General features: G+C 37.6%; 2 protein-coding genes across 3 annotated transcripts; one reads left to right on the top strand and one right to left on the bottom strand.

The window, feature by feature from the left end:
- Nucleotides 1–8,203: 8,203 nt before the first annotated feature.
- Nucleotides 8,204–8,599, bottom strand: LOC307048599 (torsin-1A-interacting protein 2; the record flags this gene model as incomplete). Its single annotated transcript, XM_079697701.1, has 1 exon — nucleotides 8,204–8,599. One exon carries the CDS (start codon nucleotides 8,597–8,599, stop codon nucleotides 8,204–8,206), a length of 396 nt encoding a protein of 131 aa, XP_079553827.1.
- Nucleotides 8,600–25,916: 17,317 nt separating this feature from the next.
- On the top strand, nucleotides 25,917–70,638 carry TOR1AIP1 (torsin 1A interacting protein 1; the record flags this gene model as incomplete). Of its 2 annotated transcripts, none has more annotated exons than XM_079698568.1 (10): nucleotides 25,917–26,394; nucleotides 28,074–28,148; nucleotides 33,732–33,791; nucleotides 52,579–52,620; nucleotides 53,450–53,542; nucleotides 56,736–56,792; nucleotides 58,931–58,972; nucleotides 59,497–59,565; nucleotides 67,403–67,459; nucleotides 69,851–70,638. In XM_079698568.1, 10 exons carry the CDS (start codon nucleotides 25,917–25,919, stop codon nucleotides 70,636–70,638), a joined length of 1,761 nt encoding a protein of 586 aa, XP_079554694.1. The 2 variants fall into 2 exon arrangements, with proteins under 2 accessions (XP_079554694.1, XP_079554693.1); XM_079698567.1 differs by having other exon boundaries at nucleotides 25,917–26,409.
- Between the last annotated feature and the right edge of the window lie 1,451 nt (nucleotides 70,639–72,089).

Genomic DNA, 72,089 nt, shown 5'->3' with positions numbered 1-72,089 from the left:
GAAGCAACCTAAGTGTCCATCAACAGATGAATGGATAAAGAAGATGTGGCACATATATACAGTGGAATATTACTCAGCCATAAAAAGAAACAAAATTGAATTATTTGTAGTGAGGTGGATGGACCTAGAGTCTGTCATACAGAGTGAAGTCAGAAAGAGAAAAACAAATACCATATGCTAACACATATATATGGAATCTAAAAAAAAAAATGTTCATGAAGAACCTAGGGGCAAGATGGGAATAAAGACACAAAGTGAGAGACTGGCATGGACATATATACACTACCAAATGTAAAACAGATAGCTAGTGGGAAGCAGCCACATAGCAGAGGGAGATCAGCTTGGTGCTTTGTGACCACCTAGAAGGGTAGGATAGCGAGGGTGGGAGGGAGAGAGACACAGGACAGAAGAGATGTGGGGATATATGTATATGTATAACTGATTCACTTTGTTATAAGGCAGAAACTAACACACCATTGTAAAGCAATTATACTCCAATAAAGATGTTAAAAAAAATTGAATGAGTGAAAAAAAATGAACTACTGATACATACCATAACATGGATGAATCTAAAAAATGTGATAAGCAAAAAAAGCCACACACAAGATTATATGACAAATGATTCCATTTGTATGAAATTCTAGAATTGCCAATGGTCTACAGTGATGGAAAACAGATCAGAGGTTCCTAGGGGAAGGACTAATGACTGGAAAAGGTCATGAGAAAACCTTCTGGAGTAATGAAAGCGCTTCAGATTTTTATTGAGGTAGTGTTTGTCATCAAACTTAAAATCTGTACATTTTATTGCATGTAGAATATCCTCAAAAAACTTTTTTTCAAATAACAACTGAATGCTTTAAAAAAAACGTATTACTTGGAAACTGGGTTGTGGTCAATAAGCAGTCTGCAAAGAAATCATGAGAGATATTTCAATAATCTTACAAATGCTCAATATACACCTTTCTTGTCACAAGGCACACATCATTCCTATAGCCCATTTCACTCAGACCCTTTGTAACATTGTTGTTCATAGCCAAAACGTAGTCCCTCAAGGCTACAAGGAAGAAGTGGTACAAACACAGGTTCTTGACACATCCTCACAAAAAGTCACATGGTGGGGTATCTGGGAGATCTGGAGGCCACTATTCCAGAGGCAGGTCAATCTTTTCAACAGTGTTCAATCAATACCAGGAAATGTATACATTAGGAATCTCTGGACTGCATAATAGAAGTGAGGCAGTCTCATGCTGATGGAAAATGGGCATGTTGGGGACTTTCTGCAGCTGTAGGAAAAACCACTCCATAAGAATGTCCAAAAAAAAAATACCTTTGATGCTATCTTTTGCAAAAAGGAACCGATGAAGTGAATCCCTTTCAAGTTCAATTGTGAAATGTTGGTTTTCAGTGCCCATTTATGGAGGTTATGATTCATTTTTCCACTTAAAGAAAACTTAGCCTTATCACTGGTAGTTACCTCTGCTTCCCTGTGACCCTGAAATCTGCAGCAAAACTTATTGTTTTGCTTTAACTGTCTCCATGAGGGCGTGAACCAGGTTAAAGTAGTAAGGGTGCATTCTCCATAACTGGAGAAAATCAACAGATAGTAGGCTGAGGGATGCCTTCCTTAATTTCGATATCCTGGGACCTCCCTGAAGAGGGACACAAATTTGCCTCAGTGCCTCTTTTTCTGTTGTGGTTGCCCTGTGCTCTGTCTTTAAGATGCACCCTTTCTTCTCCATCTCAATGTACCAGTGGTAATGTTTTGGCAACCTGGTAGGTGTTCATTGTCTGGTATACAGAATGACCTTTGCACTGCAGTAATACAACCAAGTTTAGCAGACTCCAACACATAAAATTAAATGTTGTAAGATTATCTCTACAGATTGATGCATAATACATGTTTATATATGAATGTTACTGAGTAATAAAATTTTGAAAGTGTTCAACTCTTTTATTGCTCTGTACATTGTTTAAATAAACACATGAACAGAAAGGATATATGCTTGCTTCTAAGGAGGAAAGGACAGGAATAGGATGAGAACAAGAATCGGTTTCAAATGTACCTGTAAAGCCTCTAAAAACAGGAAAAAAAACAGGTATATGTGGCAAAATGTTAGCGTATTTTATCTATTTTTTCAAATTGAAGTATAGTTGATTTACAGTTGTGTTAATTTCTGTACAGCAAAGTGATTTGTTATATATACATTCTTTTTTATATTCTTTTCCATTATAGTTTATCACAGAATATTGAATATAGTCCCCTGTATTATACAGTAGGACCTTGTTGTTTATCCATTCTGTATATAATAGTTTGCATCTGCTAACCCCAAACTTCCACTCCACCCCTCCCTCCACCTTCCCTCCCCCGTGGCAGCCACAAGTCCGTTCTCTATGTCTGTGAGTCTTTGTTTTGTACATAAGTTCATTTGTGTCATATTTTAGATTCCACATATAAGTGATATTATATGGTATTTGTCTTTTTTTTTCTGACTTACTTCACTTAGTATGATAATCTCTAGTTCCATCCATGTTGCTGCAAATGGCATTATTTCATTCTTTTTTATGGCTGAACAGTATTCTATTGTATATAGGTACATCTTCTTTATCCATCTGTCAATACACATTTAGGTTGTTTCCATGTCTTGGCTATTGTAAACAGTGCTGCTATGAACATAGGGGTGCATGTATCTTTTTGTTTTTTGTTTTTGCAATGCCATGCACCTTGCAGGATCTTAGTTCCCCAACAAGGGACTGAACCTGGGCCCTCGGCAGTGAAAGCACAGAGTCCTAACCACTGGACCGCCAGGGAATTCCCTCTTTTTGAATTACAGTCTTGTCTGGGTATATGCCCTGGAGTGGGATTGCTGGACCATATGGTAATTCTTTTTCAGTTTTCTGATGAACCTCCATACTGTTTTCCATAGAGGCTGCACCAACTTACGTTCCCACCAACAGTGTAGGAGGGTTCCCTTTTCTTCACACCCTCTCCAGCATTTGTTAAAATTTGTACACTTTTTAATGATGGCCATTCTGACTGGTGTAAGGTGGTACCTCATTGTAGTTTTGATTTGCATTTGTCTAATAATTAGTGACGTTGAGCAGCTTTTCATGTGCTTCTTGGCCATCTATGTCTTCTTTGGAGAAATGCCTATTTAGGTCTTCTGCCCATTTTTCAATTGAGTTGTTTTGTTGTTGTTGAGTTGTATGAGCTGTTTGTATATTCTGCAAATTAAGCCCTTGTCAGTCGCATCATTTGCAAATATTTTCTCCCAGTCTGTAGGTTGTCTTTTCGTTTTGTTTATGGTTTCTTTTGCTGTGCAAAAGCTTGTAGGTTTAATTAGGTCCCATTTGTTTAGTTTTGTTTTAATTTCTATTGCCTTGGGAGACTGACCTAAGAAAACACTGGTATGATTTATGTCAGAATGTTTTGCTTATGTTCTCTTCTAGGAGTTTTATGGTGTCATGTCTTATGTTTAAGTCTTTAAGCCATTTTGAGTTTATTTTTCTGTATGGTATGAGGGTGTGTCCTAACTTCATTGATTTACATGCGGCTATCCAACTTTTCCAACACCACTTGCTGAAGAGACTGTCTTTTTCCCATTGTATAGTCTTGCTTCCTTTGTTGAAGATTGACCATAGGTGTGTGGGTTTATTTCTGGGCTCTCTATTCTGTTCCATTGATCCATATATGTTTTTGTGCCAATGCCATGCCATTTTGATTACTGTAGCTTTGTAGTATCATCTGAAGTCTGGGAGGGTTATGCCTTCTGCTTTTCCCTTTTTCCTCAGGATTGCTTTGGCAATTCTGGGTCTTTTATGGTTCCATATAAATTTTAGGATTATTTGTTCTATTCCTGTGAAAAATGTCATGGGTAATTTGGTAGGGATCGCATTAAATCTGTAGATTGCTTTGGGTAGTATGGCCATGTTAACAATATTAATTTTTCCAATCCAAGAGCATGGGATATCTTTCCTAAGTTAATGTATTTTAGACCTGGGTACATAGGTGAATGTTATTTCCTGCACTTTTCTATATGATTGATGTTAATATATTTTTTAAATGAGTAATCAAATAAAATATATTAGCTTCTGTGAGGAAAAAGTAAGAATAAAAAGAAAAGGCCTGTGGTATGATGAATTGGGAGATTGGATTGACATATATACACTAATATGTATAAAATGGATAACTAATAAGAACCTACTATATAAAAAAATAAATAAAATAAAATTCAAAAAAAAAAGGAAAGGCCTGTAATGGTAACTCCGAGCCCACACACAATGAACTTATGTTACAGAGGCACACTTCAACCACAGCCTCCTATACATTTCGTCATATCCAGTTGAGAAGAGATAGGACAAAGAAAAGCTACCCATGAGAACAAAATCAGAGCTGGGAGAGCAGTAGGACCTCACCCAACCTACTCCATCCTGGAAACCTCAATCTTATGATGTATGGACTATTAATATTCCTTCCATTTTACAGATAAGGAAACTGAGATATAGAGATGTTAAGAATCTTACCCAAGAACACACAACTAGTAAGAAAAATATATATATAGTAAACATACTATAAGGCATCCTGATTCTACGTTTGAATTGTGACTCTAGCACATATGACCTGGGTAAATTTGCACATATTCTTTAACTTCTCTCAAATTGCTTATTTTGGTGTTGTGAAAGTCTCAAGTGATATAATAAATCATGTAGCAACTACATCTACCACAATTATGATTATAAATGGGCCTAAAAAATGTGACAAGGATTTGCCTTGGGTCATTCATCCCACCAGACCTCTTAATCTTTACATCTAAGACCATTTGACATACATAATTACAGGATCGACCTCAGTCCCAAGATTAATCTTGTCCTTCACCAGGAAGGATTTAAGAAGTTTTCAATAATTCAGCATCAAGTTCTAACAATTGGCTTTAATCCCTGTTCTAAAACTAAGACTCTACCTTATCCCTAGTTCTAACTTCTGCCTCATTCTCTTATACCCTTCCTAGTCCTAAAGACGTACTACATGCCATATGACTGACATATGTTATCACATTTAAACCTCACAACAGTATGAGGTAGGTATTATTACATAACCTATTTCACAGATGAAGAAACTGGATACAGAAAGGTTAAAATGCCCAAGGTCATTTAATAGTGCCAGAATCAAAAGACAAACCTAGGTCAGCTGGCTCCAAAGCTATTATTTTTCCTCTATAACAAGTAGTTTTCAAGCTGTGTTCCCAAGCTTCCATGGAGACTCAGGGGCTGCCAGAGGAGACTGAAGAGATAGAAGGGGTATGGCTCAACTCACTTTTACAGATATCTGTATTCTGCTGATTGCCACATACACTTTGGATGTCATGGAATTCTTTCTTGCGTGCCTGTCTGCCTGGGCTACCTTCTCCTACAACTTAGAGATGAATCTTAACTTAGTCACGCACAACTCAAGACAGACTCTGCTTTAGTAGGTACTTTCCAGTTGCCCCAGCACAGTTTCCATTAAACTTCCACTCCTAGGTCTGCATTAAAATAACAGAGAATAGTTCTAGAAGTCTAGAAATGGCCACCATTACGTGTAAGTAATTATCAACTCTCCTACAGTACAGAAGTATAGATTAATATGGCTCATATAATCCAAAACAGTGGATCAATTGTCATGAGAATTTTAAGAATACATTTATACTTTAAAATTCATTATTCATAACTATGAAGTAGAGTATTTTAGAATAATCTGCCATATTTTAAGCCAAGTAAAGTCATACTTAAAAAGACCAAAGCTTTCTAAATTTTCTCCCTTGCTCATTATGAACTCTACCCCATGATGTTAGTTCTGAGAGCTGACCATATATCAGGTATGTGATGATAATCATGTATGAAGGCAAAGTACCCTTCTTAATGTAATATTAAAATTAGTATTTTTGATTCCTTTCTCTTGCCTATATACTCACATCCCTTATAATGACACCACACAGAACTGTTTTTGAGGAGGGCTACAATAGAGCCCTCCTCACAAACAGTTGAGAAAAATGACTGAGTTAGAACCTGAAATATCAGCAGTGACCTTCACTATGATGTGAAACCTCTTTATGTGTCACCGGCAAAGTACAATAACTATCACTACCTTACAGTATTATGAGTACTCAGTTCCTATTCTTTTAAGCCAGATAACTAAATACCCTAGATATGCTGCTATGGTATTTCTCAAAGTATAGTTCATAGAGTACCTGCATAAGAATCTCCTGAGGCACTATTTGTAAAATGTAGCTACCTGGGCCCCACAAGCAATCTAAGGAATAAAAATTTCTGTAAGATCGGAAAATTTGCATTTCTGACAAGCTCACCCAGGCACTGATTTGAAAACCAATTGTATAAATCCATTTAATATGTTCTATTTAAGAATGAGATTGGTTAAAACAAAAACAAACAAAAACAAAGACCCTTTCTCTATTTTGCTGATATTTAAAATTGCACATATGTAGTGTTTTTTGGTATGTGTCTGAAAAAGTTTAGGAGACAATAATATTGATCATAACACCATCCTCAAAAGCAATACCTCAAAGTAAATTTTCACTTTTTAGAAAAAGCTTTAGGATAGTGTAGTTCTTAACCAATGGTAAATGATAAACTAATTAGTCTTCACTCAATTTAGCAGTCCACACAGTTTATTCAGCAATAGAACAGAAGAGAACTTCCATCATGACAGACATAAGGCAGATACAGGGCAGATCTCTGGGGTACATTCTATAAGCAGACTAACAGTGACTTTTTAACATGTGGCAGGCATGATTTGTTGCATACAAACAGCCATTCATTCCTTACTTCTTCCTTCCTAAAAGAGCCCTGATTTTATTAGGGGAGACAATGTGTCCTACTCAGGCAGTGCAACTCCATTCCCCTCTGCCAGGTTTCCCAGGCTCCTTTGTGAATCAAAGATGTAAGGAAAAATCCTTGCTGTAATGAGATGTAAGAAAAAATCTGTGAGGGACTTTTGAGAAAGATCTTCTTCCCAAATAAAAGACACAGACTTGAAAGGAGAAAGCTTTTTGCTCCTTACTTCCAGCCTTTGATTGGGATTGAAATGTCTGGAGCACCAACAAGCTACATTGTACTCAGTGAGAACTATGAGGACAAAAAGCCAATATGCTAAAGATCCCGGAGGGGAAGGATAGAAAGAACCTGGGGCCTTGAGAACATTGTGGAGTTGCTACACAAGCACTGGATTATCTACAATCTTAAGTGGAATTTTTAAATTGTTCAGTGGCCTCTGCGATGTTTTCAACTGCATTTTCTAAGTTTCTTAACCTGAACTCTAGTTTCATGATTCTTATGAACAAGTGAAGGCCAGAATGAGGCCAATGTCAGGTAAGACCTTCTTAGTTCTAAGAAAAATGCTTCCCCTAAACTGTTCATAATATATATGCAGTCAAGCTGGATAACTCCTTTTGTCACCTATCTCCTAGGACAGGTACTTTTCCATTGCCAGGGGAGGACATTCTAAGTTCAGTCACCACAAAGACAGGATAGTCTTTGCTTATGTAGAGCCAAGGAGGTGTAGACAGAGGCATTTCTGCATGTTTTTATTGTCACCTATATAGGTGCTGCCTGACTGAATGTGATTTCTCTGACAGTGACCAGTTATCGATAATGTCATAGCCACACTGAGGATGAGCTAAATAGAGCCAATGATGAATAAATGGTTATATATGAATAAATTTTATATATATATATAATTATCACTGATTAATATTTAAGAGGTGGAATTTAGAACAATATAGTTTATTATTAAAATGTCTAGCTGTTTTACTGGAATAATCTAGAATTCAGCTACAAGGATGCTTTCCCACAAAAGTTATCACTAGAATATAATGAAATTACACACAGTATGGGGCTTCTCCTCCAGGACTACCGTGTCATAATAATGTCAATAATTAGGCTGTGGAGATTTTTAGGAGTAAACTAATTCCAAAACATAGGAAATATGGATTAGTCAGGTTCTAGATGAACAATCTGGCTTGGAATACTGATTAAATTCATGCTGAAGAAGAGATGCACAGACCCTGGAAGCAGATCCAACAACAATTTAAGCAGTTTCCCAGAGTAGTGACAGTCTGGATCAGATATAGAAAGGAGTCATCTTTCCATCTTCCTTGGGCTACTAGTACAAAACCCTCTAGAGTCTCCATGATTTTGACTGTTTCAGAAGTTATTTGCTTTGGCCAAGTTTTTTGTTCAAGGTTTTGTCTGTTCTGGTCAGGATTAACTGTAATGCAGGGTTAAAACCAGCAACTCTAGAGTCATGTATCCTTTTTCTAACCAGTGGAGGACCCAGAAGAAATGGGTGGCAAGCTTTTTCAAAGGTCCACCTGGTAAGATTTTGGGGAGCCCACTCAAGTGGGAAAGACCAAGGAAGAACAAGGCTTCTATTAGCAGGATTATCAGGATAACACTCAGGGCAATAATCAGCTCTGTTAATACGGTCTAAGAATACTTGGTAACATTCATTCTCAACCAGTTCAGTTTGGTACAACCAATGGCCTAGTTCTAAACTAGGGAACCACTGCTGTCCACAGTCAGGGCAATGTGAATTATCTGAGAACATTGGGACCTAGAGAGACAACACAGAAAGCAATGTAACTGTAAGAGGCAACAATGATAAAGAGAGACACCCAAACAACCAGTCCTATTACAGGTTTGGTTTAGCACTTTCTCAGTCCAACCACCATTACTTGGAGAGGGTAAAATTTGGCTTGCACCTCCGTGCAATTCTTCAAGATTTCGTTGTCTATTTTTCACTCACTTTCAACCCAGTCTCTGAACTCAGGGACTGATCCAGTCTATGTTATCAGTCACTTACTAGCAGCACAGATCTCAGAATAGCTCCTTTAAATCCCAGCTTCTCAAGCAAAGATAGGGTCCTAGTCTACGTTAATTGTTTTTTCTTGTGTGTTATCAGCTGGTGGTATCATGCAGAGGCATCTGGCTTGCTCTGCTTTGCTGGTAAGTGATTATGTCTGCTTGGTGAAACAGAGGAGCTGACAGGTCCAGTGGGTCTTTGGTGGGCGCTGGCACTCTTGCCGCGGTAATGCACGTACCCAAGTCTTAAGGCCTTGGCACTTTAGAGCGATGTAGAGGGGTCAGGAAAACCTGGCAGAGTCCTCTTGAGCGTGGATCCAATGAAGTCTTTCTTGGGAGGACCTTAATCAGGACCCAGTCACAGGGAAGTAGCTGCTGTTGAGTTGGCTGAAGGGTCTGGGAATGCTTCACATACCTGTAAATAATAAAACTTCAGACGACTCATATGGGCTTTGAGTTGCTCACAGTATTATTAGAAACATGCATTTGGAAATCATTTGGGTCAGTCAAAGTGGATGAGAATTGTCTCATGGGTTTCCCCATAACAACTTCATATGGGTTCAAACCAATTTATCTGTTGGGAGTTATTCTTATGCTTGATTGGGCAACAGCGAGGATTTTGGTTCATTTAAGGTTTGTACTAGCTTAATTTTTTTTTTTAGGACTATATATTTCTTTTTCCTACTCCTTTTGCACTTTGGAAATAATAAGGTCTGTATAATCATGTTTAATGTGGTAAAACTTTGAGATTTCTTGTCTCTCTTCTGTGAAATGGGTGCCGTATATATAGTTCTCCCATAATGGGTGGGATAACATTAACAATGGTGACAGCCTTCTAAAACAGATTTCAATCCATGCAGGGAAAAGCTTACAAAATTATTAGATAATATTCTTAATAACTAACCATAGGAAGTTGGATGAAATCCTTTTGAAGGCTGAAAAAGAAACCACAAGGGACATGTCTCATTGCCCACATCTGCCTGTATAGGCTCATATGCATTTTAAGTTTAAGAAGGCAATTAAGGCACAGTCCTGAGCTATTCTTGGAAAATATATAGTAAATTAGTTGGAATTTACAGATGCTTTCATCATCTTTGTACTCCTTCATGACACTGAATGTAACAAGTAAACAAGGTAGGGTAGAGCAGGATGCATGGAACAACTAGACAGGCACCTAGGGAGCGCCACAGATCACCAGAGCACAATATACAGTCTGCCTTTCTCCAGTGTTTTTTTTGTGAATTCTGAGGCCTGATCCTGTGAAAGCACTAAGGGACACTGGGGAAGATGTGAGTGTTAAAACTGTATGAAGACATAGCCTGGGGCTTCCCTGGTGGCGCAGTGGTTGAGAGTCCGCCTGCCAATGCAGGGGACACGGGTTCGTGCCCCGGTCCGGGAAGATCCCACATGCCGTGGAGCGGCTGGGCCCGTGAGCCATGGCCGCTGGGCCTGCGCGTCCGGAGCCTGTGCTCCGCAACGGGAGAGGCCACAACAGTGAGAGGCCCGCGTACCACCGAAAAAAAAAAAAAAAAAAAGATATAGCCTGAAAAGCAGAGGGAGTTATACCCTTAGCTGTGATCAGCCAAAGCATTTTCCTTACAGACTATCAATAGCAGCCGTGATTCTCAGATTTTAAAATGGCAACTTTTTTTAAAAATTAATTAATTAATTAATTAATTAATTAATTAATTTATGGCTGTGTTGGCTCTTCGTTTCTGTGCGACGGCTTTCTCTAGTTGCAGCAAGCGGGGGCCACTCTTCATCGTGGTGCGCAGGCCTCTCACTATCGCGGCCTCTCCCGTTGCGGAGCACAGGCTCCAGACGCGCAGGCTCAGTAATTGTGGCTCACGGGGCTAGTTGCTCTGCGGCATGTGGGATCCTCCCAGACCAGGGCTCGAACCCGTGTCCCCTGCATTGGCAGGCAGATTCTCAACCACTGCGCCACCAGGGAAGCCCTAAAATGGCAACTTTAAAAGACAACTGAAGAGCAGCCTCTGCCAGTGCTGCAACCTGGGGCCAATAGTTTGATGGGAGCCACGGATGGGGTGGGACAGAATCAGTGTAGATACACTGATGTGTTTTTTGAGGTTAGGTGACAAAGTATACATGAAGATTACCAATTCAGCTCCTCAGGCAGAGTGAACAGAAAGTAGGGTTCCTGACCTTTGTGGTGACAACATAGGGCATAACAGATTTCCCTGAGGGTCTACTGTCAAGAGCCACTACAGTAAAAGTTTCAGTTGTTGAACTGGGAAATCTTGGGTGTCTAGTACATGAAACAAATAGATGATGAATAAAACCCACATGATTGTGGGGTTTATCACAGAAGTTAGTAGTAAAGTTATATGACTAAGTCTGACATTGAAAGGGTATAGAATTTTGGGTTTTTAGAAAGAAAAGGGGAAATTCAATTAAAACCACAACAAGATACTATATTTCACATCCACCAGACTGGCAAAAATTAACAAGTTTGACAATGTGGGCTCTATATACTCTAGGCAAGACTACCCTCCCCTCGAACTCCACATCTCTGTTGGCTAAAGCTCCATTCCCTAAGCTCCAAATGCTCAGAATGAAGGATGGCCTTTCCCCAACCTTCATTTCTCCATCTTCAAGAGTTAAGCAAGCACTAGAGCTCCAAGTATTCCTGAATCAAGAGCAATCTAGTGTTCCATATGTTCCGGACAAGACCACCCCTCCCCTCATCCTCCAAGCCACAATGGGCAAGAGGGGAGTCAAAACAGGCTCCAAAGCACTAAATGCTCAGAATAAGATCTCCTATTACCAGCCTCCTAACTCATTCCTTCCTGAAAATACTCCTGGCAAGATTCTCGAACTACCCCGCCCCCCCCCACCCTCACAAGCTTCACTACCACTATCTGCTTGAAAGCCTGAGGACCAACCAATCTCATCATACCTGTACCTCTTTTTATGTCAATCACCACATGGAGCCCAGGGCTTCCTGGTTATACTTCATCCTCTTATAGTCTCTAATCCCCATATGGCTCTGAGAGCAGTGAGATAATATCCCCTTCTCTTCTTTACTTTTTTTCCCCCATGAAACATGTACCATTTTGATATTAAATATTTTAGCTATGTGTCTCTACTAAAACCTGAACTCCAAGAGTAGGGTGTTTTGTTTTTATTTACTGCTGTACATACCCAATAAACATTTCTTGAATGAATAAATAACGAGACTACAGAGTAATTTGAATCCTCATACCCTAACACTAGGAGCATAAATTAGCATAACCACTTTTGGGATTAATTTGGCATTATCAAGTAAAGCTGAGGATGTGCATTTCCTGTAACTCAGTAATTCCACTCTCAGGTAACTACCCTAGAGAAAATTACACGTTTATTTAAAAACATGAATAAAAATATTCATGGTAGTTCTTTGTATAACAGCAAAATAACAACCAAAATGCCCAAGACAGTAGAATGTATTAAAAAAATTGAGGTAGTCCCACACAGACATAGATGAAACTCAAGAATATAATATTTAGCTGAAATATAAAGAGCAAGTAGCAGAAGAATACACACATACTCTCTTATACAGTTTCCATTTACATAAAGTTTCAATATATTGCTTAGGAATAAATATGCAATAAAGCTAAAAAGAAAAGGATAAGTACAAGGATAATTATTACCTTTGATGGGATAGGGAAGGGAATGGGATTGGGAAAGGCATACAGAGTATTTCAAAGATAATTGTAAACATTTTTTCTTTGAATGGTTGGAGGTACAAGAATGCATCATAAATCATAATAGTTTACATAACCTCTATTCAATGTTTTATTTTTTTTCTACTTCTGTCTTCATTTTTACTTTTTTTAACTTTTAATTTTTATTGGAGTACAGGTGATTTACGATGTGTTAGTTTCAGGTGTACAGCAAAGTAGATCAGTTATACATCTACATATATCCACTCTTTTTTAGATTCTTTTCCCAAATAGATCATTACAGAGTACTGAATAGAGTTAGTTCCCTGTGCTATACAGTAGGTTCTTATTAGTTATCTATTTTATATATAGTAGTGTGTATATGTTAATCCCAATCTCTATTCAATATTTTATAATTAAAAAAAGAAGAGTAGAGTGGAAAATAGCAGTGGGCTAGAAAAAGAGATTAATAGGCAAAACCAACTGTCACACTGTGGACAAGACGACCAGGAGCAGTTACTCTGCTCAGAGGCAAAGTGGGTGACTGAGGAAAACAGGAGTCCTACAGAAAGACACGGATCTTTGTTTTTCTCATAATATTGGAAGCAACTATCTCTTCATGGAAATAAAGTAACAGAAAATACATTGTAAATCAACTATACTTCAATTAAAAAAATCTCTATGGAAAGAAAAAAGAAATAAGGTAAAAGAGGCCTACCTAATGTTAATTAATGGAATTAATTTTTCCATTAGGCTACCTAATGGAAAAGAGAGTTTATCTTGGCATACTCCATAAAGGCATGCATCTGTGTACAAGACTTTCTTTTTTCATATGGTGCCTTTGTGCAAATTAGAAAAAAAGTACCCTCCTTACAGGCAAGATGAAGCCCAAAGAACCTCACTTGGCCAGATATTCAACAGAAAAACTCCATCTCTGAAATAATAATACTTTTTTTTTTTTTTGGCCGCGTACGGAGCGGGATCTTAGTTGGGATCTTAGTTCCCAACCAAGGATTGAACCTGCGCCCCCTACAGTGGAAGTGCAGAGTCTTAACCACTGGACCACCAGGGAAGGCCCCAAGATAATAATACTTAATAACAATAGCTAATACTTATTGAGTGTCACTATCTGTTTTAATACATGTAATACATTTTACATGTATTAACTCATGTAATTCTTACAATAATCCACTCTATAGTTAAAGAAACAGAGAGGTTGAGCAACTTGCCCAGAGTCACACAGGTCTTTGTAGAGAAATCAGTATTTAAATTCAAGAAGATTGGTTCCAGAGCCTGTACTCTTAACCACTATAAGATACTGCCTTTCTGAAGCAGTGACTGTTGAGTTTTAGAAAACCCTTTCAAAAGCTATTTGCAAAGCTACAGGATACTCTTCAATTGTGTGTATTATATTAAAGTGGGGGTGGGAGAAACTCTCTCCCATAATTTTCCACTTTCACACACAAAAATCCAGGATACATTTCAGGAAGTCCTAAATCCCCTAAAATTACGTATAAAATTTTTTATGTACACATGTGCATTTTTTTCTGGGAAGAGAGTACAGCTGATCCTTGAACAACGTGGGGGTTAGGGGTGCCAACCCTCAAGTAATCAAAAATCTGCATGTAACTTACAGTCAGCCCTTTGTATATGCAGTTCCTCTGTAGCCATCGTTCTGCATCCTCGGATTCAATCAACCACAGACCGTGTAGTACTGAAATATTTATTGTTGAAAAAAATCTTCATGTAAGTGGACCCACACAATTCAAACTGTGTTGTTCAAAGGTCAACTGTACACACTTTTAGATTCCCAAAGGAATCTGAAATGGTTCAGAACCATTGAGCATGAATGGTTCTTAATCATTTTACCATCAAAGGCAATTTTTATTCCTGGCACCCCCCTCCCCAGATCTCAATGTGGAAGGATCCCTGAACAACTACCATTCTTGTAATAACTTCGTTTTTCTCATTTTATTAATTAGACATGTAGATCTGCCAATCAGAACTTCTAATAAAAACAAGAAAAAAAACTAGTGTTAATAGCCCTGATTTAGAAATTTTCAATATTTTAAATTACAGATAATATTCAAAATGCCTATAACATAAAGTCAGAGAGATTTCAGCTATTCTGGATTTGTTTCCTTCCTCAACTCCATTAGCTTAAGTCAAAAGTGGTTGATTTTGGGCTTCCCTGGTGGTGCAGTGGTTGAGAGTCCGCCTGCCGATGCAGGGGACACAGGTTCATGCCCCGGTCTGGGAAGATCCCACATGCCGCGGAGCGGCTGGGCCCGTGAGCCATGGCCGCTGAGCCTGCGCGTCCGGAGCCTGTGCTCCGCAATGGGAGAGGCCACTAAAAAAAGTGGTTGATTTGAGGTAAATGTATGATTACCACTAGGCTTGTAGAAATGCAAAAAATACCTTGGGAACCACCATTACTCAACTGATTATTGTTTAAGTTATTGAGGAAATCACCATGTACTAGGCCCAATGCCAAATACTATACATACAGAGAGAAAAATCTTACAGAGCTTCCAGATGTCCAGGGAATCCAGATTGGAAGCAATGCTTTAGGTAAAGGCTAAGGGCTTTTCGATGGATATAAAAAGATTGCCTGTAGAGATCACAGGAAATTCAGGAAGGCCCACAGAAGTTGGAATGTCCTTATCTTCAAGCGAACCTTACAGCCAACAACAGTGGGCAAAAAACAAATTTAAAGGGCTTCCATACCACATAAATGCTATATAGTCATCTTTCAGTATCAGCAGGGGATTCGTTCCAGGACCACCCACAGATACCAAAATGCACGGACCAGAGGGACACTCAAGTCCCTTATATAAAATGGCATAATATCTGCATATAACCCACGCACATCCTGCTGTATACTTTAAATCATCTCAAGATTACTTATAATACCTAATATAATGTAAATGCTATGTAAATAGCTGCCAGAGCACAGCAAGTTCAAGTTTTGTTTTTTGGAACTTTCTGAATTTTTTTTCACAAATATTTTCTATCAGATTTTTTTTTTTTTTTTTTTGGCTGCATTGTGTGGCTTGTGGGATCTTAGTTCCCCAACCAGAAACTGACCCTGGGCCTTGGCAGTGAAAGTGCCAAGTCCTAAGCACTGCACCAACAGGGAACTTCCCAGATCAGACTTTTTGTGTATGAGAACTAAAGTAAATTTAAGATTCTTCTTGTAGATTAGAGGAAAATTTAGAAAATAAGCACTTTAACATCAAAACAGAAAATGCAGTTCTATTTAAACCAGTGAAATTTACACTACTAATGATGGCAGCTTAATACATATTAAATAATTATCATCTCTAAATATTGAGTCTGTATCATTCTTCGCCATTTCCTGAATGGATGTTAGTAAGCTAGCTCAAATCTGCCTCTGATAAACAAAAATTCTCTTGTTCTTTTTATTTATTTATAATATTTATTTATTTATTTGGTTGCAATGGGTCTTCGTTGTGACAGGTGGTCTCCTTAGTTGTGGCATGCATGTGGTATCTGGTTCCCTGACCAGGGATTGAACCTGGGCCCCCTGCATTGGGAGCTTGGAGTCCTATCCACTGCGCTAGCAGGGAAGTCCCTCTTGTTCTTTTTAGTGATAGGATAATATAAGTTTCAGATTGAGTCAGGACTGGGATGACTTCTCCAGGCAAATATATCACTTAAACTTCAGCCTCAGCCAAGTCCTCATATGATATATAAAATCAAAAGAACAGACACATAGAAAAAATATAAATGCTCTAAATTTTCTTGCATATCCATTTTAAATATTTTCTCCCATGGAATAATTTATTCTAACAATACTCAATAATCAAAACTATTATTTGTATGAGACAGCTTCTCTGACAAGTTTCATACACGAAGTGAAATCTCAGGAGCTTCATATTTCATTAACTAGTTCTGAATTTAGATGTTGGGAGATTAAGGAGTATGAAAAAAAAGAATCACTCTTCTTTTTAAGTTCACATAATCTAAAATAATTCTTTGCTTAAAATATATTACGAAAATACAGGCTCCTGAAAAAAGTTTTCAGCCTGTTTTGTGAGGAACTACTTTTAATTTGGCAAAGTCTTGAGATCACAGAGAGAAGGCACAATCTTCAGCACTGTTTAGCACACACACTGTTCCCTCTTATGAAAATAGATAAGCCAAACAAAAAATATGATCTTGAGTCACCCAGGAGTTGATAAACAGGGAACTCCCTGGCAGTCCAGTGGTTAGGACTCCGAGATCTCACTGTCAAGGACCTGGGTTCAATCCCTGGTTGGGGAACTAAAATCCCACAAGCCTTGCGGCGCAGCCAAAAAAAAAAAAAAGGAACTGACAAGCATAACAGGTGTGTGTGTGCATTGCTGGCATTCCATAGAGGGGAACAACTGGTTTAGAAATTTACTGGTGCATTTCAATCTACTTTGCCCTAATGGACAAAAGTCCATGGTTCATATTCTATCTACAGTGTCAATTTAAAACACCTGCAGCCAAACCTTTAAAGTTAATATGCAGTTTTCAACAGTGAGACCTAGTGCTAAGGTTAGGTATTTATATACTTGTACCAGCTATTTGTGTCTGTGTTGAAAACTAAGTATCTAAGTCTTGCCCACGCCTCTGCGCCATATCCATTGTCATAATATGCCAGGATTATTATTTTCAAGATTTTCCACTCATTTCCCAGTGTTTTCACTAAATAGTACTTATTCCATATTTTTGAAAGGGAGGTTGAGAAAGTACTAAAAACTAGAAACAAAAAGCACTCCACTTACTTTCTTAGGGAACTGTTTCTTATATAGAGACTGGATGCCTGGAGCAGTTCAGATATAAATTTTTTCTGATAGAAAGTCTTCCTTTCCTTCTTACCCTTCTTACTCCCTCCCAACTCCCTTGATTTGTATTTCAGGTTTAGGCTGACCCACGCAGAGGCAAAAAGCAACACACAAAGATCAAAGAGTTTGCTACGATTTCCAACAGTGGGTGGCATAACTGATTCCCAGTTTTAGCTCAACTCCTCTAATCATCTTTAGTATCTACAGGAAGCCAGCACATTTTTATTAAACGTTTTATTTTGAACTAATTTTAAACTTGTAGAAAAGTTGCAAAAATAGTGCAGAGAGTTCCTTATACCCTTTACCCAGTTTCTCCTAAAGTCAACATCTCATAAAATACAGTTACAAAACCAAGAAATTAACATTGGTACAAGTGAATTAACTAAACTATAGACTGCTCGAATTTTACCTGTTTCTCCACTAATGTCCCTTTTCTGTTCCATAGTCCAATCTGGGATCCCCCACTGCATTTAGCTGTCAATTCTCCCGAGTCTCCAATCTGTGACAGTTTCTGTCTCTAATTATCTTTTGTGACTTTTCCTGGTCTTTGTGACCTTGACACTTTTGAAAAGTACTGGCCAGTTATTTTGTAGAGTGTCCCTCAATTTGTGAGTAGAAAGATAAAAGAGTTTATGCATTTTTGGCAAGAATAACACCACAGAAATGATGTTGAGTCCTTCTAAGTGCATCACATCACTGGGGTCATGATGTCTGTATGTCTTATTACTGGTGATGTTAACCTCAATCAGTTGGTTAACACAGTATCTCCCTTGTCAAGTTACTATTTTTCCTTTGTAGCTAATAATTATATTGGGGAGATACTTTGAGACTATGCAAATACCCTGATTTTCCTCAAAATTTCACCTACCAGTATTATAGGTAGATTTTATCTGCAATAATTACTATGCAGCTGTTTGTCTAATAGTGATTTTGTTTCCTTTTTACCATGTTTACTCATTGGAATTCTTCTCTAAGAAAGAGCTGTCCCTTCTTGAATCCTATTTATTTATCAACGATGTCAGTATGGACTCATGGCCACTTACTTTATTCTATGGGTTAAAATCCAGTACTACCATTACTCATTTTATTACTCAGGTTGTTCCAACTTTGGCCATCAAGCTCCTTCAAGTTGCTCCTGTGTCCTTTCAACAAGCTCCCAAACCTTTTTGAGCATTTACTTAATTTCAAGCACCACAAGATGTTCCAGGCTCACCTTGTATTTTCCCTGACTCAGACCTGGAATCAAGTACTTCTCAAAAAAAAAAAAAAATCCTAGTTCCTTTTCTCAGAGGATAGTGTTTAAAAACGAGAGCTGGGTGCTCATTGCTACTGGGGTTTCACCATCGGGTCAACAATTTGGACACCCCCCACTATTATTTGTTTCCTTACTAAACTCATTAGCTAGAAATCATTAGCATCACCTGGGAACCTATTAGAAATGCAAACTCTTGGGCCCCACCCTAGACCTACCAGACTAGAATCTTTGAGGGTCTGGTGCAGGAATTTGTTTTAACAGGCTCACCAGATGATTCTGATGCTTCCTATAAAATTTAAGAAACACTTAGGAAACACTGCTTTAATGAAGAAGAGTTAGCTTTCCATCACTATAAACCCTATGTTTACTATGTTTACCCCTAATAAAAAAAGGGAAAATTTACTTTTTTTTTGGAAAATTTACTCTTAATAACTTGTGCATAAATTATATTTTTACTGCCACAAGTAATAAAACTATAGGTTAATGCCTCATCTGTTAAGGCACTGAACACTTCCCTACTCTTTGTTTTCCTCCAAAATTTTTTTTACATGTGGTCGTCATGGTAGTTATAAAGTACAAATACTGTTACTCTTATACAAAGAAGTTTAAGTCAGCCTGCAGGACCATCTCCTGCCTACATATATGACTCAAAATCCATATAGTGAATCTATAAATATGAAATCCTCACAGCACAGTCCTCTAAAGTCAGACTGCCTAGGCCTGAATGACTGCTCCAGCACCTGACTTGGTGAACTCTGCCCTATTTCCCTGGTTTTCTTAACCACAAAATGGAATAACTACCCAGATGAAAGAAGCATTATGAGGGTTAAAGTGATAATGTGCAGCACTTACCGCTATGGGGGCACAAAAGAAGTCTCAGGATGTGTTTATTATTATTTGAACTGTTAAGTAAAAGTGCAACTAGACATTTTATTTTTCGGAATGGGGAAAGCAAGTGGAGACTGTGCTAAAGGAAAGTTCTGCTGTTTCTTCACTAGTAGATCAAAATAAAGGCAGAACCAGAGAGCTCTATTTATATAATTAAAACAAACCCCTCAGAAGTTTACAAATTAATGTTTTAAATTTGCCTTTTGGCAAAATGTTATTATATTTACATTATGTACACCCATGATCAAGGGCTAAAGTAGAGTATATAAAAATAAAAACAATTTGATTTGTTCAGGTAGTGGAATTATTGGTGAATTTTCTTCCTTTCTATTTTTATTATCAAAACCATGTGCCACTTCCTTTAATATTAATAAAGAAGAAAGTAGTCAAATTAGTAATAACTGTTTCCACTTATTGAGTCCTTAAACCCATTTAATATTCCAAATAACCCTATGACTCTCCACTTTAAAGATGAGGTAATGGGCTCAGAGAGATAAAGCAACCTGCCCAAGCCACAAAGTGACAGAACAGGAACTCAAACTCAGCTCTGACTCCAAAGTCTATGCTCATAACCAATGTTGGAGACAGCTTTCTTTATTCACAAATGCTTGATTTGCTGTGCAAAACTTACGATAAAGTATAATCACTATATTGACTTATCTCTTGTGGGACACAGTAGTCATTATAAAATATAGACTATTAATGAAATTTTAACACAATTAAAATTCTAAATGAAAAATGAAAAACAGCATAAAGCAGACAAGGCTTCTCTGAGCAAACTTTCCTTCAGGAAATTCAAGTGGCACTTCAGAGAAATGTGGATTTCCATGGTATACAGTTTAAAATTACCTCCTACACAAAAATAAATTACATACAGGATGCTATACATTATTTAAATACCCAATAATCCTCAAATAATTAGCTAAATTCTTGTTACTTTATTTGTTAATTATAGAAGCTCTCAGGCTAGTATTATCTCTACGCTAGGAAGAAAAACAAGTGAAGTAGAGCTTAAATGAGTCACTTATGGTTACGATAAACCAGGAGTAAAACTGGTAATCAAGTTCTGGGCTCTGCATTCAGCATAATAAGCATTACTCAGGAGAGACTCCCAAAGTTTTCACAGCAAATGTCAGTTTTTCAAACTGTTCTACTCCACACAAAGGCTTCCAGGAACATTTTTAGTTCCTCTACCAGTAAGTTCCTTTTCAAATTAAATTATTTCCCACTGACCATTTATATACTAATCCTGTGCTTGAAAAACAAAACTGATAAATATGGATAACAGCCACAGCCCTAATTCTTAACAAACAGAGACAAGGAAAGGATCTCTCATATAGATCCAAAATAAAACGTTTTAAAACCTAAAGACAGGTAAAATTGAAACAGTGTGTTGAATCAGATTAAGGTTAACTGATTTCTGTTACTGTGTATAAAGTCTAACAATTAAGCACTACTGATTAAGTAGAGAGTAAACTTTTTTGAAGGAAGGAAAAAGGGGTAAACTTTCTAGGGTATGAAATACAATTGGGAATACATATATAATATGTAATTAATTGGTAATTGCAGGGTCTTACTAAAACTTAAAACTTCGCTCTTTTTAGCACCATTAAGGCTAAAAGGCAGGGGTGGCAAGTGAGGGATGGAGGGGGGTGGGGGTGGAACACGGACACTATCTTATAAAGATTAAAAAGACGAATGATAGGATCCTGTTAAGCATGAAGGTAAAGGGAGTAATCAACACCTGCACTGATAGATTTCCCGTTTACATTTGAACCTTATAGGAATTCTGCTTCTCGTCTCAAAGTCCAAACCAAACATTTATTCCCACCTTATTCTGTTTAATGTTTATGCGATTCTGTTTCTCTTTTTTCACTCCAAAACAAAAATATACCTCCAACCCGCTCCGTTTAAGGTTTTTGCGGTAAGGAGGTGGGGGTGGGGAAGGACCGTTTCTGAAAGATATTTAAAAAGAAGGTATCAGATCAAATATTAAAACATGGAAAAGTTGTATACAAATTTTACTTACAAATTCTAGCGGGGTTTTAAATCGTTGACTGTCAATGTCAGGAGAGCCCTTAGAGTGATCTTTCTGCTCCACAACGCTGAGCTGCACCCCTCGGACCGGACGCGGCGGAATAGAACGTCGTTCCGTCCCTGCCCACGTGACCGCGACCTCCGCGGGGAGGGTAGGTGCCCACGGAATGCTGGGACTGGTAGGCGCCGGCCCCTCCTCCCCGCAGGGGACCAGCGGCCGAGCTGGAGGCTGGAGGCATGGTGAGTGCAGCGGCGGTTGGCAGAACCGCAAGCCTCCCCGCGTTCTCGGGCTGCTACCAGACCCGGAGGCAGGCGTCCCTGCAAGACCCTGGAGGACCCTAAGCCCTCATAAAGACCTAAAGTTCACAGGCTCGAGGAACCAATGGAACCAACACAGTGAGAGGTACTAGCCAATGATACTGGCAAGCACCAGTCAGACTTGACTTAGAAGCCGGCCTCTACCACTACGAGGTGCATGTCCTCAAACGAGCTGCTTAATCTAAGTCCGAGTTTGCTCTTGTCAAATGCAGACAACGCTACATACATAGTACCTCATAAGGTGGTTGTGAGTAAATGAGCTAATGTACATAACAGTGTCTACTAAACGACATTAGTAAATGATGAATAAAAAATACCTATTATCTTAATCTATTAATTTTATAAAAATGAAAATTGAGAGATGGCAAGCAATTTATGCAAGAACACATAATTGGTTAAGGGCAAAGTCAAGTAAGTCTAAAAGTCCTGTTCCTGACCTGTGCCAATTCAATACAACATAGAAGAAATCTACTCGCATAAATTTCACTTCCCCTTTCCTGATTTTTTCCCATAACACTCCTGACCAACACAGTATTGTACTTATTTTGATTTTTATCTGACTCCAATAGAATATAAAAGCCTAGAAGGCAGGGAGGTTTGTCTTTTGGTCTCTTCTTTTACTGCTGTATCCCCAGCACCTAGAACAGCGTTTGCCTAGTACATAGCACTAGCTCAATAATTTACTGGATTACTGATTCTTCATGTAACTGACTTTTTGGTGTCTTCACCTCTCAACCATCCTTTTTTTGGCAGAAGACATGGGATTTGGGAACATTCTTAGATGCTGTTTAATTGACTGCAATTTCTAATTCAACAAAGAATAAGTGGAAGACTATTATATTCTAGTCACTTCATTTCTAGACATTTTCATTTGTATTAACCATCTTTAAAATATTTTTTCTATCACTTGTGAGAATGGGGAATAAATGCAGCTAGCTACTGTGTCTTTACTTCCTCTTATTTAATATTTCAATCATCTTTTCCTTATTAAAAATAACAATGTTTCCTCTTTCTACTAAGATATAATCCCAAAGTTATTTCTGTCTGATCAAAAGTGTGGATATTATGCACAATGAATTGATAAATGCTTTCTCAGTAAACAACAGGATTTCTGCTTACCCTAAACAAAAAAAAACTCATGTACAAAAATTATCTTATTATTTTAAAATAAAATGTTTCATTAAAAATAGCTGCTTTAGGGCTTCCCTGGTGGCGCAGTGGTTGAGAGTCTGCCTGCCGATGCAGGGGACACGGGTTCGTGCCCCGGTCCGGGAAGATCCCACATGCCACGGAGCGGCTAGGCCTGTGAGCCATGGCCGCTGAGCCTGCGCGTCCGGAGCCTGTGCTCCGCAACGGGAGAGACTACAACAGTGAGAGGCCCGCGTACCGCAAAAAAAAAAAAAAAAAAAAAAAAAAGCTGCTTTATTTAGAAATCCAGTGTCAAGAACGTTAGATTTCTAGACTTAGGCCTAATAGCTAGGTCCTTAAATTGCCAGTCATTTAACCTGAATTATAATTTTTTGTGTATCTGTCTTCCCTAGTATATGGCAAATTCCCTCAGGGTAAAAAACACTCATTAATTTAATTCATATATTTATTAAGCATCTATTCTGTGTTTAATAAATATATGAATTAAATTGATGAGTATATTCTTTGTTGTAATCATTTCTTCTCTTGTTCTCTTTTGATTCACTGAATTCCTCTACATATCTCAAACTCCCAAAGTAATTGTTTAACGTCTGGAGCTCATGCTTCCTCTCTTGGTATTGGCAGCCCAGCAATTCCCTTATAATATTAGCTGAGTCTGTCTCTGTTATGTCACCTCTTTTGGGCCACCCTTGTAGTTTGGAAAACATCTACAGCAGAATATCTGGTTTGACAAGGGTTTACCTTTACCTCCCAGTTAGTGATGAAAGTTGGTATTTGTAAAGTTGCTAAGGTGTGGGAGGCACGTATGGCAGAGCTAGGATTATGTATCCTTATTACCTAAAGAGGGAAAATCCTAAGCAAATACATGTGTTAATGCTAAATTAAAGTTGCCGTTCCTCTGATTTTACTTCAAGCGTCTCATGATCTGTTTCTTTGAAAAACCATTCCTAAGCTCTTACAAGCATTTTTAATTACAAAATAACACATGTACTGAATATTCAATAATATATAGAACCTCCTGTCCTCTCTTTTTTAATATGTCCCCCAAAACTAAGTTTTACAATCTGTAACCAAGTTTCTATATAGTCACCTGTCCTGGTAACTGTTTTAAAGAGGCTCTTAATATATGCATTACTGTTCATAATATGAACTTTGTATATTAATACTATAAAGTTTTATATTCTTTAATAATTTTGTCTATTACAGAACTTTTATTATATGTTAATGAGTAATATAGTAGATACCTTATAAAGCATTAGTTAAATAAAAGCCAGGTATTAACCAAGTATCAACACTTTTCAGCATTTTGTCAAAGACTAAGTCCCACGAATCTTCCAAATATACTATCTAACTCAGGCTGCCGAGGGAGAACATGCTTTTAATTTTCCCTTAAGACAAAAGATTTTTTTAAAAAGTAGCATCTCCCATGTTGCTATTCCTTCAGTTTCTTTGGCTATATTGTATACAGTAAAAAAAAAAAAGCTCAACTAAATGAAGCTCCTAACAGGCAAAAACCTAGGTGATTCTCTAAAGCATGTAATTCCTCTTGTCTGTGGCCAAATTTTTGGACAATTAGTGAAAACACAGAACACTTTAAGATTTCATTAAATTGAAATCTGTGCCCAGTTTGGACAAATGAGTTGCTCAAAAACATTCTAAAGTGGTTTTAATAACATGAAAGAATAAACAAATACCTTCAAATTTTTCAGGCTCGTTCATTATAATTGCTATCCAAATTGCAACTTTTAAAATCTAGTCACTAAAATTAATTATAGAAAGCCGTCCAAGAAGTGTGTGTATATTTGAAGGCAAGATTAATCTTTTTTCAATAACTGTTCAGACTTTATACTAACTTAATTAACATTCCCTCAGTGTGTCTAAATTTGGTTAGATGTTTGCAGATTATCCACATCTGCAAATACGGTACACAGAGGTGGAACATAGGCTTTTATCATGCTTTCTTATTCAGTAAACTAAACGCAGGAAAACCCTATATCAAATGCAGTATATCAAGTCATGCCCAGAATCAAAGTAAAAATAATGGATCACAAGTGAACATTACAGTGCCGTCATTAATTAAAGTATTTGTTGATTTCTCACTGTCCATAACACAGCACTAGCAAGCTTTCTTTACAGTGCTGCTGGACTAGAGCTTTTATACGAAACCAGGAATAAGACTGCTTGCTATGCGCATTTTGCAAATGTTAATCCACCCCAGTATGCCTGTAGATCCGATTTCGTACACTCAACGAGGGACTTAAAACCTAAAAAGTGGTTAAATGCCTTCCCAAGGACCTTGAAACTAAAATTTTCTCCAAGATGACACCTGCAAAAGTATCTTTCTTATCACCCCTGCTAAGGAACACTTGGAAAGGTACGGCGGAGGCAGCAGTCGATCAAAGAGGCTGCGGGAAAACTGCGCAACAGCCTGGGGTTGAGGACTGAAACTTCCCCTCCACTCCGCCTTTCCCAGGGACTCGGTACTGGGGGACGGGCCGGACGTCTCCTGCGTGCCGGCAACAGTTGCCAGGAGCAGCGGGCTGAGTACCGGCACTCTGCCCAACCAGTGGTCTCTTCTCCGTCGTCCCCTCCTTCCCTCCCTGAAGGCCGAGGACAGCGACGTCCTCCTCCCTCTTCTCCTCCTCTTTGGTGCCTTCAGCCAGGAGGCGGGAGTGACCCGCGGCAGCTGACCCAGCACAGGCACTGCCTCTCCCACAGCCCTCAGAACACACGATGGGCCCAGAGGCGGGTTTGCAGCACAGCAGCGACGACGCAGGCGGCAGCCCCAGCGACTCTCAACTGCCTCCCTGACCATCGACACCACTGCCGAACACCCGAAAAGCCATCGCCACAAACGGCGGGAGACTCTACAGGCCCCCCAAAACACCTTCGCGATCGACTCAAGCTACGTCAACAACTATGGCAGGCGAGGGGTGGCGGGCGGAGCCGGAGAGGGAAGGATGGGGGCTGTACGTCACGCCCAGGGCTCCGCTACGGGACGGGAGGCCCCGGCTCGCCCCTCAAAATGGCGGCAGCAGTGACGCGCCTGCGTATGTAACTCCTACGCCGTCACGCCACGGCCGGCGGGAAGTGAGGTTCTCAGAAGAGCCGCCCGAAGTGTACGGCGACTTCGAGCCCCGGGCAACCAAAGAAAAGGCCCCGGTGGGAAGACAAATTCCGCTAGAAGAGTTCCGGCCCGATTCGGCGAAAGAGGAAGTGAGAGAACGCTCCTATTATTACCTTCGGTCTCGGAAGCGGAGGCAGCCGCGACTCCAGGAAGCCGAGGAGATGAACACGCGAAGAGCTACTCGCCTCCAGCAGCAGCAGCACTCACAGCCGCCTCCGCTGCAGCCGTCTCCGGTTACGACCCGGAGAGGATTACGGGACTCATCCGAAGGTGAGGCCGACGGAGGTAACAGTCTCAGCCCCGACCCAGGGAGGGAGTGCCGCGAGCGTGCGCGCGCAGAGGGTGTGTGCGCCTCGGCCGGGCGTGTGCCTTTCTGGACCTCACCCCCTCGGGGCTACTCCGCCCGGATGGGCGTCCGCCCCGACCGCTGGCGGGAAAGCGGCAGGGGCGGGGGCACTGGAAGGGAAGGCAGTCGTGCGGAGCTACCTGAGCAGAGCCGGGGAGCCGCGTGCATCCGTTTAGGGGTGTCAGGATTGCCTCTTTTCTGCAGGCTTGCACGTTGGGACGGCGAGTTAGGCGGCAGGCGGGATACTGAATCACTCCGGGCTCGGTTTCATATCGGTTCTCTTTGTCCTGCGAATGTTTCTACCAAAGCCACTTCCATTTCCTCCTTTAGCTCTCAGAGGCCAGAAGTCCCTAGCTGAGAATTTTGGTTCTCATCTAACCTTCCAGTCTTTTTCCGTCACTACCCAGGTGGGGAGAGAGGGAGGGGAATTTTGTGAGTGGCCGTTTTGAGGACAAGTGTAGTTGATGAATTGATTTGAGACCCCTCCCAAATACTTACGCCGAAATGGGGTAAGGCAGTTATCCTGAACTTGAAGCTTCCCAGTGCCTGATAAACTTGAGCTGATCGCTCTTTCTAGAGTGTGATGGTCTCTGGCAAAAATTCGCATGTTGGGGACCGTCAGTGGTTAAGGAGTAGCCAGACAAAGCAAGACTCTTAATTAGTTTTCGTCTGAATGGGCCTCAAGGATACTGACAAGGTGATTGTATAGTTTTAGGAAAGTCACAGATGAATCAACTCCCTTAATCCATCCTCTCCCACCCTGCCCCCTCTCCCCCCATCTAACACTGAGTCACAGATGAAGTTTCATGTTGGCTCCCCGTAGGGCACCTATGATGTAAAATCAGGTGTTTTGAATCATAATGGGATTACATAGTTAGTGATAGACCTTTGATGGATATGATGAAGAGGAGGTGGATTTTCAGTTTAGAGCAGAGTAATAGGCTGCACATTTACCGGCTAACACGTGAAGTGCTGACACATTGGAAGATGTGTTGATTTTGGAAACTATGTTAAAGATAATGTAAATTAGTATTGGGAGTAGCAATTCAAGACAGTTGAACCCATATATATGTTAGTTTTATCTCTCTTTTAAGATTGTCAACTTCTGAAGACAAAGACCCTACATATATATTTATGTATTTGAAGGACCACATTATACTTCCATGCTTATGTTCATTCTGTATCTCCAATATCTGGAAGAATGCTTTAGAAGGCAAAAAATAGATATGTTAAATTGTACTAACTCTCCCACACAGGCTGGTGCAGTTGTATAAGCTAATTTTTTTAACACATAAAGGATATACTTCTATTTTAGTAAATCTATAAGGATCTACACGGTTTTCATTCTTCTGCTTTAGCCCACCTTTTAAATTTTCTAAAGTAATGTAATTTTGTTGTAAAGCATCATTGGTGAATAGTTTATTTTTATATTGTCTTAAAGAGTAGTTCTGGCTAGTTAAATTCCTAAGTTTTGGTAAACCTAATAACACATTTCTGAAGGAATGAATTACTTGCATTTCTGTTTATATATTGCTGTTAATATATATAGTCTCTGCTCAGTTCACATATTCTGAATTTTAGAATTGTCGTATCTATTCTTTAGAGAATGAACCACCTTCACAAACTGTTTTAAGCCCAACCGTCTCAAAGAAAACTATCAGGAGAACACAGACTCCAGGTAAGAAGAGTGAGTTTATTGTTTTCCTTATGTGCCTGCTTTTTTTATGTATAGATTTTATAGCCTGGTCTATCAAGGGTCGCAGATCATACCTCATTCAACGTTTCAGTGAATCTTCTTTATAGGTTGTTTATTGAATTAAGCAATAGTAGCATGTGTCAAGAAAAGACAGGGCACATACTTGAGTACGTACTAAGTACCATATACTTTGTGTATGTTAATTCATTCACATAACTATGCAGGATAGATGTACCCATTTTTTGGTGAGAAAACTGGAGCTCAGAGTAGCTAACTTTTCTCTAAGAATACTTGCTATGTAACTGAGCCAAATTCAGACCCAGGTTTGTCTTCTCCAAAGCCCTTTCATTTGCCCCAAGTACCTCACTGTCACTGTCCCGTGTAATAATTACTACTCAGTATAGCTTGTTAAGTGTTGAATGAATAAATATGTCACACTACTTTCCATTTGAAATGGATTAAGGGCTTCCCTGGTGGCGCAGTGGTTAAGAATCCTCCTGCCAGTGCAGGGACACAGGTTTGAGCCCTGGTCTGGGAAGATCCCACATGCCGTGGAGCAACTAAGCCCGTGCGCCACAACTACTGAATCCCGCGCACCTAGAGCCGGTGCTCCACAACAAGAGAAGCCACCGCAATGAGAAGCCCGCGCACCGCAACAGCGAGTAGCCCAGCTCGGTGCAACTAGAGAAAGCCCGCGCGCAGCAACGAAGACCCAATGCAGCCAAAAATAAATAAATAAAAGAAAATGGATTAAATGGTCTGCATTGTAAAATCATGACACAATATGGTCGATCTCAGTTTGATAATATATTTCATCAAATCTAAGATCTCATCAGTTGTAAGATATACTGTCATTGTTTTATGTACCACCTAGGAGGAAGAAATGCTGCCAATTAAACTGTAATATGCCTTAGATTTTATGATACATCCCACTTTCAGAGATGTTAAAGTAAAAATATTTGCATCTTAGTATCAATGTAACATGACAGTAGGGTACATTTGATAGTCTACTTAATGTTTTAAAACCTGTTTAAACTATTTTGAAAAACAAGGGAAAGGATTAAGTTGTCATTAATTCGTAACATCCTTTGGTTTTTAGTTCCATTTATTTTCAGTTTGCTTTTTTTGATATTAGGAAAGTCCACAGCAATAAATGATTGTAGCTATTGAAACTGATCATCTCTGGCTTTTTATTTTTAAACCCAAATCCTGACTTCTTTCCTTACCCATTGCTTCTAATAAGATTATTCCTTATAATTTAAACTGTTCTGTTCTCAGTTTAGAATGAATAAATATCTGGTTCAAGTTCAGTTCCAAATAACACACCCTTTATGCTTAATTCCTTAAATAGCCTATGGTGCTGTGTTAAGATTATAAACTACCTTAGAAAAATGCTTTGAGTGATAGGTGCTATAAACAGATTTTCCAGGCCATTTTTTTTTTTAAGATTTATTTATTTATTTTTGGCTGCGTTGGGTCTTGATTGCTGTGCGTGGGCTTTCTCTAGTTGCGGTGAGCAGGGGCTACCCTTCGTTGCAGTGCGTGGGCTTCTTATTGCGGTGGCTTCTCTTGTTGTGGAGCACAGGCTCTAGGCACACAGGCTTCAGTAGTTGTGGCACGCAGGCTCAGTGGTTGTGGCTAGCGGGCTCTGGAGCACAGGCTCAGTAGTTGTGGCACATGGGCTTAGTTGCTCTGTGGCAAGTGGGATCTTCCAGGACCAGGGTTCGAACCCGTGTCCCCTGCATTGGCAGGCAGATTCTTAACCACTCCGCCACCAGGGAAGTCCTTCTAGGCCATGTGGAAAAACCATATACTTGAAATTTTATTTACAGGAGATTTAATTTCATGTCCCTTATACTGGGAGAAACAAAAATTTCTCATTTTTAAAATCTGCAGTAAATTTATAAAAATTATGGAGTTAAGTAAATTGATGTAATGAAGACTGTTGAGCACCAGCCTATAGACCATTATAAAACAATTATACAATAGAATGTCTCGTACAGTCTTTTGGAGTTCACATTAGGCCTGTATTTAAGGACTGCTGTTGAGGTACATGGCTGCATAATGTTGTGGAAAGAGCACTGGACCTTGGTTGAATTAGCTACTCACCTTGAACCTCAGGCCTTTATCTGTATGACTTACCCAGCCTAACTCACAAAGCCCCTACAAAAATGATATAGTACTTGCCAAGTCAGTTTGTACACAGTAAAACATACAGATATAAGGTGGGTTTTTTTTCCTCACAGCACTTTATAGGAGATGTGAAGTTCATAAAAGTTTGCTTAAGCATTTCTTTTTTCTCAAGAAGCTCATGCTATAGTTGGTAATGGAAAAGACAAAACATTTCCCAGCATAGATGATAGAGCGATGGAACTCATGCATGTATTACCTGGAATATATCGATATCATACTGTGCTACAATATAACTAGAAATAAGGGTATGTGCATCTTTGGGAGACCTGAGATACTCGGGGTTCTCTTACTCTAAAAGGTGCTTTTAAAAATTATACTGCATCTAGCACTTGGCATCCTCCTTATCATTCCTCTTAATAAAAGGAGAAAGAGTTTAGGGAAGTCATTAAATGAATGGTTATAAAGTCTTTCTAGCAGAGGAATTATTTAAACAGGAGTCAACTTTGATGGAAAACTGCTTTAAGTGCAGGTTTAAGGATAGGCCCTTCCTTGTTTGAGGGAATGTAAATTGGTGCAGTCACTATGGAAAACAGTTTGGAGGTTCCTTAAAAAAACTAAAAATAGAGTTGCCGTATGATCCTCCAATCCCACTCCTGGGCATATATCCAGAGAAAACTCTAATTTGAAAAGATACATGCACCCATATGTTCATAGCAGCACTGCTTACAGTAGCTAAGACATGGAAGCAACCTAAATGTCCATCAACAGCTGAATGGATAAAGAAGTGGTATGTGTATATGTATATGTGTACACACACACACACACACACACACACACACAGGAATAATACTCAACCATTAAAAAGAATGAAATAATGCCGTTTGCAGCAACATGGAAGGACCTAGAGATTATCATACTAAGTGAAGCAAGCCAGAAAGAAAGACAAATATATGATATCACTTATATGTGGAATCTAAAATATGATACAAATGAACTTATTTACAAAAAAGAAACAGATTCACAGACTTAGAAAACAAATTTGTGGTTACCAAAGGGGGAAGGTGGGTGGAGGAAGGATAAATTAGGAGTTTGGGATTGGCAGATATAAACTATTATATATAAAATAGATAAACAACAAAGTCCTGCTGTATAGCACAGGGAACTATATTCAGTATCCTGTAAGAAACCATAATGGAAAAGAATATGAAAAAGAATATATATATATAACAATCACTTTGCTATACACCAGAAACTTAATACAACATTGTAAATTGACTATACATCAATTAAAAAAGAAAAAAGATAGTCCCTTCCTTCTTCTTGTAGAATCATAGACTTTCAATTTAACTTTGGTATTCAGAATTGTGCCATAATTGTATATAGGGCCAGTGGTGTGGTCTGAGAGAACTTTATCCAAAAATGTCCTTGAAAATAATGACCTAAAGCAAGGGGCCACTTTCTAAAACAACCTAGTAAAGAAAACTACATCATTTGTCATCCTGTTTTTGAAGTCGTGAAAAAATGTTGATTGTATTAGTTTAGAATAGGGATATGGTTTAAACTCTGTTTAATGTTTGAAGTTTCAGAATTGCATTATTTTCACATTGAAATAGCCATTAGGTTGTTCAGTCAGTTCAGTCCACATATACCTATATAACTTCTTCTATGGCCAGGTTCATTCCTTTCATGAAACTAATTTCATAATCTAAAAATACAGTAGGAAGATTTCATTTACTTTCCCTAAAGTTAAATATTTTTAACAGTTATGGTTTCTAGCTAAATAATTATAGTTAAATATTTTTAATACCTTCTATTTTGTCATGAACATTTGATTCTTTGTAGTTACAGCATTCATTCATTCTCCAGATATTATTGAGCACCTACTTTATACCAGTGCCCTTGCTAGAGCTTGGGGGTGCAGTGGTGAGCAAAAGCAGCAGACAAAGGAAGGAGATTGCTACTAAAGAAGGGTACTTGTTATTTTATTCTCTAATACCTCTCTGGGCTACTCTGTCTCCCTCAAGTATCTTACCTAGGGCTATATATATGGTAGAGCATATGAGAAAAGCTTAAATGAAAAGATGGGGACTGAAATAGTAATTGATGTCTATAGAGTAAGTTAAGTTTTAGGTTTTAATTAAACCTGAAAAGGATGGGAATACAGAGGAGAAAAAGAGGAAGGTAGTTGTAATAATAAGAGTAACAGACGTGTACAAGATTTCTTTTTAAAGCTGCTTATATAAGTTCTAAATACCTGATATGTGAAATTCTAACAACTGATAATATTTCATAGAATCTTAGAACTGGAAGATTTAGGGAAGACATCTACTCAGAGTTTCTATCAGTGTAGGTGTCCCTCTGTTAACATGTATCTGTGCATTGTTAATCATATGCAGTGATGTGGAAATCACTTCCTCACTCTCCATTCTGTTTTGAAGACAACACATAATTTGGTTGTTTTTCGTTCTACTATTGAACTAAAAGCTACTTTGCTGTAACTTTCTCTTGATCTTAGTTCTGCGTTTTTGAGCTACACAAAGTCAATTTAATTGTTTCTCTACATCTCTGTCTTGAAGATGTACAAAATCATGCTCAGTAAGTATTTTTAGAACAAATGAATGGGTGTCCCTTCAAGATTTCTCTTCTTGGTACTGTAAAGGGGAAATTGGGTTAAGTCAGTTTTGTGAAAACAAACATAGGCAGCCAGTGTAATGGCAGGGGTCAGGGATAGATGGTTCAGAATGTGGTTTTTACACTTCTCATACAGAGCCAAACATACTGCTTTTTTATAGAAACAAATGAAACAAAGCATAATATAACCCAAATTTAGATGTAGATTGCATTTTATATTATGCTGTGTGAGGCTGTTTGAGGAAACACACCTTGGATTTCTAGGCTAACATTAATATTTTATTTAATGGGATTGGCTTCCTCATTAACCCTATGCCATTGAACCATAGACAGTCTGAAACCTGGCTAACATTAACATTGTTTTAAAAATTGGAGTTTGCATTTCCTGAACACACACAAGGTTAAGTAATTGGAGGGAGTGTATTAAGTCTCAGAAAGTTAACCCTCAAATTAAAATATGACATAAATAATCCACAATTAGGGTATGCCACAAATGGGGTAGATAATTGAGTTGGTGCTATGGTACAGATTTTGGTTCTTAATTGAGAAATTTAGAAGAGTGTTATTTGATATTCCTTTCTTGTTATACAAATATGCCCTGGTGAGAAAAACTGCAAAATTTTCCATCAAGTCCATAAGTTTTTTATAGCAGGAAACTTTTCTCTAGTTCACTATTGTATTCCCATACTTAGCAAAATGGAGAGCTCAGAAAAAACTTGGCTGACTAAATAGATGATTGTATAATAAATCTAATGTTTGACATTTTATATATTTTTTTAATGTTTTCTCTTCCTGTATTAGTGGTGAGTGAAGATCCTGTAATCAGCCTGCGTAGACCCCCTCTAAGAAGCTCAAGATTTGGTAAGAGACTGTTTTGTCTGTTGGTTCAACTTTCTTATATATATATTTTTTTTTTTTTTTTTTTTTTTTTTTTTTTTTTTGTGGTACGCGGGCCTCTCACCGTTGTGGCCTCTCCCGTTGCGGAGCACAGGCTCCGGACGCGCAGGCTCAGCAGCCATGGCTCACGGGCCCAGCCGCTCCGCGGCATATGGGATCCTCCCAGACCGGGGCACGAACCCGTATCCCCTGCATCGGCAGGCGGACTCTCAACCACTGCGCCACCAGGGAGGCCCCAACTTTCTTATATTTTTAAATAGGGTATTACATGTATTCATATGGTTCAAAATTCAAAAGTTTCTATAAATATACAATGAAAAGTCTCCCTGCCCCTTCTGACCTTTGCCCACCCAGCTTCCTCATCAGAGGCAACTAATGTTGTCAGTTTCTTAGGTATTTTTCCAGAGGTATTTTATGGAAATATAGGGAAATTCATGTATAAATGATATTTTCCTCTCTTTTTTTAACCCAAATTTTAGCCCAATAAATACTCCTTTCTGTACTCTTACTGTTTATTTATTTTTACTTGAAATATATTGAGACATCTTTCCATATAAGTGTATAAAGGACTTCCTCATTCTTTTTAAGAGGTTGTTTCTTATATGTTGCTATGATTCTTTTTGTTAGCAAAATGGTTTTAAATTAGGGTCAGGGACTTTTTATTCTTCCCAGTATAATGCTAATAAAAAATTCAAGACTGAGGCTTTGTGGCTCAGGGCTATAAACTTTCCCTGCCTTAATTACATTTCTTTTTGACTAAAACCTTAAAAGAGTATTGCCCTTAAATTGATTTCATGACTATGAAAGAAAACTAGTAATGTCATTCCAAGAGGTCTACTTCTACTTAATTTTTAGAGTTTACAGACCCATAAGGGTGCTTTATCGTGGGAACTAAAAAGGAAGCTTATTTATCTTCACATGAGGTTTCTACTCCTCAATCATTCCCTTTAAAAAAGAATTCGGTTGATTTTTTTTTTTGATAGGTGGCTGTCCTTTTAAGTGTTATAAATGATAAAAATCTGTTAAGGTTTTGATGATGAACCTGTGGTAAAGAACCATATGATGCATTTCTTTTTCAGCTCTAATCATTTTCTTGCTATCTCTCTTGCAGATTCGTCATATAAAACAAATGGAAATACTAAAATGAGTGAATTAGGTTTGTTTATCTCTAATTCTTGTAGGTTCTCTTTGAGGTCTCTGATTATCAGTAGAATACAGGAGTACATTCATTTGGTCACTGGCTTGAGAATATTACTTTGTTCATTATCTCAGCTTGAGGGGCAGTGTCCTTATGACCATAAACTTTCTTAATCACCTGGGTTTTTATTCTCTCTAAAATTATGTCTTTTGTTATATTATTGTTTAAATTCATGTAAGAAAATATAAGAACATATATTTTAGTTTTTACTAGCAGTCAAGTTCACACTATCGGGAGAAAAGGATATCAATTTACCAATTAAGGTTTTTTCTTGATTTAGAAAGTGAATTTGAGCTTTTTCAAGGTAAGTGCAGTGTTCTTTGCCATGTTTGTTGAAGTGGTTTATATTCTTTTCAGTGTTTGCCTTGGTGTAAGACATGAGCTACCAAGATCTGCAGCTTTAAGTGAATTTACATTGATTGTGGTTGGACTTAGGTTACAATTCTTTTCTAAATTTGGAGATGAGTCAAAAGGAGGGAAGCTTCATTTTTCTTTATAAATAGTTGCAACTTGTTTTAAATTTCTTTCACTTAAGCTCAGGCTAATTTTTTTTAGAGACTTCATTATTTATAGTGTCTGGGTACTGAAAATGATCCTTGTAGTATACAACTTATCATGTGTACTTTCACCCACCAGTTTCTCAAATGCTCTATTTAAAAACTTAGAAAAAAAAATTTTAAGTCACAAAATCTTAATTAGAAGAGAACTTGGAGCTAAAATAATCTAGCACTTTTATGTTCTTTGTATGCTAGATTTAGAAATCATTTCTTTTTTTTCTTTTTTTTTTTTTTTTTTGCGGTACATGGGCCTCTCACTGTTGTGGCCTCTCCCGTTGCGGAGCACAGGCTCCGGACGCGCAGGCTCAGCGGCCATGGCTCAGGGGCCCAGCCGCTCCGCGGCATGTGAGATCTTCCCAGACTGGGGCACGAACCTGTGTCCCCTGCATCGGCAGGCGGACTCTCAACCACTGCGCCACCAGGGAAGCCCAGAAATCATTTCTATAAGTACTTTATAATAAAAACTAACTTTAAAAAAGTGCTTTCCAGCTTAAAGGGAATTTCTGTGAAATCAATATAGGGAATGACACCCTCTTTTTTTTTTTTTTATAATAATGCTAGTACATCTTGGAGTATATAAAATGGCTATTCATGGAGCTTGAGCACTAGCGATACTTCCAAACTATTCTTTATTCTCTTTTTCTTGCAGCCCCACTCTGTTCTCCAAAACATGATTGGCATAGAACAGTCTTAAAAGGTACCTTTCTTGAAGGTATCTATAACAGGGGTCCACAAACTACAGCCTCTGAGTAAAATCTGACCTGCAATCTTGTTTTTGTACAGCCTGTGAGCTAAGAAAAGATTTTTACGTTTTATATTCACACACACACGTGTGTGTGTGTGTGTGTGTGTGTGTGTATGACAGAGACCATATGTGGCTAGAGAAGCCTAAAATATTCACTATTTGGCCCTTGATGGAGAAAGTTTGCCAACCCCTGATTTTATCAGTGGCAGAAATAAATACAGCATATCACCCAAATTAGCATTTGTTTGTTCTAAGTAAATTCAGAGAGTTCCATACTTGTCTGGACATAGATTTATTGCAACATTCCACACTAGGTTTTCCTGACAACACAAAAAGACAGGAGACATAGTGACTCTCCTGTATTCTATCTAGTCTTCTCTTTGAGAAAGCATGATAGTCTCACTTCTGAATCTTCATGTCTTTGTCCCCAGACACAACACAAGCGAAGTTTATATTTCCTTGAGTACCCTTCACTACTCACACGAACACATTCCATAAGTCTCTAGGAATAGGAGAGTCTATAGTAGAAATATATCTGGGACTTTGTGTTTTTCTTAAAAACGATGACCAGGAAAAAGAAAGTGAACAGAAAGTGATATAGTTAGTGGATGGTCTCCACCCACCAGAGGAAGTGGTTGTAAGTGGTCTACGTTTACAGCAGACATAAAGACCTAGGACTTCTGAAAGTACCTTTTCCTAATTGGTTGAAGTTGTTAGAAAAGTGACACCTCCTTAATAGCACATTTAATTATTGCCATTTGTCTAAAAGCCACAGATTTTATAATTTAATAACTTTTTTTGATTAAGGGTATTATTGCTCCAAATGGGATTTTAATTTCTTAAAGTTTCTGCATGAGTGTAGGGAAGAGTAATACCTTTTTATTTTTATTTTTATTTTTTTTGCGGTACGCGGGCTTCTCACTGTTGTGGCCTCTCCCGTTGTGGAGCACAGGCTCCAGATGTGCAGGCTCAGCAGCCATGGCTCATGGGCCCAGCCGCTCCGCGGCATGTGGGATCTTCCCGGACTGGGGCACGAACTCGTGTCCCCTGCATCGGCAGGCAGACTCTCAACCACTGCGCCACCAGGGAAGCCCCAAGAGTAAACCTTTTTTAAAAAAAATTTTTTTAAATGCTCTAACCTTCCACATGTAGCAGCCAAGAAGTTTAAAATAAAGGAAGCTGAATGACAAAAGAGGGAAATGAAATTAAAAGCTATGTAGTCATAGATACTGCTGATTCACCATGAGATTGTATTTGAGATTGTATTTGAATATTTATCTGTACATTCTCTGCAGCTTGGGTTAAAAAAATGAAAATTGTTTTAAGTATTAAAATAGTGGTATATATATATACGGTAGCCTAGAGAAGTTCCCTACTCTGGAAGAGGTCAGGAAGGTTTTATGGAGCTGGCATTTGAATTGAATTTTGAAGGATGAATAGCAGGCAAAAGGGGGAAGGAGAATTACAAATATCGCCAATACTAGTAATTATTTTGTAATAGAATGTCACTCTTTTACCTTTAGAGTTCAGGCAATATGAGAAACTCCTTTACATTAGAGGCAACACTCACAGTAACTGTGGCTCTTTGAGATATTTTATGTTAAATAATTTTCAGAATGACATTCTAAATCGGTAGACTTGGGTTTCTAGAGTTTCATTTTCTAGAGTGAGAAACATGTTTAAAAATATATATAAAGTCAAGACAAAAGCCTATTACAATGATGATTACTTGTCAAATGTACAAGATTTATTATTATTTAAGCTGTCTAATTCATAAAATATTACTGGATTGTAAGGCACAAAATAATACCATTTTTTGTTCTTAGTGATGTTATCAAGATAGCCTAGCTTGACAAGTTATTGTTTATGTCTTGTATAGTGCTGATAAATATTTACTGTTAGGAACATGGAATTCTAAGGAAAGGATTTTTTTTTTTTTGCGGTGTGTGGGCCTCTCACCGTTGTGGCCTCTCCCGTTGCGGAGCACAGGCTCCGGACGCGCAGGCCCAATGGCCACGGCTCACGGGCCCAAGCCGCTCCACGGCATGTGGGATCTTCCCAGACCGGGGCACGAACCTGTGTCCCCTGCATCGGCAGGCGGACTCTCAACCGCTGCGCCACCAGGGAAGCCCTAAGGAAAGGATTTTTAGACACAGATTAAAAGTCTTTAAAGTGTTCAAAAATAAATTAAATACTTCAAATATGATAATAACATATTAGAAGTATTAAAAGTAAATGGGGAACTCCGTTACATAAGCTGGTTAAAAAATAATTCTTAAATCCTCCCCCATGCTAATTAGAACACTAACATAAACAGAAAAAAAAGGAGATTGAATTTTAGGCAACCTGGTATATGAAGGACTGATTATTAGTTAATTGGCTCTAGACAAATTGACCTGGAACTTCAAAACTATTACGGGAATAAATTGTATCAGGATGAAAAAGGGAAGGATTACTGTATAATTTATTTTTTCTGATAGTTGGGTGAATGAATATAAATCTTCAACATACTTATCTTTCCATTAACGCAGATTCAAAAATCAGTTCAGCCTTAAACATAGTTTGCTACACCAAATAATTTTTAAGCTATATAAAACATAATGCCCTAATATAAATGTAACTTTAGCCAAGCTGCTGTATTACATGACTTACACTTAGGTGTTGTTGGAACCTCTCATTTTAGCAGGAATTCACATCTCAGCCTTTTCCCATCATTCATTCATTTATTCAAAAAATTATTGAGGAAGGGACTTCCCTGGTGGTGGTGCAGTTGTTAAGACTCTGCTTGCCAGTGCAGGGGACGTGGGTTCAAGCCCTGGTCCAGGAAGATCCCACATGCTGCAGAGCAACTAAGCCCATGTGCCGCAACTACTGAGCCCATTTGCTACAACTACTGAAGCCCGCGCGCCTACAGCCCATGCTTCGCAAGAGAAGCCACCACAATGAGAAGTCTGCGTGCCGCAATGAAGAGTAGCCCCCACTCACTGCAACTAGAGAAAGCCTGCACGCAGCAACGAAGACCCCATGCAGCCATAAATAAATAAATAAATAAAATTATTGAGGAAGACTTTTTGGTTCCACATGTAAGGAGCTTGGAAGTCACCACTTCAGCCTAATAACAAGTCAAAAACTGACAACTGAAAAATCAACAACTCTTAGATCCATGAGAGGAGATGACGCAGGTAAAACCACTGACCCCAAGATTGGAGAAACAGACAAACATAGGAAGTCGTGGCTTACTGGAGCCAAGATTCACAAGCAGAAGCCTCTGCAGGAGGTAGTAGCTGGGTAGGTAGCTGGGTAGGAAAATCTGAGCTGCAGTTGGTGAATTGTTGGAGGCTCAGCGTGGACAAGTCTGAAGAGTTAAAAATTCCAGGAGGACCCAGTCAAAGGTGGGCCCCTACTGTATTGTGAAATTTACCTCCAGAAGCTCAGCCAGGCTCCTATAATGAATATCAGCAAAAAATCCCCTCGTACTTATGCAAGGTAGAGGGAGAAGGGAAACATTTTGAAATATGCCAGGGCATTCTGTTCTTCTTAACAAGGAAAGCCTTCAGGGAAATCTAGTTAACTGGACCCTAACCTACTCTATTATTATCAAAGCCCGACTGACCTGAAGCAAGGGAAATACCCAACACCAGACCACTCTGAACATCCTGTCACACCTAAAGGGGAAGGGAAAAAAAGTGAGGAACTGTTTTGAAGTTCACAGTCCAGAGGCATAAGCTTAACTAAAAACAGAGACCTAGAGCTATAGAATACTTCCCCTTCCCCAACACCTGACCACCACCTTACTAAAGATCTATTTACAGCAGTTCTTTTCACCCGGTACAGCATGTCCAGCTATCAAGAAAAAAATTACAAAACATGCCAAAATGCAAAAAACACAATTTGAAAAGATACAACAACATCAACCAGACGTGGCAGGGATGTTAGAATTATCAGACCAGGAATTTAAAACAACTATGACTAATATGCTAAGGGCTCTAATGGATAAAGTAGACAGCATGCAAGAACAGAAAAACGATGTCAGCCAAGAGATAGAAATCCTAAGAAAGAATCAAAAAGAAATGCTACAGATAAAAAAAGCACTGTAACAGAAATGAAGAATGCTTTTGGTGGGCTTGTTGGACTGGACACGGCTAAGGAAAGAATCTCTACAGGATATATCAACAGAATCCTCAAAGAAATTATAATTATGTGACATGATGTGTTAGTAAGTGCTATGATGATAATCATATTGCAATATATAAATGTATCAAATCAACACATTGTACACCTTACCCATAACACAATGTTAAGTATCAGTTATATCTCAATTAAAAAAAATAGAATCCTTGAAACCAAAAATCAAAGAGAACAATGACTGAATAATACAGAATATCCTAGACTGTGTGACAGCTACAGAAGGTGTAATAATGCATGCATAATGTAAATAATAGAGAAGAAAGGAACAAAGAAATGTTTGAAATAATAATGACTGAGAATTTCCCAAATTAATGTCAAACACTAAATTCAGATCCAGGAAGCTCACAAGCACCAAGCGGGATTAATGCCAAAAAATAAAAATACACTTAGGCATATCCTTTTTAAACCACAGAATGTCAAAAATAAAGAAAAAAATCCCAAAAGAAGTCAGAGGGAGACAACACATGACCTGTAAAGGAATAAAGGTCAGAATTATGTCTAACATCTCCTCAGAAACCATGCAAGCAAGAGATTGGAGTGAAAGATTTAAAGTGTTCAAAGAAAAAAACCCCACCAACCTGGAATACTGTACCTTGCAAAACTATCCTTCAAAGGTGAAGCCTCTACCCAAGCTAACTAAGAAAAAAAGAAAAGGAAAGAAGAAAAAAAAAAAAGGAAAAAAAGTGGGACACAAATTACTGATGTCAGGAATAAAAGAGGGGACACTATAGATCCCATGGAAATTAAAAGGATAACACAGGAATATTATGAACAACTCTATGCCACAGATTTGATAACCTAGATGAAATGAACTGATTCCTCGAAAGACATAATCTGCTAAAACTCACTCAAGAAGAAATAGGTAATCCAAATAGATCTATATCTCTTAAGTTAATTGAATCAATAATTAATAACCTTCCAAAACAGAAAGCACCAGGCCCACATGAGTTTCCTAGTGAATTCTATCAAACATTTAAGGAAGAAATTTTACCAATTCTCTACAATCTCTTGGAGTATAGAAGCAGAGGAATTACTTCCTAACTCATTCTGGCCGTGAGGCCAGCATTACGCTAATACCAAAACCAGACGAAAACATCCTGAGAAAAAACTATAGACCAATGTCAGAAACACAGCAGAGTGAAGCACCTACCTTTGTCTCTCCCCTTCACTCTACAACCAGTGAAACATCCACAACTTAACGAAGGTGCCTCTGCCCAAAACAACAGGATGCTGGAGAATTCCACACAGCTGTACATCTAAAGCTGGGTGAATTTTAACACTTAGTGGAAGTGGAACTGAGGGAACAGTGGAGATGGGGCCTGCAATTTGAGTCCCTTGATGGGACAGCAGAGCCCACAGCTTCAGAGAACCCAGTAACTGCAAGAAAGGCTACATGCATGACTCGAGCCAACTGACTGCACCAGCACCCATGGCCACAAGTAACTGGTGGGTAGCAGCAGTGGGGCCTAGGACCCCATCACAACAGCTGCTGAGGTGCGCACATCCACAGCCCCCTCCACCTCCTATTCACAGTGGCAGAGCCTGCAAACCTTACAACAGACAAGGTAGAGTTGCCTGCATGACTCCAGCTCGCTCTGCCCCCTCCGTCCTCTCCCCTTCCCCCGATGGTGGGAAGTGGCCTCTAAATAGAAATCTAGAAATGATACAAGTAGAAGAGGAAAGAGAAATAAGATGTTTTAAAAACGAGGAAATCCTATGAGAGAAGTCCAACTCTTTTAGGAAGGGCAACATTAGGATAATGGGTATCCCAGAAGAAGAAGGGAGCAGAGAGGTTATTTAAAGAAATAATAGCTGAGAATTTCCCAAACCTAGGGAAGGAGCTGCATATACAAGCTCATGAGGCTAAGAGAACACCTAATTACCTCTATGCAAAAAGACCTCCTCTATGCAAAAAGACCTCCTCCAAGACATAATATTAAGATTGTCAAAATTCAATAACAGTATTCTAAAGGCAGCCAGGGAAAAAATAATGGTGACCTACATACAAAGGAACCCCCCATTAGGCTATCAGTGGATTTCTCAGCAGAAACCCTACAGGCCAGGAGTAGAATGACATTCTCAAAATACTGAAAGATAAGAACTGTCACACAAGAATACTCTATCCAGCAAAGTTAACATTCACATATAAAGGAGAAAAAGACTTTTCCAGACAAAAGCTGAAGGAGTTCATCAGCATTAAACCTGCCTTGCAAGCTCTATTGAAAGGAGCTCTTCAGCCAGAAACAAAGTGGCCAAAATATACAAAACTTTGAGCAAGGTGATAAATAAAACTAGAAAATTGCAACGGTCTATCAAATTTTTTAAACCCTCTATCATCACATAAAGGTTAAAGGGAGAAAAAAAGCAGAACAATATAACTATCTCACTTTGATAACAAACTCACAACATAAAAAGGAATAACTTAAGACAACAAAAACATAAAAGGGGAAAAGGACAGAACTTGTATAGGTAAATGAAGATATCAGTAGAAAAAGGACTATTTTAACTAAGATGTTTTATACAAACCTCAGGGTAAACACAGAACATTAACGTGGAGCAGAGACACACAACATAACGAGAGGAAACTGGGAAAAATATCTTAGAAAACCACCAAACCAAAATGGCAGACAGGGGACTTCCCTGGTGGTCCAGTGGTTAAGACTTCACCTTCCAATGCAGGGGGTGTGGGTCCAATCCCTGATTGGGGAGCTAAGATCCACGTGCCTCATGGCCAAAAAACCAAAACATGAAACAGAAGCAATATTGTAACAAATTCAGTAAAGACTTGAAAAAAATGGTCCACATCAAAAAAGAAAAAAAAAAATTGCCAGACAGAAGCACTAGGAGAAACAAGGTATAGATCAACCAGAAAAAAAACAAAAAAAGATATGATGGCAGTACTATGTCCTTATCTATCAATAATCACCCTAAATATAAATGGATTGCACTCACCAATCAAAAGACACAGAGTAGCTGGATGGATTGAAAAACAACTATATGTTTCCTCTAGAAGACATAGCTCTAAAGACAAACATAGGCTAAAAGTAAAGGGATGGAAGATGTTACATCAAGCAAATAGCAGCCAAAAGAAAGCTGGTATAGCCATACTCATATCAGAAAAAGTAGACTTCAAGCCAAAAAAGGTAACAAGAGACAAAAATGAACAGTATGTAATAATAAAGGAGGCAATTTATCAAGAAGACATAACAGCGACAATTTATCAAGAAGACGTAACAGTGATAACAGATCATTCAGACAGAAAGTCAACAAGGAAACACTGGCCTTAAATGAAACATTAGACCAGATGGAGTTGATAGATTTTTAAACAACGTTCCATCCAAACACAGCAGAATATACATTCTTCTCAAGTGAACGTGGAACTTTCTCAAGGATAGACGATATGTTGGGACACAAAACAAGTTTCCATAAATTTAAGAAGATTGAAGTCATATGCCATCTTCTATTAGCACAATGGAATGAAACTAGAAATCAGCTACAAGAAGAAAACTAGAAAAATTACAAATATATGGAAACTGAACAACTATTGGATCAATGAAGAAATTGGAGGAGAAATAAAAAATTACTTGAAAACAAATGTAAATGAAAATACAGTATACCAAAATCTATGGGATGGAGTAAAAGAGGGAAGGTTTTTTTTTAATTTTTATTTTTAATTATTTTTATTGGAATATAGTTGATTTACAATGTTGTGTTAGATTCAGGTTTACAGCAAAGTGAATCTGTTATACACATATCCACTTTTTTAAGATTCTTTTCCCATATTGATCATTACAGAGTACATCCATGTCTTTTTTTTAAATTAATTTTTATTGGAGTATGGTTGCTTTACAAGGAGGGAAGTTTATATCAATAAGGTCTACCTCAAGAAACAGGAAAAATCTTTAACAATCTTACCTTACACCTAAAAAAACTAGAAAAAGAAGAACAAATGAACCCCCAAATTAGTATAATTAAGGAGAAAGTAAAGATAAGAGCAGAAATAAATAAGAAACTAAAAAGACAGTAGAAAAGATCAATGAAACTAAGAGCTGGTTCTTTGGAAAGATAAACAAAATTGACAAACTGTTAGCTAGACTCACTAAGGAAGAAAGCAACAAGGCTCTGATAAATAAAATTAGAAACAAAAGAGGAAAAAAAACAGGTACCACAGAAATACAAAGGATTATAAGAGAGTATTATTAACAGCTATACACCAACAAATTGCACAGCCTAGAAGAAACGGACAATATCTTAGAATCATACAACCTTCCAAGACTGAATCAGGAAGAAATAGAAAATCTGAATAGACTGATCACTTGTACAGAGATTGAAACAGTAATCAAACAACTCCCAAAAAACAAAAGTCCAGGACCACATGGCTTCACAGGCGAATTCTGCCAAACATTTGATGAAGATTTAATACCTATCCTTCTCAAACTGTTCCATAAAACTGAAAAAAGGGAATACTTCCTAACTCACTTTAACACATTATTGACCAGAGATGCCACAGGCGTTAGTTTCTGCAGAAATCCCCTGGTCAATAATGTGTTAAGAGGCCAATGTCACCGTGATACCAAAACCAGAGGATGATAACAACAACAAAAAATCACAGTCCAGTATCTCTGGTGAACATAGATGCAAAAATCCTGAACAAAATATTAGCAAACTGAATTCAACAATATATTGAAAAGATCTACACCATGATCAAGTGGGATTTATTCCATTCAAGGATGGTTCAACATTATTAAATCAATCATCGTGATACACCACCTTAATAAAATGAAGGATAAAAGCCATAAGATCATCTCAGTAGATGCAGAAAAAGCATTTAACAAGATTCAATACTGATTATGATAAAAATTCTAAAGTTGGTATAGTAGGGGCATACCTCAACATAATAAAAGCCGTATATGATAAACCCACAACTAACATGATACTCCATGGTGAAAAATTGAAAGATATCCCTCTAAGATCAGGAATAAAACAAGGATGTGCACTCTTACCACTCCTATTCAACATAGTATTGGAAGTCCTAGCCAGACCAATTAGCTAAGAAAAAAGAAATAAAAGGTGTCCAAATTGGGAAGGAAGAAGTAGAAATAATAAATGAATACAATAAAGTTGCAGGATATAAAATCAATATATAAAAATCTGGGCATTTCCCTGGTGATGCAGCGGTTAAGAATCTACCTGCCAATGCAGGGGACACAGGTTTGAGCCCTGGTCCAAGAGCATCCCACATGCTGCAGAGCGACTAAGAAAACAATGTGCATAGCACGGGGAGATCAGCTCGGTGCTTTGTGACTACCTAGGTGGGTGGGATAGGGAGGGTGGGAGGGAGACACAAGAGGGAGTAGATATGGAGATATATGTATATGTATAGCTGATTCATTTTGTTATAAAGCAGAAACTAACACACCATTGTAAAGCAATTATACTCCAATAAGAATGTTAAAGAAAGAAAGCAATGTCATTTACAGTTACAACAAAAATAATAAAATACCTGGAAGTAAATTTAATCATGGAGGTAAATGTACTTATTACCTAAAGCAAACTACTGATTCAGTGCAATCCCTATCAAAATCCCAAAAACATTTTTCACAGAAAAGAACAAAAAGTTTTAAAACTTATGTAGAACCACAAAAGTCCCCAAGTAGACAAAGCAGTCCTGAGAAAAAAGAACAAAGCTGGAGGTATCACACTCCCTGATTCCAAACTATACCACAAAGACATAGAAGCAGCATGGTTGCTATGGCAGGAAAACATACATAGATCAATGGAACACAATTGAGAACCCAGAAATAAGCCCACACACATATGGATAATTTATGACAAAGGAGCAGTGAACATACAATGGAAAAAGGATAGTCTCTTCAATTAATGGCATTGGGAAAACTAGACACCCAAATGCAGAAAAATGAAACTAGACCAAACCATACACAAAAACTAACTCAAAATGGACTAAATATTTGAATATAAGATGAAACCGTACACTTCTAGAAGAAGCAGAGACAATATGCTCTGTGACATCAGTCTTTGCAGTGTCTTCCTAGATACGTCTCCTCATGCAGGGGAAACACAAGCAAAATTTAACAAGTGAGATTACATCAAGCTAAAAAGCTTCTGCAGCAAAGGAAACCATCAATAGAATGAAAAGACAACCTACTGAATGGGAAAAAGTATTTGCAAATGACATATCAAATATGGGGTTAATATCCAAAATATATGAAGAACTCATACAACTCAAAAACAAAAAACCCCAAACAACCTGATTAAAAATTGGGCATAGGGGCTTCCCCGGTGGTGCAGTGGTTGAGGGTCCGCCTGCCAATGCAGGGGACATGGGTTCGTGCCCCGGTCCGGGAAGATCCCACATGCCACGGAGCGGCTGGGCCTGTGAGCCATGGCCGCTGAGCCTGCGCGTCCGGAGCCTATCCTCCTCAATGGGAGAGGCCACAACAGTGAGAGGCCCGTGTACCGCAAAAAAAAAAAAAAACATTGGGCATAGGAGCTGAATAGACATTTTTCCTAAGAAGACATACAGATGGCTAACTGGCACATGAAAAAATGTTCAACATCACTGATTATTAGGGAAATGCAAATCAAAATCACAGTGAGATATCACCTCACACCTGTTAGAATTCTCAAAAAGGCAAGAATTAACAAGTGTTGGCAAGGATATGGAGAAAAGGGACCCCCTCATACATTGTTGGTAGGAATGTAAGTTGGTACAGTCACTATGGAAGACTATTTAGAGATTCCTCAAAAAATTAAGAATAGAACTACCATATGATCCAGCTATCCTACTTCTGGGCATTTATCCAAAGAATATGAAGATACTAATCTGAAGAGATATCTGCACCACCACCCACCCCCATAATCATCACAGCATTATTTACAATAGCCAAGGTACAGAAACAACCCAAGTGCTCATCAACAGATGAATGGATAAAGAAGATGTGGTATATGTATAAAATGGAATACTACCCAGCCATAAAAAAGGTGAAATTTTGCTATTTGTGACAGTGTGGATGGACCTTGAGGGCATTATGCTAAGTGAGCTAAGTCAGACAGAGGAAGACATACATATGATTTCATTCATTTGGGGAATGTAAAAAAATGAATAAACATTTAAAAATAAATGAACATACCAAACAAAAACAAACATGTAGATAGAACAAAGTAGTGGTTATCTGAGGGGAAGGGGCAGTGGGGAAGGGGAAGTGGGTAGAGAGGATCAACTGTATGGTGGTAGATGGAAAATAAGGTTTTTTTAAAATAAATGTTTATTATCTATGTTTGGCTGCATTGGGTCTTCATTGCCGCACACGAGCTTTCTCTAGTTGCAGCAAGTGGGGGCTACTCTTCGTTATGGTGCATGGGCTTCAGTAGTTGTGGCACACAGGCTCAGTAGTTGTGGCTCCGCGGGCTCTAGAGCACAGGCTCAGTAGTTGTGGCACATGGGCTTAGTTGCTCTGCTGCATGTGGGATCTTCCCGGAGCAGGGATCGAACCCGTGTCCCCTGCATTGGCAGGCGGGTTCTTAACCACTGCGCCACCAGGGAAGTCCCAGAAAATAAGTCTGTGGTTGTGAGCACATTGTAGGGTATATAGAAGTAGAAATAAAATGCTGTACACATGAAACTTACAGATCAATGTTACTTAAATTTTTTTAAAGATGTTTAAAAAATATTTCTCACGAACACAGATGCAAAAACCTTCAACAAAATGTTAGTAAATCAAATTTTTAAAACTATGAAAAGAATTAATACACTACAACCAAATGGGATTTATCTCAGGTATGCAAGGCTGGTTTGACATTTGAAAATCAAATCATATAATCCAGCACATGAACAGACTAAGGAAAAATCATATGATCATATCAATAGATGCAGAAAACAACATTTGATAAGAGTCCAACACCCATTCATGATAAAAATCCTCAGTTAGGAATAGAGATAAACTTTGTCAACTTGATAAAAACTATCTACAGAAACTACAGCTAACATGTAATAATGGTAAGAAACTGGAAGCTTTTGTACTAACATCAGGTACAAGGCAAGGATGTCCTTGCTCACCAGTTTTTAATATTGTGCTGGAAGTTCTAGCTAATGCAATAAGACAAAGGAAATAAAAGGTATACAGATTGGGAAGGAGGAAATAAAACTGTCTTTATTCACAGATGACATGATTGTCTATGTAGAAAATCCAAGAGAATGGACAAAAAACCTTCTGGAACTTATGCAGTTATGCAAAGTTGTAGGATACAAGGTTAATATACAAAAGTCAAGCACTGTCTTATATACCAGTAGTGAACAAGAGATACTTGAAAATGAAACACAATATAATTACCATTAGCATACCCCAACATGTAATACTTAGATATAAATCTAACAAAATATGTACAAGATCTATATGAAAAAAACTACAAAACTTTGATGAATGAAATCAAAGAACTGCTAAATAAATGGGGAGATATTCCATGTTTATGGATAGGAGGACTCAATATTGTCAAGGTGTCATTTCTTCCCAACTTAATCTGTAGATTCAGTACAACACCAATCAAAATCCCAGCAAGTTAATTCATGGATATCAACAAATTAGTCCTAAAGTTTGTATGGAGAAACAAAAGACCCAGAATAGCTAACACAATATCGGAAGAATAAAGTAGGACAGTACTCAGCCTCAAGCTAAACTAAACCTAAAGCTACAGTAATTGAGACAATGTGGTATTGTCAAAAGAATAGACAAGTAGATCCTTGGAACAGAATAAAGAGCCTGTAAGTAGACCCACGTATAGTCAACTGATCTTTGACAAAGGAGCAAAGGCAGTACAATGGAACAGAGAGTCTTTTCAACAAATGGTACTGGGACAACTGGACATCCACATGCAAAAAAAAAAAAAAAAAAAAAAAAAAATCTGAGCACAGACCTTAACACCTTTCACAAAAATTAACTCAAAATAGATCATAGACCTAAATGTAAGCACAAAACCATAAAACTCCTAGAAGATTACATAGGAGAAAAATCTAGATGACCTTGGGTATGGTGATGCCTTTTTAGGTATAAACCAAAGGCATTATCCATGAAAGAAATAACTGATAAGCCGAACTTTGTTAGAATTATAACTTCTGCTCAGCAAAAGACAATATCAAGGGAATGAGAAGGCAGGCCACAGCTTGCGAGCAAATATTTGCAAATGACATATTTGAGAAAGGGCTATTATCCAAAATATACAAAGAACTCTTAAAACTCAACAATAAGAAAACAACTTGATTTAAAAATGGGTTGAAGTCCGTAACAGACACCTCACCAAAGAAGATATACAGGTGGCAAATAAACGTTTGAAAAGTTGCTCTACATTGTATGTCATCAGGGAAATGAAATTGAAAATGAGATACCACTACATACCTTCACTAACAACACCAAATGCTTATGTGGATATGAAGCAACAGGAAATCCTATTCATTGCTGTTGGGAATGTAAGATGGTCCAACCACTTTGAAGTTAGTTTTACAGTTTCTTACAAAACTAAACATACTCTTACCATACAATCCAGCAATCACATTCCTTGATATTTACCCAAAAGGGTTGAAAACTTATGTCCACACACAAACCTGCACACACATATGGCAGCTTTATTCGTAATTGCCAAAACTTGGAAACAACCAAGATGTCCTTCCATGGGTGAGTGGATAAATAAACATCCAGACAATGGGATATTATGGTGTTAAGAGCTATCAAGCCATGAAGAGACATGGAGGAAACTTAAGTGAAAGAAGCCAATCTGAAGAGGCTACATACTGTATGATTCCAACTATATGATATCCTGGAAAAGGCAAAACTCTTGAGACAATAAAAAGATCAGTGATTGCCAAGGGTTTGGGGTGGGGGTGGGAGATGGGGGAGCAATGAATATAGGTAGAGCACAGAAGATTTCTAGGACAGTAAAAATACTCTACGATATCATAATAGTGGATACATGTCATTATACATTTGTCTAAACCCACAGAAGGTACAACATCAAGATTGAGCTGTTATGTAAATTATGGTCTTTGGGTGATTACGATGTGTCTGTATAGGTTCATCAGTTGTGACAAATGTACCACTCTGATAGGAATGTTGGTAATGGGGAAGACTATGCATGTCTGGGCACAGGGAGCATATGGGAAATCTCTCTCCCCCTCAATTTCATGAATCTTAAACTGCTTTTAAAAATGAATTTTAAAAATAAATTTAAAAATAAATTTAAACAAATTACTGAGTGCTTACTATGTGCCATTATGAACAAAACTGATGCAGTGGTAGAAGGGTGGTAGACTAGGAATCAGAAGGGCCTGTATTCAAGTCCTTTTTTGTCCCTTGTTATTCCTGACACCCTTAGACAAGTCACTTAGTATCTTTGAGCCTTACCTATGATAGTATTCCCTCGTGACATTATGGGAATCAGATAACAGACATGAAGTTTTTTAAAAACTAACTAGCAACATGAAAATATTAAGGACTTACTATTATTAAAATAATAACTAAGACATGACCATTGACTCTTAAGAAAATATTTTTTGTTTGCATGCTATGTGGATAGTTGTATAAATGAATAAAGCAAAACAGCTGTCCAAAAAAGAAATACTGTAATAGTTATGCACTTAGAAAACAAAACTTCAAAAAGGGAACAATACCTTTTTATGTGAATGGAAATATTAACATTTTAAGGGAATAGCACTAAGACAAGTTTGACTTTCCATTTTTCTGCTTGGAGAAAAAAGATAAAACGAAAAGACAGTCTTTCTAAGGAAAGAGTAGCATAGTATTACTAACAATTTTCTCAGGGTTAATTTTTTTTACAGCAAAAATGTTGGCAAATACTGATTTGCACTTGCCACTATTAAGAGTAGTTTGACTAGTATTATACCAATCTAATTAAACTGATTTTTAAAAAGTATTTCCAGGGCTTCCCTGGTGACGCAGTGGTTGAGAGTCCGCCTGCCGATGCAGGGGACACGGGTTCGTGCCCCGGTCCGGGAAGGTCCCACATGCCGCGGAGCAGCTGGGCCCGTGAGCCATGGCCGCTGAGCCTGCGCGTCCGGAGCCTGTGCTCCGCAACGGGAGAGGCCACAACAGTGAGAGGCCCGCGTACCGCAAAAAAAAAAAAAAAAAGTATTTCCAAATTCACCATATAATGTTTTAGTAGTTGCCTTCTACAGTACAGTTTTTTTTCTTTTGTAAAGCAAATAGGGGTTAAAATCAATAGAAGAAAATCTGAAAGCAAACACAAATTTTCAGCTTTGTGGAGCATACTACTTCTCACATGATCATTCAGCAGTATTTTAGCCCAATTGTGCAATGCTTGCATTTGGGTATATCTTCCTTTATTAAAAAAAAAAAATCACAGAATTCCCTGGCGGTCCAGTGGTTAGGACTCTGCGCTTCCACTGCCGAGGGTCTGGGTTCAATCCGTGGTCGGGGAACTAAGATACCATAAGCTGCGGGGCACAGCCAAAAATATAAAAATAAAAGAATAGCCGCTGTAAAAATACTGCATTTGTTTGACACATTTTGCTCGTTTATCTTTGTCCAGATTCCCTAGCTCTTAGAAATAGTGGTGTATGTGGACCTGCTGGAACTAGGAGAGTTTCTTTACCTTTCTTAAATCCTCTTTGGATGCACTGATTCATTAAAGAACTGGTTTTTCAACTCTACTGCTGTGGTTGGCTTTTCAAAAGAGTATAGGGAATCTAGCAGATATGAGAATAAGAATACAGTAAACCTAAAGGGACTGTATTTATCAACATAGAGTTTCATGTTTTCTGCAAACACAGGTTACATTTTATAATACAAACAGACCTCAGGGTGAAGGAACAGTAAACTCTTTCTGACACTAGTTTGTAGCAGACTTATTCCTGAAATAAGGTAAAGGGAATTAATTGATTCTTTTTTTATAATTTAACAAAAAAAAGTATAATTGGTGTGATGTAATGTTCACTTCCCTAAATTAAATGCTCTTATTTATTCCTGAGCTTTGGCTTATGATGTTACATACAGCATGTGTGCTTCTCTCTTCTAGAAGCCACCAGTGTCCAACAGAAGGTCAATTTCTCAGAAGAAGGTATTTTCTCTTAAAATATCATGCAATATATTCTAAATCTTTTTGTTGTTAAGATTAGAAGCAATTTTGCTAAGTACTTAAGAGAGAGAGCAGAAAATCGTGTCTTTTTGGGAAAAAAAATTCATGCTTATCTGAACTGTTAAATGGACAGGTAAAATAGGGTAGAATGATAGCCTTTCTGTGCATTTTAAGCATCTTTTGTTTGTTTGAGTTAATTTAAGCAAAGCTAATATTTTCTGTTCTGGCACGTGCTGGCCTTTGATTATGGTATTCAAATAATCAGTTTTCAAATTCTCATAACCAGTCTATGTTTGAATAGTATGGTAAAATTTAGTCCATTTTTAAGTTCACCGTAATCTGAGATTAATCACCTGCATACTGAAATGTTTGTGTATGGGTGTATGTATCCACACACCCTGTTTGTAAACACACACACATATATGCAAACACATATACATGCATATACTAATCTTGTCTGAATTTATACACTAACTATATGTACTTTTCCTCCCCATAAGGTAAAACTTTTCTTCTATTTAATGTTCATTTGTTTACTTTTCAACTCTACATTAAAGCCTCAGAATATAATCTTATTGAATATTCGTTTCGGATATAATTATTTACCTCAGAGAAAATAAAATAAATGAGCTCAATTTTAGCTTATTTAGAACTTTGTGACTCAGGATAGTAAGCATAATAAATAGCAATTCTATATCTGATTATTTAAAAGGCTTCATTTTAATGTTGAATTACTTGTTTTTATTTTTTAATCCAGATCTTCAGAGCCTTAGAATAAAGACTATACTAGTATATTTTTATTTCTTTTTAGGGGAAACGGAGGAAGATGATCAAGACAGCTCTGACAGTGATGTTACAGTTGTTAAGTTCAGATCCGTGTCCGGGGATTCTGTTGAGTCTGGAGGTAACATTGCTTTATGTACATATGACTCTTATCTTAGGAGCTGTATTTTTAGTTAAAGTATACAGGTATTCTGTGAATTTGCTTTTTTAAAAAGTATTTTAAAGTATTTATTAAAACTACTTTTTAAAAAGTTTTGTGCTTTTAAACATTTTTTTAAATTACTGATTCCATGTATACATCTGATTAGTAATGTAATATCTAAACAAACAAATCACTTTTTTTTTTTTTTTTTTTTTTTTTTTTTTTTTTTTTTGTGGTACGCGGGCCTCTCACTGTTGTGGCCTCTCCCGTTGCGGAGCACAGGCTCCGGATGCGCAGGCTCAGCAGCCATGGCTCACGGGCCCAGCCGCTCCGCGGCATATGGGATCCTCCCAGACCGGGGCACGAACCCGTATCCCCTGCATCGGCAGGCGGACTCTCAACCACTGCGCCACCAGGGAGGCCCACAAATCACTTTTACTTTGCTTTGTTGTTTATAGAACATAAGATATTTTTGTGCTCAAAAGAAGAGTTATTTGTGATTTTAAAAAAAATTTTATAGAGGGACTTCCCTGGTGGCGCAGTGGTTAAGAATCTGCCTGCCAGTGCCGGGGACACTGGTTCGAGCCCTGCTCCGGGAAGATCCCACATGCCACGGAGCAACTAAGCCTGCGAGCCACAACTACTGAGCCCACATGCCACAACTACTGAAGCCCATGCACCTAGAGCCCATGTTCTGCAACGAGAAGCCACTGCAGTGAGAAACCTGTGCACCACAACAAAGAGTAGTCCCCGCTCACTGCAACTAGAGAAAGCCTGCGTGCAGCAACGAAGACACAGTGCAACCAAAGATAAATAAATAAAAATTAAATTAAAAATTAAAAAAAAATGTTTATAGAGAAACTGATCACACTGGCATTGACTCACCACACTATCAGGAGTGTTAGTTAGCTTTTAGGAAGTTTTAATAAATTACTCCTTTTATCTCTGAATTGTTCAAATTCACATCCAGTTAGCAATAACAATTTCTGATTGTTCGTGTGAATTGATGTTTAAGTTTATTCAAGGAAAGAACTGACTGAAGAGAAAAAAATACCAACTTGAGACTTATGAGGGTGCTGATTAAATTTGTAAACAGTGTAAATAATAAATAATTTTATATTTTAGTTCCATTAAAGAGTAAGTCTCTACTTACCCCTCACCACCTTTTGAGAATTTCTGTAATTCCTATGTTTTACTAAATCATTCCATTTTAAAAATAAGCTCAGAAGCTGGTTTATGGGCATTTATTCTACATATTTCCCACCCTTCCTCATTTTTCCCCATTCTTTCTTTCTTTTTTTTTTTTTTTTTTTTTTTGCGGTATGTGGTCCTCTCACTGTCGTGGCCTCTCCCTTTGCGGACCACAGGCTCCGGACGCACAGGCCCAGCGGCCGTGGCTCACGGGCCCAGCCGCTCCGCGGCATGTGGGATCCTCCCAGACCGGGGCACGACCCCGCCTCCCCTGCATCGGCAGGCGGACTCCCAACCACTGCGCCACCAGGGAAGCCCTCTTTCTTTTTTTTTTTAATATTTATTTATTTATTTGGTTATGCCGGGTCTAGTTGCGGTACACAGGATCTTTATTGCCGCATGTGGGATCTTTAGTTGCGGCATGTGGGATCTAGTTCCCTGACCAGGGATCGAACCCGGGCCCCCTGCATTGGGAGCTCAGAGTCTTAACCACTGGACCACCAGGGAAGTCCCTCACCATTCTTTCTTGATACAGAAATCCCAAAGGAGATACGCAACACTGTAGCGTAGTGGTTAAGATCTTGGGCTCTGGAGTTTCACTGGGTTTCAGTCTTCCACTACTAGGTTTGTGCCCTCAGGCAATTGCTTAACCTCTGTGTTCCTCAGTTCCTTCATCTGGGTTGTGAGGTTTAATTACTTAGAGAGTACCTAGCACATAGTAAACACTCAAATTGAGTGCTGTTGTTCGTTTTCATATATGCATACATACAGCTCTAAAAATTAGAGACTAATTAAGTCATGAATCATATAGCCCGTAGCTTGAAGCCATTGCTACCAGTGTGGCTCCTTGAAGCTACATAAACCCCAGGCTCTGTGATCCCTTTTGAATTCTAATAAATTCTTATTGAAGCATGCATACCCCATACAGAAGAAAACTCTAGCTAAAGAACAAAGATGTGAGGCATATTAAGAAGAATACTGATCTTTCTAGGTTGTCTTCTGGGCCAGTTATTACCGAAGAGGTACTAGAAGGTCCACTGGAGTGCAGGAGGAAAATATTAGAATTTAGTGTATATACATCTTTTATTTCATCCATTTAAAATGTCTATTTTAGGGCTTCCCTGGTGACGCAGTGGTTGAGAGTCCGCCTGCCGATGCAGGGGACACGGGTTCGTGCCCTGGTCCGGGGAGATCCCACGTGCCGCGGAGCAGCTGGGCCCGTGAGCCATGGCCGCTGAGCCTGCGTGTCCAGAGCCTGTGCTCCGCAACGGGAGAGGCCACAACAGTGAGAGGCCCGCGTACCACAAAAATAAATAAATAAAAATTTAAAAAAATAAAATGTCTATTTTAGTTTGTTTTATAATATATACAACACATTATTTAATATATTATTTTAGTAATGCTTGTATATAATATTAAAAATACATTTTGGAGATAGATGCTCAAAATTTTTTTAGTTATAGGAGTACACCAACAAAAATACTTAACCACCACCTGGTTGTGTCAAATGCTTTTGCCTCCAAGATAGCAGTCTGACTGCTTTTAGACATACTTTGTTATAAATTCCACTTTTAAATGAAAAATAATTAAGATTTTTAAGAAGGCAAGGCTAAAATACATAACATATCGACCACTTGCAGGAAAAATTTAAGACAAAATGGATAGTAATGATTTCCAGAAGATCCATTATTGTAAACTTTCAAGATTTTCCCCAGCTCAAAGGTTTCATTATCTTGTTTACCTCATGCCATGTTCTATATCTTTTTTTCTCTTTAAAAAGAAAAGACATAATTAATTTTTTAGACATAACTTGACCCTTTAGAAACTATTTTTTAAAATAAATTATACATTCAAATGTTGAATTCCCTGGGGTTTATCTGAATATTTTTGCTCTTTTGATTACTCATCGTTCTCTGGTTAAATGTGCACTTAGAAAGTTAAATATGCTTTATAGTATACTATGTTTCTTTTTTGTTTTTAGACAAAACCACCAGATCATCAAGTCAATATCCAGAATCACTTTGGCAGTCATCACAAAGTAAGTAAAACCATGATTTTTACTCTTAAAAGTCTACCTGTGGGTGTGGTCAAATGCTATTCTTATTTTTGAAGATCTTCTTTTGCAGTTTAATGTAAAATGTTGAAAAAGAGGTATAATGAATGCTAAAAAAAACCCTCATCTTGCATCTTGAATTTGGTTCTTGAGTTAATCACCTCTGTACCCAACCTTGATTTTGAATTTAAAAAAAACAAAAAACTACTGCCTTCTTTGATTTGTTGAATGTCCTCGTTTGCAATATAAATTTGTTGATTGTTTTAGTTTAATTAACTAATGTAGTAGTTTGAGCCTACTTATATGGTATGATTTAAACTGTGTTGCAAAAGTTTGGAAGGATGAATAAATAAGTGGTAAATCAGGTAAAGTAAAAAGTTAATGGCAAGTTAGTTGGTGTGTATATAAAAGTCTTACAGCCCGGCTTACAACTTTGAAAATTTTCATAATAAAATATTGAGAAAATGTAACACACATGAAAAGAACGGGAAGTAATATACTAAAATGCTAACAGTGTTTGTTCAGGATGGTAGAATTGTTGTTGACATTTTTCGTTTACTTTTTTCCTATATTTTGCAGATTATCTACAATGGATATGTATCTCTTAGGTTAAGCAGAAATTACACTGTTTTTTCTTTTTCCATTTTTAAATCAAGTCACAGAATTCAAATTAATTATTAGTCAACCAAAAATATCCTGAAATGTAAAATCTTCAAGAACTTTTTTTCCTTTCACAATACCGTTTTAAAAATATGAGACTATTTTTTTTAAAAAAGTCTTTGGAAATCTGTTTTCTAATCACTGTGTTCATAGAATTCCACTTTATATATGTGTATATATATATATATATATATATTTTAGTTTTTAGTTGGTTCTGGGTTTGGAATTAAAACTGAGACAAAACAAAAGCAGGTGAAACAAAAATCAGTCATTTATGGAAAATTACTCTCTGGATTATCTTTATGTTTGCCCTTTGTTATTCTAAATCTTTGATCTTTGGAAGCTCTGAAATGTGTCTCCCTATATTAATTATGCTATATTTATGCAATGGTATACTTTTCAGTTATGGAGTTGTTTGTATACAATTAGGTATATATTTCCTTGAATCTAAAATGCCATTGCTTTTATGTATCACTGAGAAAGAAAACCATCCAGTTAAACTGTGTCATACCACTGATTCTAAGATGCAGCCCTAAAGCAAAGGTGTTTTTAAAAAATTACTTCACAGAGTCAATGAAAGACAATACAAAAAAGTGTGTGTTTAGTTTTTTAAAAAGTTCTTTGTTAGTGTAGACTGAAAACAAATCTGGAATATACATCTATCTGTCTTATTCACCATGGTTTTCCTACAATGTTTTGCACGTAATAGGCACTTAATAGATATTAATGAATTTTTAGGTTATGCATTTCTAGAATGGTGTATTTCTGTTACAGCCAGCACATACTGCATTTTTAGTCAGAAAATAAGTTGAACATAAATTTATATTGGTACTTGTATCAGTAGGTAGAAGTAACTTGTTTCTTCAGGCAGATTTGCAAATTTACCATGCTATAATTGTTTGTAATAACATTTTCTAATTATCCCATTGTATCATTTTATAGTTGTCCTTAAATACCATCCCAAAACATGAAGTAGCATCTTGCACTGCATAACTACTTTGCAGTGTTCACAAATTTGCTTATATAGTATATACCGTTATATATGAACTGCCTGGGTTTATATCTCAGTCCTACTACCTTTTACATATGTAATCGTGGGGAAAATTATCAATTTCAGTTTACTTATTTGTAAAATAGGAATAATAGTATCTACCACATAAAGTGTGAGAGTTGATAAAATTATACTTGGTACCTGGTAAACATTCAGTACATTTAGCTTTTATTTTGATGGCGTTGCTCTTAAAGCTGGCTTCTTATTATCCAATTCCTGAACATTTTGAAGTTTAGAAGAGGGAAAATACATATATATTGTATATGTTTGGGACTGATGAAAGAAAGGTTTAATTTTTTTTGTTTTTGTTTTTGGTGTCAGTAGTAAACAAGTAAAATGTTTATGCAACATCTTCATGGTTTTTATTTCTGTTCTTTATTTTCTACGACCTTATCTCTGTTTTCTGTTTCAGGTCGAGACTTCACAGCTTTTGATAAGCAACCATTAGTGCTAAGTAAGTGGTTGGTTGTCTATTCTTTTATCAATCAACCCAGTCTTACTAGCCGACAAAAATTTGAATAGGATTCAAAGTCATTTTACCCTCTTTGCCTTTTAATCCACCACAAATTGATACTACATGTAATATTGGTACTCTGTGATGTAGAAATGTGTTTAGGACTACTTTACTGAAAATAATTTATTTACAAAAGTAAATGGTTAACCTTTTTCTTCTTAATTAACACCAAAGTGTTAATGAAGTTCAAGTGTTAATAAATGCAGTCATAGACCATAGCAAAGGACTTGTACATAGTTTTGTCTATTAGGAGATTATGTATTTATTTGCTGCCTTTTTTGCTGTGGGAAGTGACTCATCCTCACTGATGTGATCCTTTGACATTATCTTTTACTTTTGAACCTAGTGCTTTGGTTGTTTTCCTCACCAAATTTGTTTTGCCTTTCTGATAAATTTACCTTATAACATTGAGGTATAGTATACATTTTCAAAGTATGTGAAATGATATCTTGATATTGTCTCAGGCTCGGGATATCAAAAAAATCATCAGGAACGGGTTGAACGAACCACAAGAATAAGGACTAGGATGCAAAGTAAGTTGATAAATCTCTACCTGTTACTGAAGAAATTTTTAAATTACTACCTGTTATTGAAGTAATTTTATTTGCTATTTTTTGATTATTTAACATATAAAACTGTTTAGTTCATCAGATAAGCATTTGGGTTGCTTGTGATCTCATTAATAAAGGACATTTATGATTACTAGTTTAGTTATTTCCATCTACTTGGACTGGCAGGAGATGGACTGGGTGTAGATTGTAGATAGTGGTGTGAGAAAACCAGTGGATGATAGGTATGTACTTGACAAGTTGTCAGTTCTGTCTAGCAGCAGTACAATCTGCACATGAAAATGAAATTCTAATCTTTTGATAGTACCTGTTTTTATTTTTAACAGTTGTTTACCGTTGTATAAATAACCACTTAGAGCAGCTTGGCATACCCATTATTTTAAGCTATAAATGCTGAAATCCTCAAATTGTATTTTCATGTTTAGGTTTAGGATGGATTAAATGTCATAGAATTTAAGAAATATCTAAGAAATAAATAGGTGCGATAAAACATACTTTGGCTGGGAAAACTGGACAGGGACATGTAAAAGTATGAGATTAGATCACTCTCTAACACCATACACAAAAATAAGCTCAAAATGGATTAAAGACCTAAATGTAAGGCCAGAAACTATCAAACTCTTAGAGGAAAACATAGGCAGAACACTCTATGACATAAATCACAGCAAGATCCTTTTTGACCCACCTCCTAGAGAAATGGAAATAAAAACAAAAATAAACAAATGGGACCTAATGAAACTTCAAAGCTTTTGCACAGCAAAGGAAACCATAAACAAGACCAAAAGACAGCCCTCAGAATGGGAGAAAATATTTGCAAATGAAGCAACTGACAAAGGATCAATCTCCAAAATTTATAAGCAGCTCATGCAGCTCAGTAACAAAAAAACAAACAACCCAATCCAAAAATGGGCAGAAGACCTAAATAGACATTTCTCCAAAGAAGATATACAGACTGCCAACAAACACATGAAAGAATGCTCAACATCATTAATCATTAGAGAAATGCAAATCAAAACTACAATGAGATATCATCTCACACCAGTCAGAATGGCCATCATCCAAAAATCTAGAAACAATAAATGCTGGAGAGGGTGTGGAAAAAAGGGAACACTCTTGCACTGCTGGTGGGAATGTGAATTGGTACAGCCACTATGGAGAACAGTATGGAGGTTCCTTAAAAAACTAAAAATAGAACTACCATATGACCCAGCAATCCCACTACTAGGCATATACCCTGAGAAAACCATAATTCAAAAAGAGTCATGTACCAAAATGTTCATTGCAGCTCTATTCACAATAGCCCGGAGATGGAAACAACCTAAGTGTCCATCATCGGATGAATGGATAAAGAAGATGTGGCACACATATACAATGGAATATTACTCAGCCATAAAAAGAAACGAAACTGAGCTATTTGTAATGAGGTGGATGGACCTAGAGTCTGTCATACAGAGTGAAGTAAGTCAGAAAGAGAAAGACAAATACCGTATGCTAACACATATATATGGAATTTAAGGGAAAAAATGTCATGAAGAACCTAGGGATAAAACAGGAGTAAAGACACAGACCTACTTGAGAATGGACTTGAGGATATGGGGCGGGGGAAGGGTATGCTGTGACAAAGCGAGAGAGAGGCATGGACATATGTACACTGCCAAACGTGGGGTGGATAGCTGGTGGGAGGCAGCCACATAGCACAGGGAGATCGGATCTGTACTTTGTGACTGCCTGGGGGGGGGTGGGATAGGGAGGGTGGAAGGGAGGGAGACGCAAGAGGGAAGGGATGTGGGAACAGATGCATAGGTATAACTGATTCACTTTGTTATAAAGCAGAAACTAACCCACCATTGTGAAGCAATTATACTCCAATAAAGTTTAAAAAAAAAAACTTTGAATTCAGTGTCTATCATAATTTCTATAGCAGTGTGGCCACATTAAACCTTGACTGTATAAAAAAATCCATGCCATGCCTTAAGTGACCTTTAACCTCTATCCCTTCCTTACTCATGTAGCCACAGTAGGTCTCGAGGTCATCAGGTGTCCGTTACTTTTATTTAGATAATATAAAAATCCCCATCATATAGCTCTTGCTCATGAAATGACTAACTGTAATTGGACAAGATAACCTCTGTGACTTTGTTTTTCTATCAGTAAAGTAGTAGTGGTTGCAATTCATTTTTTCCCCAGCAGTGAAGTTTTACTGTACACGTAAGTGAGTTCTTCAGCTGTCTAAAACTGAAATAGCTTTTTGCCCTCGCCTTATTGTTGGCTGTTATTTTTTTTTTTTGGCCACGCTTCGCAGCTTGTGGGATCTTAGTTCCCCAGCCAGGGATCAAACCAGGGCCCTCGGCAGTGAGAGCACAGAGTCCTAACCACTGGACCGCCAGGGAATTCCCTGGCTGTCATTTCTTATTGCTGTATTTACTTGCTATTAGAAGACCATTTCCTCTTAAAATTTGTTCTTCTTGACCTATTATAGTTAGGAAACCAAATATTAATTCAGCTTTTTAAGATTATGGTTATAACCAGTATCAAAAATTAAAACATTCTGAAGATCTAGAATTACTCTTGGAAGCAAAACTGCAAGAGTTTAAGTGTACATACTATGAAAAGCTCAGAGTTTTATGATGTTATTAGTTTTTAACTATATATTCTGGGTAACTAATAGCAGATAAATTACTTCCAGAAAAGTGAAGTGTAGTACATATTGTTCTCAAAAAATGTTTGCATTGTCCTCTGTTAAGACACTGTGCAAATGCAATGCAGAAGGGAAAATAATTATATTGAAGGTCTAGTTGGAATGTAGAAGTAGATCTTTATGGTTGCTAAATTGATAGTGCATTTGTAGTATTTTCTCTGTATTCCTACTTTGTCTTAAGTTTTTATATTTGTTATGGCTTAAATAGTTGTATACTGGTTGATAGCCATCTACCATATATACAGGACTTCCAGAGTTAAAGAGAAACTATATAGCAGAAATTTGCACATTCAGGTGCAGGTAACAAAATTTTTTAGATTTTTGACCACAGAAGGACTTTAAGATAAGAAGAAAGAATTTTCAATCAGAGTAGAAGATTGCAGGAAGAAAGAATTTTCAATCAGAGTAGAAGATTGCAGTGATTTCCAAACAGCCTTATAGATTTCTCTTCAATCTAACATCATTTGAAAAAACTTTTCCTTGGCATTCCAAGTTTCATATCTTATTGTCTTAACTATACACTTCTGCCTGCTTCAGTGAGAAAAAAAATTCATTTTTAGATTTAGGTGTTCAAGAACCTGGATTTCAGATCATTATCACCCTGTTAGCACCAGTTCTCTGGGTAGACAGGTCCCAGTTCAGGTTTCTGCCTGTATCCAGATCTTTGGGGAAAGACAGAACCACTGTCTGTACTTTTGCTGTGTCCCAGATGGTAAAACAGTGAGGCCTCCGAGTCTGTGCTTCATTAATACACATGTTTTGGAACCTGTCTCTAAAAGTGGTGTAGAGAAAAGAGGAGAGTTTGGAGTTAGAGCTATTGGGTTCCAGTCCCAGATCTTCTACTTACTAATTGAGTCATCTTGGTAAAGTCTCTTAAGCTTTGTGAACCTCAATTTTCTTAACTTTAGAGTTGGGACAATAGTGCCTATAACTAGGTTATTCTAATGAGCTTATTATATATGTGAACACAGTTTTTTAAGTCTAAATGTACCACATAAATAATTAATGCTTATTTATTGTTAACAATATATTGTGTAATAATCAGTAGTAATAACTATGAAAGATTCATGCCCTCTGCTTTTGACTTTATAGAGTGATTGATTGTTACCATACTCTTCATACTAGAAAAGCTCTGAGCTTTATCTTTTTAAAAAGATCTTTTTTAACGGAATTTTTATTACTGTCTGTAAAATTATTTTTAATAAGGATAAAGTTTACCTTTTAGACAGTGTGTTGCCTCAGCAGAATATATACCCTACTAAGTTTGAGTTCTTCAAATTATATAAATATTTCATGTGGTATATAATAACTGTTACTTATCTATTCTATATCATTAAAATCATCGTAGAAGAGCACTTAACATTTTTATGTATTGTCTCATTTGATCTTTGCAACCATGGATTAAAGTATTCAAGATAAACATTATCTTGATGGATTTTTTTTCTAAATTGTTTCACATACTCTTTAACTGTAGGTTAAACTATTTTATTGAAGTATGATTGACATACATTCATTTTGGTTTTTAAAATATTTTGTTAAAGTATAGTTGATTTACAATGTTGTGTTAATTTCTGCTGTATGGCAAAGCGATTCAGTTATTCATATATATATTCTTTTTCATATTCTTTTCCATTATGGGTTATCACAGGATATTGAATATAGTTCCCTGTGCTATACAATAGGACCTTGTTGTTTATCCATCCTATATATAATAGTTTGCATCTGCTAATCCCAAACTCCCAGTCGATTCCTCCCCTACCCCCACCTTCTTGGCAACCACAAGTGTGTTCTCTATGTCTGTGAGTCTGTTTCTGTTTCATAGATACATTCATTTATGTCATATTTTAGAATCCACATATGAGTGATGTCATATGGTATTTGTCTTTCTCTGACTCACTTTGCTTAGTATGATAATCTCTAGGTCCATCCATGTTGCTGCAAACGGCATTATTTCATTCTCTTTTATGGTTAATATTCCATTGATTATATATATACCACATCTTCTTTATCAATTCATCTGTGATTGACATGCATTTAATGTTACAACTTATGTATTTACTGTATACAACTTGATGAGTTTGGAGATAAGTATATACCTGTGAAACCATCACCATAGTCTATGCCGTGAACATACCTATCACCTCCAAAAGTTTTCTCCCACCCTCTTTATTTATTATTATGTGTGTGATAAGAACACTTAAGATCTACCCTCTTAGCAAATTTTTAATATATAGGACAATAAATATAGGTACTATGCTCTACAGTAGATTTCTAGGATTTTTTCATCTCATTTAACTGAAACTGTGTACCCTTTGACTGATATCTCCTGATTTCCCCCTCCCCCAGGCCCTGGAAACCACCTGTTTCTATGAATTTGACTATGTTCCTCACATAAACGATATTATGAAGTATTTGCATATCTGTATCTGACTTATTTCATTAGGATAATGTTCTCCATGTTGTCCAGAGTGGCAAGATTTCCTTCTTTTTTAAAGCTGAATAATAATTCCATTGTGTGTGTATGTGTGTGTATACATATGTATGTATAAATACATCACATTTTCTTTATCCATTAATTTGTCAGTGGACATTTAGTTTGCTTCCCTGTTTTGGCTATTGTGAATATGACTGCAGTGAACATGGGTGTGCAGATATCTCTCCAAGATCGTAATTTCAGTTCCTTTGGATATATATCCAAAAGTGGGATTACCGGATCATATGGTAGTCCATTTTTAACCTTTTGGGGAACCTCCATAATTCTCTTCCATAGTGACTGCACCAATTTATATTCCCACCAACAGTGTACAGGGATTCTCTTTCCTCCACATCCTCTCCACATACCTTGCACTTTTGTTTTTTCGATAATAGCCACAATACATTTGATAATATGAGGTGATTTCTCATTGTGATTTTGATCACATAAGTCATGTGCTTTTTAAGTTTGATGTAATTCCATGGTCTATTTTTACTTTTGTTGTCCGTGCTTTTGTTGTTATATCCAAGAAATCATTGTCAAGGCCAACTTCAAGAAGCTTTTTCCCCATGTTTCTTCTGGGAGTTTTATTGTTTCAATTCTTAATTTAAGTCTTTAATCCATTTTGAGTCAATTTTTGTGTATGGTATAAGGGTCCAATTTCATTCTTTGTATGTGGATACCCAGTTTCCCCAGTACCATTTACTGAAGAGACTATCCTTTCACTATTGTGTAGTCTTGACACCCTTGTTGAGGATCAGTTGACTATATCTTCATGGGTTTATTTCTGACTTTCTCTTCTCTTCCATTGGTCTATATGTCTGTATTTATGGCAGTATCATAATGTTTTGATTATTCTAGCTTTGTGATATATTTTGAAATCAGAAAGTGTGATGCCTCCGGTTTTGTTCTTCTTACTCAAAGTTGTTTTGGCCTTTCAAATTTGGGGTCTTTCGTGGTTCCATATGAATTTTAGGATTGTTTTCTGTATCTGTAAAAAAATGCCATTGGAATTTTGATACAGATTGCACTGAATCTGTAGATTGCTTTCGGTAGTATGGACATTTTAAGAATATTAATTCTCCATTCCATGACCATGGGATGTCTTTCCATTTACTTATGTCTGCTTTAATTCCTTTCATTAGTGTTTTAGAGGTTTCAGTGTATAATTCTTTTACCTCCCTGGTGAATCTTATTCCTAAATATTTTATTCTTTTTGATGCTATTGTAAATGGGAGTTTTTCTTAATTTTGTTTGTGTTAAGTTTGTTTTCTTAATTTTATGTTCTTATGAGTTATATGAATGTTACATATGTTTCATAATAACTATTATTTAGCTATTCTCCATTATTAATATCATCATGCACTTCACACCATTTTCATATATTATCTCATTTGATCTTTGCAACCATGGAATGAGGTATTTAAGATAAACATTATCTGATGGAAATTTTTTTTTTTTTTTAGTAAGACAGTTTTAACTTTGGTTACCTAACTTTGAAGCTTCTAAATGATGCCATTTCCTAGGCTAACCTAGTAACTGCAAAACAATATGCCTTTAGAGTTAAGGTTGATGTCATTTTGTTTCATTTGAGGTTTTTTGTCATATGACCAGAAGTAAGGCTATTTCTGTAAAAAAATGTATAAAATAAATAAATTAGCAATGCTAATTTTATTCCTCCAGTTTAGTCCAGTGTTTCTCAAATGAAAACTGTTGATAAATACTAGGAAGATCACTTATACACATAAAGTTATAAAACTCCAGGCAAGTGCTAGATGACAGTATTGGTAATGTAGATCATACAAATGAGTAGCTCAGCCTCTTCCCTTTCTGAACCCTGTCCTTCCATTTCCTCTCTCTTAGACGTTAAAATCTGTGGCTATGCCAAGGAGGACGTAGAGGAAAAGGAAAGGGCTTTTCGTTTGTTTTCTAAAGTATGATGGAAATAGCGATTTGATGGAGTGGTGGGAAAATTATTTTTGAAATCTATTGTTTAACCACAAAGCTGAAACAATTACTTGTCTATTACCAGCAATGGTGAAAAGTTTTTCAGTGTAATTTCTAACATATTACTGATATTTGAAATGGTCAGAAACACCAGAGGAAGTATTTAAATCAGTTTGAGGTAGAAATTAATGAAGATTAAGATTGAGTTTTACCTTAAAACCCCTTATCCAGGGAGCTCAGTAATCCATAATCATATTTTGTCCTTCTTTCCCTCTTTACAGCATCATCATCAGGCAAGCGTTCGATATATGGCAGTTTTTCAGATGGTATTATTTGTTTCCTTTCATTATAGCTGTGCTTATTTTCTTTGTCCTCTTAACTTTGTCCCAGAAGTTTCACCACTCCCATTAAATAATTTGGGTCAAGTTCTTCAAGGCTTTCTCACAAAACTAATGTGTTAAGAGTATGCTTTGTACTCGACCATTACATTAATTATGAAAGAAATCAATCTTGTGTCTTAAGCAGCTGTCAATCTAATAGACACTTGGATCTTCTGCTTTTTCTTCTGTTTCTGACAGATCTCTGCCTTATTTTCTCTTGGTGAAGTTTGTATTTTCTTTTTCTGTTGGAAATACTGAAATTATGAAACGTAAATTGATAGTCTTTATTACTCCTATCATTAGATGACGGTGTTCAGAAATCAGAGCTTGGAAACCAATCTCCATCAACCTCCAGCCAACGTAAGTTTCAGCTTTCATTAAATGAGTCTCTAAAATTGGTGAACATAATGATTTTTAAATTTTTTGACACAAAAGAACTTCATGCTATTTGAAGAATTATATTTTAAGTACTTCAAAGGAAAAAGTATATATTTTACCAGCAGTAAAAATCTTGAAGGACAAACTCTGTGAAAAACATCTGGCTTTCCCCTTTACTTTATTATCCATAACACCAAAAGTGAAAGTTAACAAGTAAAGCAACTAATACTGTTAACCAAGTGAACCTTATTGAGTCAAAAGAAAGATGCACATAGCATGACATAATGGGAATACCATAGTGTTTTAGAGTTCACAGACCTGAATTTGAATTAGTTTGGACCACTTACCTTGTGTATAGCCTTGGGGCAAGTTTCTTTAGTTCTCTAAGCCTTTTCATTATCTTGAAAGAGTACTAAGAAAATAACAGTGATTCTCAGATTCTTTGGTCTCAATACCACTATCCACTAGCAAAATTAATAAGAACCCCAGAGACCTTTTTTAAAAAAAGACTTAAAAAATATATATGAGTTATACCTGTCCATATTTACCTAGAGATTAAAATTGGAAAAATTTTTTTAATGTTAGTTATTTTTAAATAATTTAGTAAGGAGAGTGGTAGATTGCTTTGTATTTTGTCTGATCTCTAATGCCTGGCTTAATAAAATGGAGCTGAAGTTTCATTCCGCTTCTGTATTCAAACTGTTAAAATATATTGGGGGTTTTTTTGGTTTTTTAATTTATTTATTAATTTATTTTTGGCTGCATTGGGTTTTCTTTGCTGCGTACAGGTTTTCTCTAGTTGCGGTGAGCGGGAGCTACCCTTCATTGCAGTGTGCAGGCTTCTCATTGCGGTGGCTTCTCTTTGTTGCAGAGTACGGGCTCTAGGCGCGCAGGCTTCAGTAGTTGTGGCACGCGGGGTTCAGTAGTTGTGGCTCATGGGCTCTAGAGCGCAGGCTCAGTAGTTGTGGCGCACGGGCTTAGTTGCTCCGTGGCGTGTAGGATCTTCCCAGACCAGGGATTGAACCCGTGTCCCCTGCGTTGGCAGGCGGATTCTTAACCTCTGCGCCACCAGGGAAGTCCCAGTCAGTTGTTTTCTGAGCCTGAAAGCAACAGGCTCACGTTGTTTGTTTTCCAGAAAAAGTCTCCCAAATATGAAAGTCTGACTAACCACAGTTTGTCACTTGTCCTTTCAAGTAAAAATTCTATGAAAACACGATTTCAGCTCACAACTCAGTTGCACAAAGTTCTTTTCTTTGAGACAGCCATATACTGTTCTGTGTAGCAGAAGTGCTTATATATATGTCCCATTTCTTCACATAGAATGTTAAGATTTCTACTCAAGGTTGAGTTCTAATAAGATAAATTCTTTTAAATGCTTCATGAAGGATGTTCTCAAGTGAAACTGATAACCTGGAATACATGGCCATGAAGAATACAAAGACAGTTCTAGTTTGGTGCTATTGCCCTGTGATTCATCTAAAGCATCAGTTATTTTTCCTACCATGGCTTTTTACACCATCAGTGCAGATGTCAATATGGTGGAAAAAGGCAAATAAGATCTTAGTGTCGGGAGAATAGTTTTAACCTCAAGGACCCCCTTGAAGAGGATCTTGAGATACCCCACCAGCCACACTTTGAGAACTGTTGCTCTAGAGGGTCCACGGTACAATTATTAGTCTAAAGCAGTCAATAAATAGAAAGTGTAAAAATACTGTTGCTGTCATATTAAATTATTAAATGACGTGGTATATGAGAAAGTGCTTAAACTGAAGAGCACTAGGTAAATGTAAATTCATATCATCATTGCCAGTAATAATTAGGAATGAGTTGCAAACTAAGTTTTACCAGGGTTAACTTGCATACAGCAAAAGATAGGCATCAGTGCAATTAAAGGGACAGCTAGCTATTATATGGAAGATTTCACTTATAATGCATCCTTTTCTTTATCCCTTTATATACATAAATATTCCACCTTGGATAATAATCCATGTTAGTTTCTAAATTTAAAACTATTTTGTAAAGTGTCTTTTAATATTGTTTACCTCCCAAATATTAGCAGCAGTAATAATAGTTTTGCTGTATAAATTGTATTCTTTCTGACTTACACATGCCATTACATATACTTAAATTCTACTTTTTCCTCTAAGTCTCTTTATCATTTTGACATTGAAGAGACAATATGCATACTCATACGCGTAACTTAAAACACATGTGCTAAATTATTTCTTTAAGAAAGTAAATTATCAGGTCCCTTCTGTAAATTCCTTCCTCTCTTATCTAATGTTTATGAAGATTAATATTAACTTTACAAGTCACTTGCTCTTGAATCTAAGAAAATAATATTTGTCTATCATTTCTTTTTTTCCTGAGCAGAAGTGACTGGACAACCCAAAAGTGCATCTTTTGTGAAGGTGAAGTGGTGGTGTCCCTGTGTTCTGATAGCTGCTTTTCTCATTGGGTGTTTTTGGTACACTCGTACTCCTGAAGCAGAAACCACTGCTGTTCAAGAGTTCCAGAACCAGATGAAACAACTTATGAATAAGTACCAAGGTCAAGATGAGAAGCTGTGGAAAAGGAGCCTAACATTCCTGGAAAAACATCTTAATAGCTCCCACCCTCAGCCTCAGCCTGCTATCTTGCTGCTCACTGCTGCCCGAGATGCTGAAGAAGCACTCAAGTGTCTGAGTGAACAAATTGCTGATGCCTATTCTTCCTTCCGAAGTGTTCCTGCAATCCGGATTGATGGGGCAGGCAAAGCAACTCAAGACAGTGATGTTGTCAAACTAGAGGTAGATCAGGAACTGAGCAACGGATTCCAAAATGGCCAGAATGCAGCTGTGGTCCACCGCTTTGAGTCATTGCCTGCAGGCTCTACTTTGATCTTCCATAAGTATTGTGATCATGAAAATGCAGCCTTCAAAGATGTAGCCTTAGTCCTAACTGTCTTGTTAGAGGAGGAGACACTTGGAACCAGTCTAGGCCTAAAGGAAATTGAAGAAAAAGTGAGGGATTTCCTCAAAGTCAAGTTCACCAACTCTGATACACCCAACTCCTACAAACACATGGACCCAGACAAATTGAGTGGGCTCTGGAGCCGTATTTCTCACTTAGTCCTGCCTGTACAACCTGAAAATGACCTGAAAAGGGGCATCTGCTTATAAGAGGAGACAGAAGAGAAAATCGTGTCTCAAGTTCTGAGAATTTTTCAAACTTTCTAACCATAGACAGGATCCAGAGCTCTTTTTGAAAGAACTGCTTTCTTTTTAAAGGAGGTTAAGTTCTTAGGTAAACATGGAATATCTAAATCGTTTATTCAACCTAATTATCTGTTTTTTGAGAGAATCGTTTCCTTGTTTCCATTGAGATCTGTGTTAATGATATCTGAGGACTATAAATTATATGCAGTCCCATAGAGGATCTGCTTAGATTCTGGGTTGAATCATTATTGCTATGGTATGACCAGTGGGAGGGATTAGGCTCCTTCCTATGAATCCACCCAATTTTTTTTTTTTTTTTTTTTTTTTTTTTTGCGGTACGCGGGCCTCTCACTGTTGTGGCCTCTCCCGTTGCAGAGCACAGGCTCCAGACGCGCAGGCTCAGCGGCCATGGCTCACGGACCCAGCTGCTCCGCAGCATGTGGGATCTTCCCGGACCGGGACATGAACCCGTGTCCCCTGCATCGGCAGGCGGACTCTCAACCACTGCGCCACCAGGGAAGCCCCCACCCAATTTTTTAACTTAGGTTTTTTTCACAGTTTGTTGAGTTATTAGTAAGACAGCTCCCTGAGCACAACTGTGGGTTCCCCTTTTGTCCTCTTCTACATCGTTTAGATGTGAATTCCGTAGTCAGCTTCTGCTTATAGGAACAAAAATAATGAAAGGCCATCTGAATGTGTGTTTGGGATTTTTGTTTTTTTCCTTTGATTTTGGAGGGCAAGGAGAAGGAGACATGGGAAAGGTTGTGGAATGGGGAGGGAAAGGGGGGAAGAAGTCTTCAAGATGAAACGTTAAAATAAGCCACTGAGGGAATTCCCTGGCGTTCCAGTGGTTCCAGGACTCCACGCTTTCACTGCCGAGGGCCCAGGTTTGATCCCTGGTCAGGGAACTAAGATCCTGCAAGCCGCCCCACGTGGCCAAAAAGAAAGCCACTGAGGCTTAGGGTTAGTCAAACATAGTTATATGTATCCTTTCCACCTTGGTAACCCATAGTTATATGAACTGCATTCTCAGTGAATTCTGTTGGGACTTGTTTTTCACATGTCCTTTTTTCTCCTTTAAGAAATTTTTATTCCTCCCAAAGATTTTGAAGCATGTATATGATGAGGTTTAGTATATTTGTTCACTTGGCTCTTAAGAATGGGTAAGTTCAGAGCCATTTATTTTGGTCATATCCTGAAAGTTTTGTTAAGAAATACAGTTTCAGGAATTGGTAAACCATTTGTTAACCAGCTCTCCTGGGCTGTTGAAGAAGGGTTTGATTTCCTGCATGTCTCCTTGTTGCATTCTGAGTCCTCTAATGACACTCGTGTAACAAGAATAAAGATTTACAATGCACGTGATAAATTCTGTTAAGAGTGCCTCAAGCGAAAAAGAAAGTGAAGTTTACCATATA

The sequence above is a fragment of the Hyperoodon ampullatus genome (genome assembly GCF_949752795.1).
Source record: "Hyperoodon ampullatus genome assembly, chromosome: 2".
In the NCBI taxonomy this organism is placed as follows: domain Eukaryota; kingdom Metazoa; phylum Chordata; class Mammalia; order Artiodactyla; family Ziphiidae; genus Hyperoodon; species Hyperoodon ampullatus.
This window is presented reverse-complemented; position numbering and strand designations above follow the sequence as displayed.